The 72,089-nt window shown below is 39.2% G+C and overlaps 3 protein-coding genes across 6 annotated transcripts; 2 read left to right on the forward strand and 1 right to left on the reverse strand.

The window, feature by feature from the left end:
- The first annotated feature begins 20,123 nt into the window (after window positions 1–20,123).
- LOC124864540 (small G protein signaling modulator 3-like) lies at window positions 20,124–33,946 on the forward strand. 3 transcript variants are annotated; one of them, XM_047359354.1, is made up of 21 exons: window positions 20,124–20,261; window positions 24,678–24,756; window positions 24,898–24,983; window positions 25,539–25,602; window positions 25,860–26,071; window positions 26,266–26,373; window positions 26,649–26,792; window positions 26,914–27,106; window positions 27,248–27,393; window positions 27,595–27,828; window positions 27,925–28,107; window positions 28,276–28,431; window positions 28,526–28,580; window positions 28,667–28,716; window positions 28,830–28,982; window positions 29,085–29,155; window positions 29,797–29,845; window positions 30,026–30,111; window positions 30,235–30,357; window positions 31,348–31,408; window positions 32,925–33,946. In XM_047359354.1, the coding sequence occupies exons 2-21, from the start codon at window positions 24,750–24,752 to the stop codon at window positions 33,006–33,008; spliced, it is 2,265 nt and encodes a 754-aa protein (XP_047215310.1). In that variant the 5' UTR covers window positions 20,124–20,261; window positions 24,678–24,749; the 3' UTR covers window positions 33,009–33,946. The 3 variants fall into 3 exon arrangements, with proteins under 3 accessions (XP_047215310.1, XP_047215309.1, XP_047215311.1); XM_047359353.1 differs by having other exon boundaries at window positions 20,155–20,381; XM_047359355.1 differs by lacking the exon at window positions 20,124–20,261 and adding an exon at window positions 20,445–20,477.
- A 450-nt stretch (window positions 33,947–34,396) lies between these two features.
- Window positions 34,397–43,711, reverse strand: LOC124864541 (GTP-binding protein 1-like). 2 transcript variants are annotated; one of them, XM_047359356.1, is made up of 14 exons: window positions 43,261–43,711; window positions 41,862–41,973; window positions 41,583–41,763; window positions 41,283–41,466; window positions 40,084–40,248; window positions 38,141–38,264; window positions 37,907–38,021; window positions 37,675–37,819; window positions 37,370–37,552; window positions 37,086–37,221; window positions 36,062–36,240; window positions 35,813–35,974; window positions 35,503–35,553; window positions 34,397–35,349 (listed from the first exon to the last, which is right to left on the reverse strand). In XM_047359356.1, the coding sequence occupies exons 1-14, from the start codon at window positions 43,453–43,455 to the stop codon at window positions 35,242–35,244; spliced, it is 2,040 nt and encodes a 679-aa protein (XP_047215312.1). In that variant the 5' UTR covers window positions 43,456–43,711; the 3' UTR covers window positions 34,397–35,241. The 2 variants fall into 2 exon arrangements, with proteins under 2 accessions (XP_047215312.1, XP_047215313.1); XM_047359357.1 differs by lacking the exon at window positions 35,503–35,553 and having other exon boundaries at window positions 43,261–43,710.
- Window positions 43,712–48,788: 5,077 nt separating this feature from the next.
- LOC124864620 (beta-galactoside-binding lectin-like) lies at window positions 48,789–55,505 on the forward strand. The gene is made up of 4 exons (XM_047359470.1): window positions 48,789–48,924; window positions 53,353–53,432; window positions 54,675–54,846; window positions 54,920–55,505. Exons 1-4 carry the CDS (start codon window positions 48,916–48,918, stop codon window positions 55,064–55,066), a joined length of 408 nt encoding a protein of 135 aa, XP_047215426.1. The 5' UTR covers window positions 48,789–48,915; the 3' UTR covers window positions 55,067–55,505.
- Window positions 55,506–72,089: the final 16,584 nt, after the last annotated feature.

Here is a 72,089-nt window from a genome sequence, read left to right on the forward strand (position 1 = left end):
GCCCCCTCTAGCCAAGACCTGGGGCGCATGCTGTATATATATATATATATATATATATACAGGGATTGGACAATGAAACTGAAACACTTGTCATTTTAGTGTGGGAGGTTTCATGGCTAAATTGGACCAGCCTGGTAGCCAGTCTTCCTTGATTGCACATTGCACCAGTTAGACCAGAATGTGAAGGTTCAATTAGCAGGGTAAGAGCACAGTTTTGCTCAAAATATTGAAATGCACACAACATCATGGGTGACATACCAGAGTTCAAAAGAAGACAAATTGTTGGTGCACGTCTTGCTGGCGCATCCGTGACCAAGACAGCAAGTCTTTGTGATGTATCAAGAGCCACGGTATCCAGGGTAATGTCAGCATACCACCAAGAAGGACGAACCACATCCAACAGGATTAACTGTGGACGCAAGAGGAAGCTGTCTGAAAGGGATGTTCGGGTGCTAACCTGGATTGTATCCAAAAAACATAAAACCACGGCTGCCGAAATCACGGCAGAATTAAATGTGCACCTCAACTCTCCTGTTTCCACCAGAACTGTCCATCGGGAGCTCCACAGGGTCAATATACACGGCCGGGCTGCTATAGCCAAACCTTTGGTCACTCATGCCAATGCCATACATCGGTTTCAATGGTGCAAGGAGCGCAAATCTTGGGCTGTGGACAATGTGAAACATATATTGTTCTCTGATGAGTCCACCTTTACTGTTTTCCCCACATCCGGGAGAGTTACGGTGTGGAGAAGCCCCAAAGAAGCGTACCACCCAGACTTTTGCATGCCCAGAGTGAAGCATGGGGGATGATCAGTGATGGTTTGGGCTGCCATATCATGGCACTCCCTTGGCCCAATACTTGTGCTAGATGGGTGCGTCACTGCCAAGGACTACCGAAACATTCTTGAGGACCATGTGCATCCAATGGTTCAAACATTGTATCCTGAAGGGGGTGCCGTGTATCAGGATGACAATGCACCAATACACACAGCAAGACTGGTGAAAGATTGGTTTGATGAACATGAAAGTGAAGTTGAACATCTCCCATGGCCTGCACAGTCACCAGATCTAAATATTATTGAGCCACTTTGGGGTGTTTTGGAGGAACGAGTCAGGAAACGTTTTCCTCCACCAGTATCACGTAGTGACCTGGCCACTATCATGCAAGAAGAATGGCTTAAAATCCCTCTGACCACTGTGCAGGACTTGTATATGTCATTCCCAAGACGAATTGACGCTGTATTGGCCGCAAAAGGAGGCCCTATACCATGTTAATAAATTATTGTGGTCTAAAACCAGGTGTTTTCAGTTTCATTGTCCAACCCCTGTATATATATATATATATATATATATATATATAATTTTGAACTGCGGCAGATCAAACCGAGCATCAGAATGGGGAAGAAGGGTAATTTAAGTTACTTTGAACGTGGTATGGTTGTTGGTGCCGGACGGGCTGCTCTGAGTATTTCAGAAACTGCTGATCTACTGGGATTTTCACGCACTACCATCCCTAGGGCTTACAGAGAATGGTCCAGAAAAGAGAAAATATCCAGGGAGCGGCAGTTCTGTGGGCGCAAAGCCTTGTTGGTGCCAGAGGTCAGAGGAGAATGGCCAGACTGATTCGAGGTGATAGATAGGCAACAGTAGCTCAAATACCCACTCATTACAACCAAGGCATGCAGAAGAGCATCTCTGAATGCACAACACGTCGAACCTTGAGGCGGATGGGCTACACCAGCAGAAGACCACACCGGGTGCCACTCCTGTCAGCTAAGAACAGGAAACTGAGGCTACAATTCGCACAGGCTCACCAAAATTGGGCAATAGAAGATTGGAAAAACGTTGCCTGGTCTGATGAGTCTCGATTACTGCTGCGACATTCGGATGGTAGGGTCAGAATTTGGTGTCAACAACATGAAAGCATGGATCCATCTTGCCTTGTATCAATGGTTCAGGCTGGTGTAATGGTGGGGGGGATATTTTCTTGGCACACTTTGGGCCTTTAGTACCAATTGAGCATCGTGTCAACGCCACAGCCTACCTGAGTATTGTTGCTGACCATGTCCATCCCTTTATGACCACAGTGTACCCATCTTCTGATGGTTACTTCCAGCAGGGTAACGCGCCATGTCATAAAGCACAAATCATCTCAGACTGGTTTCTTGAACATGACAATGAGTTCACTGTACTCAAATGGCATCCACAGCCACCAGATCTCAATCCAATGGAGCACCTTTGGGATGTGGTGGAACGGGAGAATCGCATCATGGATGTGCAGCCGACAACTCTGCAGCATCTGTGTGATGCTATCATGTCAATATGGACCAAACTCTTTCCAGTACCTTGTTGAATCTGTGCCATGAAGGATTAAGACAGTTCTGAAGGCAAAAGGGGGTCCAACCCGGAACTAGCAAGGTGTACCTAATAAAGTGGCTGGTGAGTGTATAGTATATCGTTTCTTGATGTGTTTTGTTTTTCCTGCAACCACTGACAACATAGAAACTCTAGCAATAAGCATGGTCACTAAATGGGATAGTAGAAAAATAACATATTAACTATTTACAGTATATATGGTGTGTTAGATGCTTAAAAGTTTGTGTTCCCTCAACCATTCCCAAACCCTTGGGGAAGACTATTCTATGGTCTTCAGAAGTTCTCATTTCAGCTTGTAATTTTGACACAAAAAGAACATGCTGCAGCATCAAAAATGGAAAGTATTGCTTTAAAAATGTGTTTGAATTCATTTAAAAATGCTTTACATTGTCAAATATTTAATATACCACAGACATCTTTGTTGTTGGAACAGATCGCCACTAAAACTGCCAATATTTGCAGGATAAAAGCAAAAAAGAGCATGTACATTTTTGTATATAGCATTGATTTTGAAGACTCTATATGGCTTACAAGTGAGGAGAGTAGAAAAACTGAGAATTTCTCAAAGTAAGCTTGTGTCAGGCCTTAAGTAATTTGCCAACTGGTTTGACTTTCCTTTTGATTGCTATGATTGTTATTATTGCTATTCCCAGTAATCGCCAGAGACTTAAGTTCCACTCAGTGGTTTAATGAACATACATGTGTATTTATTAGTTATTCACACAACATCAATTTTTGCTTACAAACAAGACATATTTCACATACCTGTTAAACTGTGTTTGGCTTTGTAAAACAAGAGTATATCGGTGTTACTGCTGCAGAGACAGTAGGTGCTTTGCAAACAGATGCACCCTTGGCAGGATAGATCTAATAAAGTTTCCTTCTTTGCAATAGGAAGACAAACAATGGAATAAACTTGAGCATTGGCAACACTCTTGCAATTATACTCTAAATGCAACAGCTGAAAAATTTATGTGGCTGTTAAAAACATTGTAGCTGGTACCTGGCTACCCGAGAGCTTTTTATATTGGACATTTGTGCTTTTGGTGTTTTTTGTTGGAGTCCAGTATTAAGTCAGGAACTATAGGGCAACAACAAATAAAAATAGACTTATTTACATATTTTTTATTTGCTTGCTGATACCAAACACCAATCTTAATTATCTTGGATTCGCACAAAGGACTGTGAAAGGCTTAAAAGGACAAATAACATATTTTTGGAGCCTCATTGTACCCTTTACTGAGAACAGTCACTCAGAAAGGATCAATTATATAGCATCCTTGAAACGCTTGGAAATGTTTGTCCCATTTTCTCCACCACATGTGTTTGCAGCCTTGGATCTTAAGTGTATTAATGAAAGTATATATTAGCCTGGCCAAGGTCAATACTGTATGAGGGTATTTCTTTGTTATTTATGTCTAGCAACCTTGTAACTGAAATAAACGTTAATTAGGGCATGCATTTTCAGCCTGTTAGATAATGGTAGTCACACAGGCCTCAAATATTATAGCTTAGGTCACATTCATGCAGATCTACAGGAAGCTTCTTGACATTCAAATACCTGTGTATTTATTGGCAGTGCATGATATCTTGAGACCTATATGACAAAACATTTCCTGATGCAGGAGCGCAGTCACATAGACGTGCATTTAGTAATTTAGCCTACAACAACTTCAGTGACTGATGGTCTTCCTCACAACTCATTTCATTATTCTCATGCTTTTTACCTATTAGGTTTTGGTATGAGGTGCTTTTTACAAATTGATCGAATGGTTATACCAATTACTTTCAATACCGAGGAGTTTGAGCACTAGTTATTTTTATATGTGTGATATAAGTCAGCACATGGATTAAGGACGTAGAGCTCTTTTATCCTCTTAGGATGCAGTAAGTTACTAATAGGAACCTCCCAGACATAAATGTGTAGATATAACTCATGGTCTTTTTCATATTTTTTCCATGACACCCTTGTTGTACCCTCTTTTTTTCATGTACTGAGGATATTGGTACATTTTTTTAAAAATATAAGGACATTGTTGGCATGCAGTTTATGAAATAAACTCTTGGTGAAAATCCTTGTACACATAAACAAACCTTCTGCAGATTAACAAGTCAGTGAGAATTATCCCAAGGTCATGGATTGAACGTTCACAGGATAAGAAGTGAGGAGGATTTGTGTTGCTCCATCATCCTTTGATTTGTGTCTATCACTATGTCAAATTATGGTTGCCCTCCTGACTGCCAGACACCAGAAAAAGGACAGAGTTGAGTCACATAATTGCTTTAGCGCAATAATAAATCACAACAATATGAAACACACAATCATTTATGACATATTTACAGTTCTACTCAGAGGATTACAAACATTTACAACAGGTTTTAATTATTTACAGTTCATTTTCAAAGGAAACAGGGGCAGATTGGGACAGAAAACAGCTCTGCAATTTCTACTGAGTAGACCCACTATGTAGATGCATACCAACAGCCACCAACAGGGTTATCCTGATATCTCCATATTTCACAATATTTATTTTGATGCTCATGAGGAAAAAAGCTTCGGTCCACATCATGTGCATGTTGCTTATTTCATGAATCTCCATGGTTTTAAAGACATCCTTCCAGCCTTTCATTCCAATTACAGAGGGACTTGCTTTATCTGTACAATATAGTCTATTGTTGTCAACTGAGGATGTGAGCCATTGACGCCATCTTAGCATTTACACACTTTTTATAGAGAAAGGATTTTAGGTTGTGGTGTTTAAAATGTTAAAGCTTCATCCTGGGACATTTTTGCCCTCTTCCTGTTTCTTTTATGCTGCATTTACTTTTATCCTGAATAAACAAGTGACTACAATTTAAATTTTAGGGTAGTTTAGTGATCTTTATCCTCAACGTTATATGTAGGTGTTACCTAAAGTAAAATCATTTGTCCAGTTTATTTATTTGATATTTTAATACAATATTACATGTTTGTTAATATTGAATACATGATAATGATGATAATTGAATGATGATAAAATAATTCAATTAATAGTTCGGATGCGGTTTGATTAATTTGTTGTAATTATGAATATGAATATATTATTTAATATTTAATATTAATACTTTAATATTTTATTCAATAATATTTCGGTCTGTTAAGGGTTGTCCTGTGAATACCAGCCCAGTAAGGCGATGGTATTAGGACAAAATAGAAAGGTGTGAGATGAGCTCTGACATTATTGAACAGCAGAACTCTGCACACACATGGAATGAATTCACACAATTTCTTAAAATACAAGAATTTATTAACAAAAATAAGTCAACTCAAAGTCAAACATATTTCAATCAACAAACTCTTTACTATGCTAAAACAATCCAACTAAACTACCAATCAGAATTAAAGAATAGGGAAGACTAATGGGCTATGTACAATATAAACAAGTTCATTAAAGATGATTGAAAACCATGATGTGATGCAACATTACCATGCATGTTTATGTTTGAGAACCAAGGATTATCTTGAAGAATCTGGAAATGAAGTTAAGTTAGCCTTGGAACCAACTTAGGCAATAATCAGCATACCTTTCGACAACCATTCACAATGCAAGATCAGATAAAAAAAATATTATTGTAATAAAATAATGTTTTAAAGAAAGATCTGCTGAATAAAACCAACTTTCTGGATGATTAATTCTCAACGGTTTCTCATTAGCTGCCTTTATTTATTAAAATAATATTTAAAGAAATATTATTAAGAAAATGGTAAAATACTTAAGGAAATATTTTGGAAAAGAGCCAGATCTTTCTGGAGAAATGGGGCTTAATGGTGTTTATTTAGTTATTAAGTTTAGTAAAATAATATTTAGGGAAATATTATTTTACTGGATTGAAAACTAACAACCTTTTTGGGTAAATGATAATTTACCCTTAGTAGGCGAGCACGTGTTCTTAGCTGTTAGCGGTTGGAGCTAACAAAAGAATCTTATTGCTTAGCATCCGAATCAAACACATACATTTAAAATACCGTTAATAAAAGGGTTAAAATGGTGTTTAAAATCACCCTTTAAATAAAGTTTCTCTTAACTTTAAAACAAACACAGAACACAAAACTGAGCACGTGCTGAGCAGATAACCTGCTAGCACTAAGATAGCTGAGTTTCACACAAACAAAACCAAACTTCATAAAACAAAAAAACGTTTAGATTATTTCATCCTACTAAATTACTTCTATCTCTCTCTGCCCAAACCACCTAACCTCTCGCTCTGTCCGCCGACCAAACTGCACAGTTACTGCCATAACCACGGTCATGCGTCCCATTGTCCTTCCTTTGGGAAACTGCTTCACTGGGCTTGCTGGGAACTCTCTGGAAACAGGGTTTGCTTCTGTAGATCTCAGAGAGAAAGTCAAGCAACGCTTGTACCTTAATTACCCCCTTTCATGAATGAATACCGGATACACAAACAGAAATTAATTTGTACTTAACTTAGTGCATATGACCGCGTAATCGTTTGACACTCTTGGATCCAGCTTAAGGAGTTATGTCTGTTTGCCTGCAAAGAGACATTGGCGCGCTGTGCCTCTCCTGTCCCAATCCTCTAGAGACCGGCATGGAAGAGATCGATTCATTGGAAAGGCGGGGTTTATATTCGGACAGTGACATCACGGGAAGTCCGCTGTCTGGCTGGAAGTAGGTTGATGCAATTTATTTTTAAAGTTCCAGAAAAGTTTGTGCCGGACTTTTATGTTGTAACCATGGCTGTGATCCCAACAACTCACTTTTTCGGCTTTTCCATTAGTGACAATTTTGTGGAACTGGTGCTACTTTTAGTACCTGCTTCGGTTGGTTAGGAGTGGGAGTCACTAGTCATAGCATATTTCACTAATATCTTCAACTGTTAAATTGTTTTACTCTGGGCTTATTGTGTGTATGAGCACTATAATAGCAAGCTATGATTAGGTAGTGTAAGATTACCCTCATATGTCCTCTAGTTTGTATCATTCCATTTGATACAGCATGGCTTCCCTCTCTCTTCTGTATTTATCCTTAGTTCTTTATGCCCAGAGCCTTCTCTGGCTCTCCTCGTTCACTATGAGTCTTACAACAGCCATAAAGAGTAGCAGTCTAGGGTGTTGTGTTTTTTGTCTCTAAATCACATCACTTTGGACCATGGGGGCACCTTGCTATTAACAATACCGCCCCCATTGAGATAGGGATCAATTGTAGTGGAAACTGAATCAAACAATGTTAAACTGTGTTGGGACCACAGCCATGGGTGAAAGGCCAGTACGAAAACTGTTGAAAACTCAGCCATCTTAGTGCTAGCAGATTATCTGCTCAGCACATGTGCTCAGTTTGTGTTCTGTGTTTGTGTTTTTTTTAAGTTAAGTCAAACTTTATTTAAAGGGTGACTCAGAAGATCGGCCATAACGCGCCGTCCATACTTATGCATTTTAACCCTTTTATTTATGGCATTTTCAAGGTATGTGTATGATTCTGATGATAAGCTATAAGCTTCTTTTGTTAGCTCCAACCGCTAACAGCTAAGAACACGTGTTTGCCTACTTAAGATCATTTACCCAAAAAGGTTGTTAGTTTTCAATCTAGAAAATAATATTTCCCTAAATATTATTTTACTAAACTTGAAAACGAAGTAAACACCATTAAGCCCCATTTCTCCAGAAAGATTTGGTTCTTATTCAAAATAATATTTCCTTAAATATTATTTTACTATTTCCTAAATAATATTTTTTTAAATATTATTTTCATAAATAAAGGCAGCTAATTAAACACCGTTGAGAATTGGTCATCCAGAAGGTTGGTTTTATTCAGCAAGTCACTCTTTAAAATATTATTTTATTAAAATAATATTTTATCTAATCTTGCATTGTGAATGGTTGTCTAAAGGTATGGCAATTATTGCCTAAGTTAGTTCCAAGACTAACTTAACTTCAATTCCAGATTCTTCAAGATAATCCTTGGTTCTCAAACATAAATAACATTGCATGATAAAGTTCATTCTGTGTGTGTACAGAGTTTTGCTGTTCAATAATGTCAGAGCTTGGCTCATCCCTTCCAATTTTGTCCTAATACCACCACCTTATTGGGCTTGTATTTACAGGACAACCCTTAACAGACCGAAATATTATTGAATAAAATATTAAAGTATTAATATTAAATATTAAATAATATATTCATAATTATATTCATAATCACAACAACTGGAAAAGGGGCAAAAGTCTCCCTACCCTCCTATATTGAGTTCAGTGCAGCTCAGACTCCTCATGCCTTCTCCATGAATTTTGTGAACTGCATCCATCAGGCAAATAGTACCACAATAGATCTTGATGATACCCCATATTCTGTATGGGATTTAGGCAAGTCTTCCATTCATACAGGATCATAGATATGTTGTCATTAAGCAAGGTGTTCATGCTTTCAGTAGAATTGGCAGGTGCCAAATTCTTCTGGAAAAGATATCAGCATCTCCATAAAGCTTGCCAGCTGAGGAAAGCATGTAGTGCTCTAGATTTTGCTGTAGATGGCTGAGCTGACTTTGAACTTGAGAAAACGCAGTAGGTGAACAGATGATATGACTCCACAAATAATCACTGGCTGTGGCAACTTGACACTGGACTTCAAGCAGCTTGGCCTCTCCACTCTCGTCCACTCTCTAGAGGATGAAATTCAAAGTTTACATTCATCTGAAAATAGGACGTTTTGACCCTCAAGCAAAAAGACCAGCCTGTTTTCTCCTTAGCCCTCTTCTGCCATTATCTCTGACTCAAAATTGGCACAACATTGCATGTGTATACAGTACAGACCAAATGTTTGGACACACCTTCTCATTCAAAGAGTGGTCTTTCTTTTCATGACTATGATTATTGTAGCTTCATGCTGAAGGCATCAAAACTATGAATTAACACATGTGGAATTATATACTGAACAAAAAAGTGTGAAACAACTGAAAATATGTTTTATATTCTAGGTTCTTCAAAGTAGCCACCTTTTGCTTTGATTACTGCTCCGCACACTCTTGGCATTCTGTTGATGAGCTTCAAGAGGTAGTCACCTGAAATGGTTTTCACTTCACAGGTGTGCCCTGTCAGGTTTAATAAGTGGGATTTCAAGCCTTATAAATGGGGTTGGGACCATCAGTTGTGTTGTGCAGGAGGTGGATACAGTACACAACTGATAGTCCTACTGAATAGACTGTTAGAATTTGTATAATGGAAAGAAAAAAGGCAGTTGAGTAACAAAAAACGAGTGGCCATCATTACTTTAAGAAATGAAGGTCAGTCAGTCCGAACAATTGGGAAAACTTTGAAAGTGTCCCCAAGTGCAGTCGCAAAAACCATCAAGCGCTACAAAGAAACTGGCTCACATGAGGACCGCCCCAGGAAAGGAAGACCAAGAGTCACCTCTGCTGCGGCCAATAAGGTCATCCGAGTCACCAGCCTCAGAAATCGCAGGTTAACAGCAGCTCAGATTAGAGAACAGGTCAATGCCACACAGAGTTCTAGCAGCAGACACATCTCTAGAACAACTGTTCTAGAGAGGAGACCGTGTGAATCAGGCCTTCATGGTAAAATAGCTGCTAGGAAACCCCTGCTGAGGACAGGCAACAAGCAGAAGAGACTTGTTTGCAATGGACATTAGACCAGTGGAAAGCTGTGCTTTGGTCTGATGAGTCCAAGTTTGAGATCTTTGGTTCCAACCACCGTGTCTTTGTGCGGCACAGAAGAGGTGAACGGATGGACTCTACATGCCTGGTTCCCACCGTGAAGCATGGAGGAGGAGGTGTGATGGTGTGGGGGCGCTTTGCTGGTGACACTGTTGGGAATTTATTCAAAATTGAAGGCATATTGAACCAGCATGGCTACCACAGCATCTTGCAGCGGCATGCTATTCCATCCGGTTTGTGTTTAGTTGGACCATCATTTATTTTTCAACAGGACAATGACCCCAAACACACCTCCAGGCTGTGTAAGGGCTATTTAACCAAGAAAGAGAGTGATGCGGTGCTGCGCCAGATGACCAGGCCTCCACAGTCACCGGACCTGAACCCAATTGAGATGGTTTGGGGTGAGCTGGACCGCAGAGTGAAGGCAAAAGGGCCAACAAGTGCTAAGCATCTCTGGGAAAGACTGTTGGAAAACCATTTCAGGTGACTACCTCTTGAAGCTCAACAGAATGCCAAGAGTGTGCGTAGCAGTAATCAAAGCAAAAGATGGCTACTTTGAAGAACCTAGAATATAAGACATATTTTCAGTTGTTTCACACTTTTTTGTTCAGTATATAATTCCACATGTGTTAATTCATAGTTTTGATGCCTTCATTGTGAAGCTACAATATTCATAGTCATGAAAATAAAGAAAACTCTTTGAATGAGAAGGAGTGACCAAACTTTTGGTCTGTACTTTGGTCTGTGTGGCTCTTATCACTTTTGGTTGTGCATAATTTTCTACCACACTTTTTCTCTCCACTTAACTTTCCATTTATTACGCTTGCATACACCGATTTGTGAAAAACCAGCTCCTTTAATACAGACCTTTTCTGGCTGAAATACAAATTGTATTTTTTAATGTTTAGTTTTCAAATGGTCTAATGTTCTGTGATATTGCATTTTGGGACCAATAATCATCTAAATTAACAAAAATATATTCCTATGTTTGCAATGAAAATATATACTTTGAGTTTCACTTTATTTGTTACTGAAGTATTGAAATAGATTAACTTTAAATTATTTAACTGGATGTAAGTGCTTTATTTGTATGTGTTTTATCTATCTGTTTTTATCTATTTAATAATTTTTTTAATGTAGTGTTATGGATCCTGGATAAAACCATGTCTTGTTTTATGACATGCTATTTTGTTTGCAATAAATAACAATAAATTGAAAAGGAGAGAGTAGTTAAAATGTTTATATTATTGTATATCTTTGTATTTGAGTTTGAAACATGATCTATCTGAAATTCCCCTTGTGTGTAAGCTTCATTTTACAAACATTACGGACTTAAAACTCATAAATACCACTTCCATTTCAGCACCCGAGAGAAATTACGAGATAAATTATTTCCCATTTCAATGTGTAGCCACAGAAGCCCCTTACCCTTTAACTGCAATCTTTCTCGTCCCAAGAAAAACCCCTTGAGACTAGGAGGAAACAGCTGTGTGGGAGACCTCTGATCTAAGCCTTGCTTGGTCCAGTCTGAGATTATTTGCATAGATGAAATAAAACATGTCAAAGGCAAAGGCCACATCATGCAAGTTACATAAACTGCTGCACTGTACTCAGTGGCAGCCCCGAAACTCCGACATGACAGCAGAGATGTGCAGATTAATTCATGTGTTTTCATGGTGTCATGTAAGCTCAAGCTGCAAACTGCAATATGCAAATAAAATATTATAAGTACAGAGATACAACATAGAAAGTGGCAAGCCTGTTGTGATTATTGAATATCTCAGAGAAAATAATAGGAATGTTTATGTAAACATATTCCCTTTTTTTATCTATTCAAATGTGGCTCTTTTTTGACGTCAGTGCTTCTTTGTGCTGTGGTGCAACGCAACACTGCTATCTTCTGTCTTCAAAAGTAACTGCAAGACTGCAGCAAATTGAAGTGATGTGAAGAAGTGATCTTTGATGTCTCTAGTTTCCTCTTTATCTGATGCAACTTGCTGATTCATCTTGTTACAAAAAGATAAATTGTTCTTTGATCCAGAGAATGGGCTGATAATGCATATATTCTTGTATCTCTGCATGCTTCTGTTTTGACTGAAATCCTGACCAAAGGCAGAATTCTTTTTTTTTGGTTTTGGTCTGTGGAAAGTATTCTGAGAAATTTCCTCTTCTTATGCTGTTTTTTTGCCTGTTCCATTTGTATACATCACCTATGTATTTGCATTGCATTTCCTTCTACTGCAGACAATCATTCATAAACTGTAGCAAGAATCTTGATGGTGATGATTTCTGTCTCGTTATTTATTTTTATATTTTCTATCAGCCAACTGTGCCTTTTTTCCTTCTATCCCAAATCTATTATCCCCCGTTATTTTCCCCAGTGTCTGTCAATTTCTACTCCCATGGCATTTCTCTCTCTCCCTCCAGTTTTATCTGGCTCTGTCTGACGTCATGCTAACTGCAGTGCAAGATTCTGGTCTTCCTTGACACCACACATAATTCTAACACAGGTGAGCACCTTAAAAAAGTAGAGCAGGAGGAAAGACATGACAAAAGATGATAGAGCCACACCCAGACTGTTGTGACATTTCAGGTGAATGAACTGCTTGGACCACTGGGCAGCAAACTGCAGGCAAGGTTGATGGCTTCAGCATCTTTAATAATGTGAGTCACTCTGGCATGGTGCGGCAGACAAGCATGCAGGCTGGGCAGGCGGTTTAAAAAGAGAGGACTGCCATACTGATGTGTCAGCACTCAGAAGTAGAAGGCAAAGCAGTTTGAGTAACAGAGAGACTGATGAGACAGTAAAAATGAAATTATTTTTAAGAACCAAGAAGAACCTTTGAATGAGCAGATGTCAGTGGGAAAAAACACAACACAAGAGAAGAGAAAGCAGCAGGAGCTGAGGGGTAACATGTTGTGCAAGTGCCATGACTTGCAACATGTGGTTACATGTACAGAGGTTGGACAATGAAACTGAAACACCTGGTTTTAGACCACAATAATTTATTAGTATGGTGTAGGGCCTCCTTTTGCGGCCAATACAGCGTCAATTCGTCTTGGGAATGACATATACAAGTCCTGCACAGTGGTCAGAGGGATTTTAAGCCATTCTTCTTGCAGGATAGTGGCCAGGTCACTACGTGATACTGGTGGAGGAAAACGTTTCCTGACTCGCTCCTCCAAAACACCCCAAAGTGGCTCAATAATATTTAGATCTGGTGACTGTGCAGGCCATGGGAGATGTTCAACTTCACTTTCATGTTCATCAAACCAATCTTTCACCAGTCTTGCTGTGTGTATTGGTGCATTGTCATCCTGATACACGGCACCGCCTTCAGGATACAATGTTTGAACCATTGGATGCACATGGTCCTCAAGAATGGTTCGGTAGTCCTTGGCAGTGAAGCGCCCATCTAGTACAAGTATTGGGCCGAGGGAATGCCATGATATGGCTGCCAAAACCATCACTGATCCACCCCCATGCTTCACTCTGGGCCTGCAACAGTCTGGGTGGTACGCTTCTTTGGGGCTTCTCCACACCGTAACTCTCCCGGATGTGGGGAAAACAGTAAAGGTGGACTCATGAGAGAACAATACATGTTTCACATTGTCCACAGCCCAAGATTTGCGCTCCTTGCACCATTGAAACCGACGTTTGGCATTGGCATGAGTGACCAAAGGTTTGGCTATAGCAGCCCGGCCGTGTATATTGACCCTGTGGAGCTCCCGACGGACAGTTCTGGTGGAAACAGGAGAGTTGAGGTGCACATTTAATTCTGCCTTGATTTGGGCAGCCGTGATTTTATGTTTTTCGGATACAATCCGGGTTAGCACCCGAACATCCCTTTCAGACAGCTTCCTCTTGCGTCCACAGTTAACCCTGTTGGATGTGGTTCGTCCTTCTTGGTGGTATGCTGACATTACCCTGGATACCGTGGCTCTTGATACATCACAAAGACTTGCTGTCTTGGTCACAGATGCGCCAGCAAGACGTGCACCAACAATTTGTCCTCTTTTGAACTCTGGTATGTCACCCATAATGTTGTGTGCATTTCAATATTTTGAGCAAAACTGTGCTCTTACCCTGCTAATTGAACCTTCAGAATCAGAATCAGAATCAGAATCAGAATCAGAATCAGAATCAGAAAAGCTTTATTGCCAAGTACGTTTTTGGACATACAAGGAATTTGTTTTGGCGTAGTCGGTGCAATACAGTACAAATTAAACAGTATAAACATATCTACAATATAATATAAATATATGTGCACAGTTTTAAGTGAGTGAGAGTAAATATAGAGCAGTATAAGATGCAAGAGCAATACAACAGTGCAGGTGATCATTGTGCAAGTAAAGCAGTGCAAGTAAAGCAGGAGTCCAAGCTGAGCGTTAATGTAACACATAGAGTTACAAGTTACAAGTGTCCTGTCAGCAAAAAAAGGGGGGGTGTGTGGGAAAGGGACAGTGTCAGGGTGGTTTCCGGGCTTTGTTAACCAGGCTGGTGGCAGATGGGAAAAAACTGTTCTTGTGGCGTGAGGTTTTGGTCCGGATGGACCGCAGCCTCCTGCCAGAGGGGAGAGTCTCAAAGAGTCTGTGCCGGGGTGGGAGGGATCAGCCAGAATCTTCCCTGCCCGCTTCAGGGTCCTGGAGGTGTACAGTTCCTGGAGCGACAGTAGACTGCAGCCAATCACCTTCTCAGCAGACCGAATGACACGCTGCAGCCTGCCCTTATCCTTGGCTGTAGCAGCGGCGTACCAGATGGTGATGGAGGAGGTGAGGATGGACTCAATGATGGCTGTGTAGAAGTGCACCATCATAGTCTTTGGCAGGTTGAATTTCTTCAGCTGCCGCAGGAAGAACATCCTCTGCTGGGCTTTCTTGATGAGGGAGCTGATGTTTGGCTCCCACTTGAGATCCTGGGAGATGATGGTTCCCAGGAAGCGGAAAGATTCCACAGTGTCAATTGTGGAGTCACAGAGGGTGATGGGGGCAGGTGGGGCTGGGTTCTGCCTGAAGTTCACAACCATCTCCACTGTCTTTAGAGCGTTGAGCTCAAGGTTGTTCTGGCTGCACCAGTCCAACAGATGGTCCACCTCCCATCTGTACGCAGACTCATCACCATCAGAGATGAGTCCGATCAGGGTGGTGTCGTCCGCAAACTTCAGAAGCTTGACAGACTGATGACTGGAGGTGCAGCTGTTGGTGTACAGGGAGAAGAGCAGAGGAGAGAGAACACAGCCTTGGGGGGAACCGGTGCTGATGGTCAGGGAGTCAGAGACGTGCTTCCCCAGCCTCACGCGCTGCTTCCTGTCAGACAGGAAGTCAGTGATCCACCTGCAGGTGGAGTCGGGCACACTCAGCTGGGAGAGCTTCTCCTGTAGCAGAACTGGGACGATGGTGTTGAAGGCAGAGCTGAAATCCACAAACAGGATCCTGGCGTAGGTTCCTGTGGAGTCCAGGTGCCGGAGGATGAAGTGAAGGGCTAGGTTGACTGCATCATCTACAGACCTGTTGGCTCTGTAGGCAAACTGCAGGGGGTCAAGGAGGGGGTCGGTGATGTCTTTTAGGTGTGAGAGCACAAGGCGCTCAAAGGACTTCATCACCACAGAGGTGAGGGCGACGGGTCTGAAGTCATTATTAAGCCCTGTGGTCCTTGGCTTCTTGGGAACAGGGACGATGGTGGAGGACTTGAAGCAGGCTGGCACATGACATGTCTCCAGTGAGGTGTTAAAAATGTCTGTGAAGACTGGAGACAGCTGATCAGCGCAGTGCTTCAGGCTGGCTGGTGAGACAGAATCTGGACCAGCAGCTTTCCGGGGGTTCTGTCTCCTGAAGAGTTTGTTGACGTCCCTCTCCTGGATGGAAAGAGCCGTCCTCGGCGTGGGTAGGGGGCTGGTGGGGGGGAACTTCAGGGTGGGGGTTGGAGGTGCCAAGGCCCCTCTTGAGGTTGGAGAGATGGGGGTGGTGGATTGTGGCTGCAGCTGTTGGGGGGCGTCGTGGGAGATGGTTGCAGGACTGTCCCTTTGTCTTTCAAAGCGGCAGTAGAACTCGTTCAGGTCGTTGGCGAGGCGTCGGTCGTTGATGGAGTGGGGGGCTTTCGGCTTGTAGTTGGTGATTTGCTTGAGCCCTTTCTAGACAGACGCAGAGTCGTTGGCTGAGAACTGGTTTTGGAGCTTCTCAGAGTACAGTCGTTTGGCCTCTTTCACTGCCTTGCCAAACTTGTACTTTGCCTCTCTGTATATGTCTTTGTCCCCACTCCTGAAGGCCTTTTTCTTATCCAGTCTTAACCTTCTGAGTTTAGCTGTGAACCAGGGTTTGTCGTTGTTGTAACTCACCCTGGTGTATGATGGTACACAGCTGTCCTCACAGAAGCTGATGTAGGAAGTCACAGCCTCTGTGTACTCGTCCAGACTGTTGGTAGTAGTCCTGAACACATCCCAGTCTGTACAGCCTAAACACGCCTGGAGATTCTCCACAGCCTCACTGCTCCACTTCCTTGTCGTCCTCACAACAGGTTTGCAGAGCTTTAGTTTCTGCCTGTATGCAGGAATCAGGTGGACCATGATGTGGTCGGATTGGCCCAGTGCAGCACGTGGGACGGCGTGATAAGCGTCTCTGATGGTGGTGTAACAGTGATCCAGAATGTTGTCCTCTCTGGTCGGACATTTTATAAACTGTCTATATTTGGGGAGTTCGTGGGTCAGATTACCTTTGTTAAAGTCGCCAACGAAGATTACTAAGGAGTCCGGATTGGTCCGCTCCACACTCAGTATCTGGTCGGCGAGCATGCGCTGTGCGACCTGCACGTTAGCAGGTCTTCACACTCTGCTCTTACTGGTGCAATGTACAATCAATGAAGACTGGCTACCAGGCTGGTCCAATTTAGCCATGAAACCTCCCACACTAAAATGACAGGTGTTTCAGTTTCATTGTCCAACCCCTGTACATACAAGCAGTAAGGTATTTAAAATTTTGGTATATTTTTTCACCTTAGAAGGTGGGCACAGGCACCTTAGACTTTTCAATAAAACTGTCACTTGCCACACTGTCTGGTTTTTTACAAGAGTTTTTTTTAAGCAATTTGATTACAAAAAAAAATCTAGATTTGTGCATAAGACAACTGCATGTCAATGGCTGTTTTTGCCAATAATTGTTCCTTTATGATAGTATAATAAAACTAGCAATCCTATGACTCAGCTATCACCATTTGGCCTATGTCAAAGTGATTCATATCACCCAACATATGAAAACTGCCCACATACTGCCAACTGTCCATTTAATAACATAAACTGTGTTTTATATGCCTGCTTTCAGTGGTCAAAATATTATGCTAAGCTGTGTATTTTATACAACATGAATCGAGGTCAAAGACGTTTGTGCTTGTCCTTGTGCAAATTGGCAAATGCTTTATTCAATTTTAACTGAAAAATATTGAAAGAAAAATACCAATCTGAGGGGGTAGTTAGTTTTCTCAAATCATAGATAGCATGATCTGTATTGCAGGGGAGACATACTTAAATTTTCCAAAGATTCACTTTTGTTCACAATAATATTAAACTGTGAATTTTCAATAAATTACAATAGGTAATATTAAAACTTCAGGGAAACTTGAAGTCCTTGGCACAGACTTTATTAACAGACCAACGGGTTTTGGCTTCAGAGGTTTTAAATAAATAAATCACAATTAAAAATGCAATAAAGACAACACAATACCTGTGATGGACTGTCGTGTCGACCTCTCCTCACCCTGTCCAGGCGACCTATCCAGGGTGTAGGCCTCCCGCCCATAGACTGCTGGAGATAGGCACCAGCTTCCCCATGACCCACTATGGAAGAAGCGGTATAGAAAATGACTGACTGACAACACAAATATAGGTAAAACAAGTGGCTCTCTTGCCAAATATATATTTTATTTTATTATTTTAAAAAAAAATTTATCAGGTGTTAGATGCCACTTGATTTGATCATGTTGGGTTTCAAGAACACAATAGCACAATAATTGTGTATTACTGGGCTAAAGAGGCCAAGTGGCACCAAATTGAATTACATCAGTGTAAATCATCAGTGGTTATACTATTAATAATGACCACAGGTCCTTCTCAAAATATTAGCATATTGTGATAAAGTTCATTATTTTCCATAATGTCATGATGAAAATTTAACATTCATATATTTTAGATTCATTGCACACTAACTGAAATATTTCAGGTCTTTTATTGTCTTAATACGGATGATTTTGGCATACAGCTCATGAAAACCCAAAATTCCTATCTCACAAAATTAGCATATCATTAAAAGGGTCTCTAAACGAGCTATGAACCTAATCATCTGAATCAACGAGTTAACTCTAAACACCTGCAAAAGATTCCTGAGGCCTTTAAAACTCCCAGCCTGGTTCATCACTCAAAACCCCAATCATGGGTAAGACTGCCGACCTGACTGCTGTCCAGAAGGCCACTATTGACACCCTCAAGCAAGAGGGTAAGACACAGAAAGACATTTCTGAACGAATAGGCTGTTCCCAGAGTGCTGTATCAAGGCACCTCAGTGGGAAGTCTGTAGGAAGGAAAAAGTGTGGCAGAAAACGCTGCACAACGAGAAGAGGTGACCGGACCTTGAGGAAGATTGTGGAAAAGGGCCCCCAGACCTTGGGGGACCTGCGGAAGCAGTGGACTGAGTCTGGAGTAGAAACATCCAGAGCCACCGTGCACAGGCGTGTGCAGGAAATGGGCTACAGGTGCCGCATTCCCCAGACCTGGGCTACAGAGAAGCAGCACTGGACTGTTGCTCAGTGGTCCAAAGTACTTTTTTCGGATGAAAGCAAATTCTGCATGTCATTCGGAAATCAAGGTGCCAGAGTCTGGAGGAAGACTGGTGAGAAGGAAATGCCAAAATGCCAGAAGTCCAGTGTCAAGTACCCACAGTCAGTGATGGTCTGGGGTGCTGTGTCAGCTGCTGGTGTTGGTCCACTGTGTTTTATCAAGGGCAGGGTCAATGCAGCTAGCTATCAGGAGATTTTGGAGCACTTCATGCTTCCATCTGCTGAAAAGCTTTATGGAGATGAAGATTTCATTTTTCAGCACGACCTGGCACCTGCTCACAGTGCCAAAACCACTGGTAAATGGTTTACTGACCATGGTATCCCTGTGCTCAATTGGCCTGCCAACTCTCCTGACCTGAACCCCATAGAGAATCTGTGGGATATTGTGAAGATAACGTTGAGAGACTCAAGACCCAACACTCTGGATGAGCTAAAGGCCACTATCGAAGCATCCTGGGCCTCCATAAGACCTCAGCAGTGCCACAGGCTGATTGCCTCCATGCCACGCCGCATTGAAGCAGTCATTTCTGCCAAAGGATTCCCGACCAAGTATTGAGTGCATAACTGTACATGATTATTTGAAGGTTGACGTTTTTTGTATTAAAAACACTTTTCTTTTATTGGTCGGATGAAATATGCTAATTTTGTGAGATAGGAATTTTGGGTTTTCATGAGCTATATGCCAAAATCATCCATATTAAGACAATGAAAGACCTGAAATATTTCAGTTAGTGTGCAATGAATCTAAAATATATGAATGTTAAATTTTCATCATTACATTATGGAAAATAATTAACTTTATCACAATATGCTAATTTTTTGAGAAGGACCTGTATAATTAATTAGACAAACGTCACTACTAAATATATAGAGAAAAATATAAATATTTTTTTGTCTTTTTTGGCTATTTAATTCTGCACCTTTAACAAGGTTTTCAGAACAAATGGAGGAAAAATATGAGGATTTTTATTGTTTTTCTCTTTTTACCACCCAACGGGGTGAGACAGAACTAATGCCAGAGTAAACATGTACAGATTTTGTTTTGTCTTGTTTATTTGTGTGAGTGTTTTTCTTTTTAAATAAATCAAGCGGAACTATTTTCATTCTAGAAAAGATTTTTTAAAATTAAACAAAACGCCGCAAAACACCTTCCACGATTTTCAGACTCTCAATGTCTGTCATGTAGTTCTGCTCTAGGTCGTGACTTGCTGCTTTCCGAGCGCAGGCATGAATGAGGGGCGTGTCCATACATAATGAGTGGAACACAGCAGCGCCATCGTCACCCAGTCGTCGTCGCGGAAGGATATTTTGCACTGAAAGATGTAGCTCCGGGATGTAGAACAGGGAAAACCCTCCGGGTGTAGGAACACACAGGAGATACACTTCGCCTTTGGCAGGTGCACAACGCAGATATATCATTAATGAGAAGCGAGTGATATGGTGTTTTCCATATTCGACGTCAGAACGTATTTTAAACTTAACCCGTATCCCTGTCTTTTCACCATGACAATATCACGGTATGTAACGTGAAGCGGCTGTTACTGTTGTGTGCAACTATTAGCTAACGGCTAAATGTAGCATGTATGGTTAGCAGCTGAAGCGTCAGAGAGAAGGTAAGAACGTCATTCTCTGAAATGTTTGGAGTGTTATCGAGGGGAAAGCGCACATTTTTTGTCTTTTTCATCAGTGGACAAATGTCAGCGTGGATTAAATATGTTGCATAGAGCAATGTAGTAGACTTATCGTGACGTCAGTAACTGTAATTTATCCTCTGACGACTACATGAAAACTACAGAATAATGTTATTTTGTATTGTCACTTTTTCATCTGTATGTCGTATGTGGCTTCTCTGTCTATAAGCGCTTTAATTGTAGATGCCCTTTTTGTAAAATTATTTTTGCAGGAATTATTAGTAGCTATACTGAACTTAACCTATAGTGGACTGAAATCGCAGCTTTCTGTAAGTGAGTGACTTCACTATGCGCTTCATTTATCCACGATCTTGAGGAAATGGCACACAGACATGTTTTGTGACACGTCTCTTTATGAGGAAAAATGAGTCACTAGTGTTTGGGTTAGTGTTAGGAACAGCTGAAGGTGGTGCGCGGAAACGTGGTGGTGGTTTGCTGGGCATGGTTTCAGGGCAACACAAACTCTTTGATCAACATGAGCTGACAGTACTGCTGTTAAAAGTTACGGTTCAGTTTTTATCGTGTCTGAAAACCAGGATGTTGGTCATTGCTGTTGGTATTGTTTGACCACTATCTGCAAACATAGGTGAGTATAACCACACCTATACAAACTGGGATGTTTGTTGAGGAACCCTCTGAACTTCCAGTCCAAACCTACCATACAAACATACAAAAGGGAGAATAGAGCTGAAGATCACTGATAAACGTCTCTTTAAAGCTTTCTTGTGGAACCTAATATATACTATAGGTACATCTGCTGAAAATACCAAAGTTTTATGGTAACAGTACTTGAACTAAAATTTAGGGAATAATTGTATCACCTAATTGCTTTTATTTAAAAAACAAGCATATCAGTTATCTCACTGCTATCTCATTAATCCCACTGCTGTTGAAATAGTATTACATGTAGGGCTTTAGACTTTATTATTAAAATGCCATGTTTTGAGCACTGAGTTTTTTTTTTTTTTTTTTACATATTTTGCATTTAAATGTGCCTTAAATGTTTAAGTTCACAACGTTTACTGAGGTATGCTTGTTTAAGAGTATCAGGTAAGATTGATCTAATTAATACAGTAATCAATAGCTGTAGTCCTAATAACATATTTCAGTTATCTATACCATTTAGTTATTGTTTATTTGGTTTTGGTACAAAGAATAACTAGACACCTAAATGGAGTGGTTATTACATGATCATTTTGGAAAATTGTGTTCGTTTTTGCCATTCTGCTCTTCAAAGAGTGACATTGGGAGTATGTCTACTGCATCTATTAGCCGGCAGCAGTTAGTAGGTGAGGTTATCTGCTCAGCTAGCCAGCCTGCAGTTCATGTCTTAACATGCCACCTGTAGCAAGGGATAGGTAGGAGATTTCCTTCAGCTAGCTGACCAGCACCGTGCAGAAGCAGGTGGGGGAGTGGCAGCACTAGGTTATTCTGCTCCATGTAGCAGGATAAAACTCTGGACATTCCAGCACTTTCATGCCTAGTACCGGCTGTCATTGTCAATAGCTGATGATTATTTATTTGGAATGCAATCTTTTATTTTGGCAACATATTCCGAACGTTTCTCAAATGTTTTACTTTTTTGTCCTAACGTTTATATACTCTAAAGCTGTGTTAAACCTGCATTGTTTCTGCTGCTGCTCTCTAAACCCAGGCATGTTATTTGTGATTAGTTGAAATAAGCTGTGTGTGCATGGCTGTATGGGGACGTAGCCACTGACGGCAGAATTAAAATCACTGGGTTGTTGGTTCGGACAGTTTAAACTCTTATCAGGTGCTCTTTGCATCTACATACATGTCCCTAGTTAAGACTGTGCAATATATTGAAATATATCGTCATTGCAATATCAGTGTGTGGAAAATTCATGTAGCATAGGGGTGTTAGGAGTGCAGTAATTGTTGACTAATATATTCTAAGTGTTACGAACTTGCATTCTGCATACTAATGTAATATATAGCTAGACAGACAGAGTTTCAGGGCACCAGATGCTCACAGAAGACATAAAGGTAAGGGGGTATAAGAAGAGACGGCCATATTTTGCAACAAATGTCATCGTATCGCTATCACAAGATTTTCAATTCAGTTTTATTTATATAGCACCAATTCACAACACATGTCGTCTCAAGGTACTTCACAAAGGGTTTGGAATGGTATAGGGTTGTTGGGGAGGTTAGATTAAACTACTGAGTGTTAGAGTTTGGACATTTTAGAATGGGCTATGTGTAGGGGTACTAAGTAAAATAATAAACTGATAAAGTTTTTCCTTCTAGAACCCACTGGTGGCCATTGTTATACTAAAAACCACAAGGATTGGGGGTGTCTCTCTGTCAGACGGATTATAATCATTGGAAAAGAGAAGGGGTCATACAGGTAGCAGAAATGGAGGATGTGTTTGCACCTCAACCATAACCATAACCCTTACTCCGTCCAACAGGGAGGGAGGAAGGCAGAGGTACAAATAATTGGGGAGTGTTGTTTCCTGTTGCATTGTGTTAAAGGTTTAAAATTGGGTAAGTCAATTCGGTCGAATCATATAGATTTCAAGTCAGGTACATACATTCCAATTAATCCTAACTATCGAACAGTGCAGTCAGATTCAGTTATTTATTCAAATTGGATACAAAGTTTTTCTATCTAAGGAAACCCAGCAGATTGCATCCAGTCAGTGACTTGCAGCATTCCCTCCTCCCGGATGAGCATGAAGAGACAGTAGAGAGGAAAAACTCCCTTTTAACAGGAAGAAACCTCCAGCAGAACCAGGCTCAGTGTGAGCGGCCATCTGCCACGACCGACTGGGGGTTTGAGAGAACAGAGCAGAGACACAAAGGGAACAAAAAAGCACTGATCCAGGAGTACTTTCTATGGGAAGGAAAAGTAAATGTTAGTGGATGTAGCTCCTTTAGTCGTTTCATCTAGGAAGAAAAAACAAACTCTGAGCCAGTTTTCAAGTTTAGAGTATGAGAGAGAGCACATACAGTTAGTTACAGTAAAATCTCAGTCAGTAGCTATGTCTAGGAGAAAAATAGGGTTAAACACTAAAAGACAGGGCTAGAAGGTGAGCATTAAGTTGTTGCCAGCAGAAGCTTGGACGATGCCCCTCTCCAGGAAAGTGTCACAGGTAGACACAGTCAGGCCAGGTGTAGCTTCTAGGAAGAGAAAAGAGAGAACAAAGTTAAAAGCTGAAATAACAGCAAATAATGCAAAATTAGAGAGCAGAATAAGAATGTAGCAGAGAGAATATTTTTTGTCATGCAGCCCTAGCCTGGTACTAGCTAGATGTCAGCCAGATTGTACATTCATTTAGACTTGTAAATACCAAAAGGGCAATAAAAATCCCTTAATATATTTCTATATAATAGCTTTTCTTAGATTTATCTTTCCATAATATTAAAATGCTTGTGTTGGATGGACAGGACTAAGGATGAGGTTTGTTGTTGTCAACCACCCATCAGTGGTAACTCTTGGTAGAGAAAGCTTTATTATTTATTACACTGTATTTACTGTGTGCATTTTCTTTCTCTAGACTTTTCTTTAGTTTTACATCCTTTGGTTCTGGTGTTACTAAGTTTCCGACATATTTACTAGTACTTACCATCGTGATGAGTCAAGTAGTGAAAATATATAAATAATGATGCATACTGGACAAAAATTTGCATTTTTGAAGACAATTCAGGTTCTTACAAAAATCATTTTAATAGCATCAGAGGTAATAAGCCTTGAGTAAGTGCAGCATTTAATTGGTAACAGAAAAAAGCAGTGATATCTTTTTCTTTTTTTTTTTGTTCTATTTTTTTCACCTTCTTTCATTTGTTGTAATGCAGACTTTCTTAAATTTGTAAGATTTGTACATTTGTAATTGTATGGGAGTATGGGAGGGAATGTTGGAGCAGATATCAGCAGATTTGAGGCTGCGCATGACCTGCATTTAGGGGTTTGTCAAAACTGAAATGACGTCAACCATATTTTAATAGCTTTTTTTTTTTTTTTTTCAGATTTTCTCTTGATTTTTGGCAACATGCTTTGTCTTATGTATAATTATGGTGCAGTTTTTTTGGACAACTTTTCTTTTTGCATTTAAAAAGAAATTAATTTGCATTATGTTTGCTTCCCCTGTTCTACAGACTGACCATCACCTGATGCGCCTTCATTGTATGATCCTTTGTCTCTCTTGGTGACCCCAGCTAAGCAACAAAATGTCTGGTAATTATTTCCTGAATTTAGTTTAAAAATAAGAAATTTATAGTATACATTGGTCTATAATAGTCTTTTGTTCTTCATTATGTTGATCAATGTTTCTGGTATTGACATACATTTAAAATTTTTTTCTTCGCACTATGTTAGGTACTTACACCCCGGCTCCTGGCGGATCATTTTCTGCTCTCACCCCAACCATGTGGCCACAAGACATTTTGGCCAAATATCATCAAGTGAGAATCTGACTTTAATGTTGTTTAAAAAAAATAAATACATTCTCAATTAACAAAATGGCCTTACAAGATAAGACATCCGCAAAATACATTGTATTTATGTTTGGACAACATAAAAAGCTATACACTGCCTCATGTTAGTAGATGAAGTCAATATAAAAGTCTAGTATAAACAGTTTAATTTTGTTAGCTAAGAGATGGTGGCTGTTTGGGTGGGAAAAAAAAGATGAACAAATATGTTTGTAGGCTCTGTGTAAGTTCTGTTGAGATCAGCACATCACTACCATATGAATCAGCTCTGGTTGAACAGGTCTCAGTCAGATTCAGGGTTTTCTTTATAAAGAAACCAAGGAATTAACTACCGAAAATGCAAGCAGTAATCCAAACTGTTACTTCATGGCAAATATGTTTTTTTATAAATAGTATATGGTAACAATTTACAATGCAAAAGTAGTTTATTCGTTGCAGAATGTAATTTTCTGTTATATATCATGTCTTATGTTAGCAATATGAAATATGCTCTAATAAGAAATTGTCACTGTTTTGTCTCTACAGAAAGATCCTGCAGAACAACCGGAACAACAGTATGATGAGTTTGGCTTCAGAATAGATATTGAGGGTATTATATTCACACATAAAACACACAAACATTTGTCCTTTTTATGTTCTTTTTAAACAGCACTGGTAAAATGATCCAATTATGAGTCAAGAAGAATGAAATCTTTGTACCCAGCTAAAAAGTGTTACATTATGTCCACAAACTGAATTCATGTGATCTCAGAGTTGCTTTTTTACAGTTTTTTTTTTCATCCTAATGGATGAAAACATGTTTTGTTCTGCATCTAGCAATGTGGACATTGTTTTCTCTCCTTTCAGAGGATGGGGAACCAAAGATAAGGTTGGGCACCGAGGGCTCACCCCAGCGTGAAGATCCTCAGCAGCGGCTTCGCTGGCAAGCCCACTTGGAGTTCACCCATAACCACACAGTGGGGGACCTAACCTGGGATCTCATTGAAGCTGTCCTTCCACGGTCAGAGCGACTGCGTTCCTTGGTCCTTGGTGGTATACCTCACAGTATGCGGCCACAGGTAAACATTCCCACTAGAGAACATTTGTTTGTTGATTAAGCTAAACTTAGAACACAGTGGTAAAGACCAACCTAAGGTAGAGATACAAAACCATTTTTAGCTATGAACTGCTTCTCCTTTATTTATAATGTCAGTTTTAACGCCAATAAATGCTAATAAATAACCCTTAACTTTATTTTTCTTCAATTATTAAGTTATGGACGCGTCTGTCTGGAGCACTGCAAAAGAAGAGGACCTCAGAGATTTCCTACAAAGAAATTGTGAAGAACAGCTCTAATGATGACACCAGCTCAGCTAAACAGGTCAAATCTCCTATACTGGATAGGTTTATTTATTTTAAATGAGAATCCCCCTAAATTATAAACTGCTATTTATCTTAAAATATTTATTGATGACTTTTATTTAGTATTGAGTACTGTTCTGTTACTGTTTATGTTTCCTTTTTGGTTTATCTGTTGATTTAAAAAAAAAAAAAGCTTTGGGAAGTTAATTGCAGATAACATTAATGGTAATATAAATAGGGTATTTTCTAAACTGTAAAATGGTAATATGGTGGTTTTTAAACTTTGCCTCACAGATAGAAAAGGACCTGTTACGGACAATGCCAACCAATGCCTGTTTCAGTACTCTAAACAGTGTTGGAGTCCCAAGACTGAGACGGGTACTGAGAGGGCTGGCATGGCTCTATCCAGATATTGGGTACTGTCAGGGCACTGGCATGGTGAGAACACCCTTACTGTGTTTCTCTAACTGTACATTTTGACTGTGTATTTGCACTATCACATCTAACGTTTCCATCTATTCTTTGCTTCTTCCTGACATGAACGTCTCTGTTTATGTAGGTTATTTCCTGCCTGCTGCTCTTTCTGGAGGAGGAAGATGCACTGTGGATGATGTGTGCTTTGATTGAGGACCTCCTTCCTCCATCCTACTTCTCCACACTGCTGGGTGTCCAAACAGATCAGAGGGTTCTCCGGCAGCTCATCGTTCAGTACCTGCCTGCTCTGGACCACCTCCTTCAAGAGCATGACATAGGTAAATATTGGCATAGTCAAAGTTAGAAAAAGTAAGTGTAGCAAAATGTAACACATTTATCATATCTTTTGTATTAAATGTTGTATTTAATGACTGTATGATGCATATGGTGTACATTGCAACATCTTCCTTCTTGCACAGAGTTGTCACTAATCACGTTGCACTGGTTCCTGACCTCATTTGCCAGTGTGGTGGACATCCGTCTGCTCCTAAGGATCTGGGATCTGCTCTTTTACCAGGGCTCAATAGTGCTCTTCCAGGTCACACTGGGTATGCTCAAAATTAAGGTAGGGGCACTATATCTACAACCTCGATTCTCAACAGTCTGATTACCACCACACATCCTTTTTTCTTTGGTTAGAATGTACGGATCCACCCCCACAGCTAGTTCCTCTTTGCAGTTTAATTATTCTTACCAATGTTTCAAATTAATGACAACCTTTTAGTTTTGGGTATCATTCTTACTAAAATTTACTTCATGACTTTAGGAGGAGGAGCTTGTATCATCAGAGAACTCAGCATCCATTTTTAACACTCTGTCAGACCTGCCAAGTCAATTAAAAGATGGGCCTGCAGTTCTCGGAGAGGCTATGAGGATAGCAGGGACGCTGTCCCAGGAAGCTTTGGAGGCTCATCGTCACAAGCACCTTGCCTATATTCTTAATGAACAGGCGCAGCTCAACAATGGAAGCAATTCAACACTCAATATTAATCTCAAAAAGGTTTGTTTTATGTTGTTGGAAACCCTGACATGCTGGAGTATCAGTGGTGTTAATCAGGCTTTTCTGAGAGGTCATCCTGTTTTTGTAAATCTTTAGGTGGTGAGGAGACAGTCCCTGCGCAGGAAATCCACTCTGACCTCTCTGCTGTTTGGGGAAGATGAGGCTGAAGCCCTAAAATCCAAAAACATTAAGCAGACTGAGCTGGTGGCTGCTCTAAGGGAGGCTATAGCTCGTGCTGCAGAACACTTCCACTGTTTAGACCCACGGCACTCCAGCACTGTAGGTCCAAGAATTGCACCACACAGCCAGTCTGTTTCACTATTGGATATTTAGGGAAAATGTGCATTTTCTGACAATTTAAGCTGTTTTGTTGGTCCTGAATGTATAGTAATACCTGCCGTTAAGGCCCCCCTATCACTTTTGATTCCCCTCTTCTTTCCTCTCTAGGACCTGACCCCAGATTACTCCATGGAGAGCCACCAGCGAGATCATGAAAACTTTCTTGTGGTGTCTCGTAACAGACGGAAACGGGCAAAGGCTTTGTTGGACTTCGAACGTCATGATGATGATGAATTGGGCTTCAGGAAGAACGACATAATAACTGTGAGTTAACACTAAGCAAAATGCAGTTTTCTGTGCATAAAAACATGTCCCCTTCTGTTACTTATTCTTACTTCACCTCATCTTTCTGTGTTAGATCATCTCACAAAAAGATGAGCACTGTTGGGTTGGTGAGCTCAATGGCCTTAGAGGTGTGTACTTTTATTCTTTCCTCTTTAAATATTGCATTGTTTATGAATTTGTTTTTACATACATGATTTGCTCCCTTTTGCAATAGGATGGTTTCCAGCCAAGTTTGTGGAGATTCTGGATGAAAGAAGCAAGGAGGTAAGTTGTCAGATGTGGAAGTCCATGCACAATATCTACACAGCTTTGGACATCTGTTAATCTGACTGTTATAGCAGATATTGGCATTGACCGGTGAACCTGCCTGTGTCCAGTACTCATTAGCAGGTGATGACTCGGTGACGGAGGCAGTGACTGACTTGGTCAGAGGAACTCTATGTCCCGCTCTGAAGGCCATCTTTCAGCACGGACTAAAAAAACCCTCTATACTTGGAGGGCCCTGTCATCCGTGGTTATTCATAGAGGAGGTAGATTTTGTTTTATTTTCTTATTATGGCCTCATAAATGAAACGGCTTTTGTCAGGTTCAAAATAGAAATGCATTTTTCTACCTTTTGTGCTTTTCCTCAGGCAGCTAGTAGGGAGGTGGAGAAAGACTTCAATTCTGTCTACTCTAGACTGGTGCTTTGTAAAACATACAGGTAAATTGAATGTGCAATAATTTTTTAAAATTAAAAATAGGGGGACCGCAATTTCTTTTTTTTTGTCAACTTTTTTTTTTTATCGATTTATACTAAAATTACTTGTACTACCTAGTATGCCACATTTTTGTTTACTAATAGAAAGTAAATCTATGTACACCAATAAAATATTGTAAAAACAACGTTTTGCACTTTAAGAGTGACTTATATGTATAAAGTGCCACCGTGGGCTTCAAAAAAAAAAAAAAAGGATTTGTTTTCATTAACATTTTATTCATTTAAATATTCACATTATCAGCATGATTAAATCTGATTAAAATGAGATCACTGCGGTCGAGTATAGTTTGCACAGACACACTGCACACACATCACTTTAGCTTTTAAGAAACTTTAATAGGATGAAATCTTAAACATGTTGACTAAGTATGTCGACATTGATGGTTTTTTAAAGTCAACTAAGTACTGTAGCCCTAAAAACCATGTTCCTTATGGGTATTTCTTAATTAACAGTTGCAACATAGTTTAGGGAGCTGCCCTGTTTTGGATGCTTAGTGTAATATGTTACAGAAGTGTGTGAAAAGTTTAGTTTGTCATCACTCTGGTTATGGAAGTAACCAGTCACTGTCTCTGTTATTTACCAGGTTAGATGAAGATGGAAAAGTCCTAACACCAGAGGAGTTGCTGTACAGAGTGAGTGTAGACCTGACCGAAGAGGTCCTCAGACTGATCAGATGATTTATTTAAGTTTAACATATGAGAGCTTTTTTTTTTTTTTCAGTTTTTCACTTAACTGAAGTTTGCGTTGTAAAATTCAGCCTGTAGCAACATGTTTTAAAGGAGAAGTGAGTACCGTTTGTCTGCTTTTCCCAGGCAGTGCAGTCCATAAACATGGGCCATGACTCTGTACATGCTCAGATGGATGTCAAATTCAGGTCCCTTGTTTGTGTTGGCCTAAAGTGAGTTTTCTCTCACACACACACACACAGTTGCAAAAGTCTTCACAATTTAGTTTAATGAAACTTAGATAATTTAATGATTATGTATAAATATTTGGTGCTTAACGTTGCATGTGTCTCCAGTGAGCAGGTGCTTCATCTGTGGTTGGAGGTGTTATGCTCCAGCATGGCTGCTGTAGAAAAATGGTATCATCCATGGTCATTCCTTCGCAGTCCTGGTTGGGTGCAGATCAAGTGTGAGCTCAGGTATTAAAGACAAGTTACAACAAATCAATAATGTTCATAGTGTCCCAGGTTTGTTCTTCATTTTAGAGATATCCACCGGCTAACATTTAATGCTCATGGATTTAAACCATTGGATACCGATTCGTTTGTCTTTATAATAGCATTTTACATAAATAATGGAGATAAATAGTCACAATGCCACATTTGATTTAATTTTATCTTATTTTATAAAGACATTGAGTTGTAAGCATTCCATACTACCTTCAATTGTAAGCATTTAATACTGAATCCAGGCAGAGCATGAACTGGGAGTTAAAATGTCGGTTTAAAGCTGTCAGGGTCAAAACAAATATTTATAAAGGCACCTGTGGTGGCCTAAAGATTGGGAATAACTATGAGGAATTAGGAAAAATTGGTTCACGGTCCAAATTTTTAAATGGACAAGAAATCCCATGGTTAATGAATAAATGCAAGTTTGATTAATATCTATAGACGTGTGTCCCAGTTTAATGTATATTATTTTCCTGTCTCTTTTCCTGTTTTTATTACAACAATTAATAAATAAAAGCTACAATTAATGTTAGTGACTGTAGGTGTAATTAGTTAATGCTTCTGCCTTCACTTTTCAGTCTGCAACTTTTATATTTGCTAAGGAATATAAGCTTGAATATGCTTGTTGACATTTGTTATGCCAGTGGTAATACTGGCCAAAATAAATATCGTATGAAGTATTACCCCTATTTCTATTTATTTTAGCTTCTGTTTCCATTTGGGCCAGGTTAAACCCCCTTGGCAGGCAGCGTAGTGCATTGTAGCCGAATGCACCCATCTGTAGGAGGCTGTTTTTATACCATTTTAAATACTGTTTAGGGAATGCGGACTATGGAATAAATCTTTCAAAGGGAAATGTATTGAGGACTCGGTTCAGTTTGATTTTATAAGCCCATCGAATAAAAAAATATGTGATCTCTCTAATAAAACATCTGGCCACATGTGTTTTTGTGTCTTCAGGGTCCTGTCAAAATTTGCCTTCAGTCTCTCTCAAGACAGTGAGCTGCCTGACAAGAAAGTGGTGCGTAAAAGAAATGGTCATAATACAATACAGCAGCAAAATCATTGTTTTTATGAAAACAGCCTGTTGCATTCAGGAGAGACAACCTTGATGATGTCCTGCTATTTCAGAAATCTGCTATTTTGAAAGCAGACATTATGGATGAGCTGGTTCAGCATCACCTCTTTAGTTGGGATCTCTAGGTAACCGGTATAAGACTGTGGTGACTGTAGGATAGTTATTAGTTGAAGCCAATTCACGGTTTCTGCTCCAGACACAAAACCTCCACAGGTTTCCCTTAATTTTACTTAGAATTTTGTACCAAACCACACATGCCACTAAAGCTTTCTCCTTACCAGCGTAATCTGCCAGACGAAACACGACTATCAGAGAAGCCTGATATGTTTTGAAGAAAGACGTCAATTTCTACAGATGTTCATAACCATGCAAAGTCTACCCCAAAATGTTGTATAAAGTGCACTCTATGATTATTGTTGTCACCAATCATCAACAACACTTATTTTCCTCCAGTTCATCCTCAGAGATGCAGATACCATGAATTGGCATTAATACAGCTTTCCCTAATTTATCATGGTAAAATATTTCTAATGCTCTACTTTTTTCCTTCTTATATTTTGCAGTTTATCTCTCTCCCTCCCCTTTTAACGACCAAATAAAATTAGAAGTTGCTAATGAAACTAAATTCATTATTTTAAACACTACAATAGGAAATAACCAAATACTGATATTCCTAGCAGCACCAAAAGTATTGCTACCCTTTCAGTTCACATTTTCTTTCTTTACCGCCACAAACTTTAAACTAATTTGCTGGAGACACTGCTAACGTGTGGAAGCCATTTTTCAGAATGCCAGATATGGCGGAAAAGTGACTCTGTACATCACCCAAACAGGTTGGTCGCACCATCCTGCTGCGGGGAACATTGAATCTGATAAGAATGGAGAGGAAGATGGATGGAACAAATACGTTCCAGGAAGAAAACATGTTTTGGAAGGTGTAAAAAAGTTGAGACTGGGGTGGATGTCCACCTTGCAGCCAGTCAGCTGTAGACTTGAAAGAAAAAGCTGCAACTTGCTTAAAGTCAAATCATTCATGCGTTGGATGGCCGAGTTATAGTTCAAACACAATTGAGAATCTCTAGCTATGCAAATCTGGTAGAAACATGACCAAGACATGTAGCTTTAATTGCAGCAAAAGGCACTCCGACTGTTGATTCAAGGGGTTGTCTCAAAACAAATGCACACCATATACTTTTTAGATTTTTATCTGTAAAAACTCTGAAAACCATATAGTTTTTCTTTCACTTCAATTATATGCACTGCTTTATGTTGGTCTATTACAAACACTTTGATTGAAGTTTGTGGTTATATAACATGAAGGTCAAACTGAGCCACAGTAAGACTTAGCCTTTAAATCATGTAACGCCTGTTAATAATGCAGAATATGTTCTTGTAACTTGTCAGACTGTTTTGCTTTTTCGGTTTTTAATTGTTTTGTTTTTGAATGTTTTTCTTTTAGGAGAATAACCAGAAACCACTGAAGGAAGGCGTGCAGGATATGCTGGTGAAACATCACCTCTTTAGCTGGGACATCGATGGCTGAACACACAACAAAAACATCTGATTTAACCTGTGTGCTGCAGTTTGGCATTACGCTGGTGTAGATTCTCAGTTATCCAGTACATTAGCCTAGGTGCTTCAGTAGAGCAGATGGACTTCTCTTGTTTCTTCCTTTTACATCTCACCCAAAAGGCTTTTTCAGTTCTGAACATGCTTGGAAGTAACAGGCTTTTAATTTGAGTCAGAACAACTGCCTGTTGTTTCCAACCATGTTCAGATTTCTTTAAAGAAACTAAAGGAGGTATCCAGTTGCTTTCTACTTGAGCACTAAGGATTGCAACTTGATGTATCTCATGTCTTTTCAGCTGCTGATTACAGCTACCCTGGTCACTTTGTTAAAGCGGCATAGCTACCTTAACATATTCCCCCCCCCCCACCAGTCATAAAGACTAAAAGCACCAAAGTAATCCCAGTAATCTGCTGTGGACAGACTACGGTCTGCGACATACTTTATTTTTTATTTGTATCCAGCATTCAAGCTTTGGCCACTAGGTCACAAAATATTTGCAAGACAAACATTCCTGCTGTACAGAATAATCTGTACGAGTAGGCCCTAATATTTCATTAACACTACTTTGTGCACGAATTGAATACTGATCACCTTAACAAGATGTTTTAACATCTTCCTCAGTTCTTTGTCCTGCGGTAAACTCCTCCATCTTTAGGACCAAAAAGGAACATTCCTAATCATGAGTTTGTAAAGATATAAGCTATTTTTGCGAAGAATGTTACTTTCCTCAGTACTCTGAAATTCATTAAATATGTCATTCTGCCCGTGCCAAGTAAAGCCTTTCAGATGATCATGACCTGTCTACTACCTTAATGAGGGTAATAAAAATGCACTTGTATCATTTAATATATACAAAGTACCGACTTTTGGTGTTGTGTCAATACAGGTTACATTAAAATATATATATGTGATGAATTCTCTGGTGATTTTTATTTAAGCTTCACAAGATGTGCCAGATTTTAACCACTTTATCGTACTAAAGGGACAGAAATTGAGAACTTTGTTTCTAACTACATATATAAGCAATTGTCAACTTGATTTGTTTTTTTTTTTAAGTTTATTGCACCTTTAAAACCTTTGTGACATGATTGTTGCCATAGAACAGTATATAACATTAGTCTAACATTAGAAACCCAAGTTCTACCGAGATAGTTTCCATTTCTAAACACACAGTAGAACATTAGAACTTGAGGTGAAAACTAAAAGTCTCTGGTTTAATTAATGATGTTTTAAAGATAAAAAAAAAAACGTATGAAGTACTCAAGAAATTATGTTGTCAAGTTGCCGTAATTCAAGCGGAAAGTTTGACCAATTTTAGAACATTTTGAGTTAATGAAAAATAATGAATTAGAAACCCGCACTGCTGAAAGGTTTTTCTTTTTATTTATTTATGGGTCTTTTTTGCAGAAAAATGTCTGAAATCATCACAAACAGCAACAGGCCATAACACAGAGTACTAGATTTACAGGTAAAGCATTGTAATCATTAGCAACTGCCTAACTGACAAATGTGCTGTTTTTGTACTAATGCCATTGATATAAAGTTACCACCATTTAAATGCATGACAGATACTACAGAATCTACAGAGTGCAAGTGAGATTAAATATAGTCCAACCATCTAAGAGTAAACCTTCAGCTTGAGTGCCAAATAAATAACTGGGTTAAAATAATGCCACATCTTATTTCTTATAACTTAAGTTTTGGATTATTTTCCCTCTGCTACATTCATTTGTGATTCAAATTCAATTTGTACAAACTCAAATTTCCAAATTTGTTTTTTTACAACTAATTTACATTTTCAGTATAAAGAGTACAACTTATGCTGTTGTAGATACACAGGGAATGCAGGAGGGAGTTTAAATTATAGCTGCACTTACTGGAACTGTCTGCAGCCAACGGGCTGGTTCCAACAACTTGTAAAAACCTAAATACCACCTCCTCCTCCTGAGGAAAGCTAACCTCTAACACCTCACTGCTTTCTAAATGCAAACTTTTCCAACCGGTAAAGGCAGCTAACATAAACATGAATAACTGATGCTGTATAATTGATGCAATCACTTTTCAGGACAAAAACAAGGATATGAACTGGTGTAAAGAGGCAAGGTTTAACACTATCTTGCTCCAAACATGTATATCGTGGTTTGTGGAATGACGCTTGGTAAAATTAAAGAGGGATGTTTCGACAAAAGAAAAAGAGGATGCAAATTCAGCTGTTTGCTGTTGCGGAAGGTGCTGCCATTGAGTTGGTGCAGTTTTGGCCTTTTCCTTTGTGTCTCTGGCCACCTCTTCTCCTTCCACCTCCTCCAGACTTTGGCTGCAAAGGACAGACGGTGAAAACACAGGGTTAGGTAGTCCCAGCTGTATACTTTAAATAGCAACACAAGCCTGTGCATGGATCACATTACTGGGCTTCTAATTCAGCCGTCTGCTTTGGCCTCCACTGTTGTCTTGTTCATACACATTTTACCTTGTTCTCTTTGTTGACCCCTTTTATTTGAGGGTCATCATCTCCCTCCCCCTTTGGATTCAGCCACGCAAGCAAAGGAGAGTCAGAGTATAAAGGAGTTATGTAAGGTGGCAAAATTTGAGTTTGGAATGAAACGAAATAAAAATTTGTCATTGATTAAATGAATAAGAAGATGAATTGGGGACAAAAAGGAGGACAAGGATGTTAGGGAGTTAGAATTGATCACTTATGTCCAGGAAGGTGAAAAAATCAGCATAATGTGTGCAAGATCTAAACCATTGGGAGTGTCTATAGGTCTTTGTTGACTCACCAGCTGTAATGTGCTTGAACCACCCGGCTGTGCTATTGTTGCTGCATCATCAGCGGTTGACATGGTGCCATACTCTTTTCTCAGAGGCACCTTTTTTGTCGACTGCATTTTGATTTGTGGAGGTTTGGAGTTTGATGGCATATTATTAGTGGAGTGCAGCAGCTGTAAAGATTATAGAGAAAAAATTGATTTTCAGTCTCTACACAAAACCTAAACCAACACTTTGCAGTGTCCATGCAGCTTTTCTACCTTCGTGATGGTTCCCACAGCCTTGGTGCGGCCCTCTCTGAACACCAGCCTCTGGTCGCAGTGAAGGTACTCGGGGGTTTTGATGAAGCGGAAGTGGACTGAAGCCTTGTCCCCTGTCCTCAGGCAGTCTCTATTCATGGACAAGATGGTGGCTGTCTGTCGTATGCTCCCACAATGGACTGATTGTTGCATGAGGGACCAAACAGGCAACAGTTAGCTGGATCAATCCATGTTTTGTTTTAACACTAAATGAACCCTACTGCCCTGCAACATCCTAAAACTTTAATATCTTTTCCTGGGATTTTTATATGGACAGACACAAAGTAGTGCATTAATGTGAAGTACAACATAAATGATACATTTTTTTTTTTTTCCACAAATAATAACATGTAGTTTTCATGTTCATCAACATATTTAATTTTGGTTTTATATGATCAAAGTTGCTTCTTTCACATATTTGCTGTGTTGGCTTTAAACTTTAAACAGTGTTATGATTTGAGGGTGTTCGACTTTGGGTTTTTTCTCTGATTCTGATTATGTTCTCCAAGTTGTGTTATGGATTTCACTTCTGATCATTGTTTTCCAGGTGGTGCTTTACTTCTTCTCTTAGGCTTAGTTTCTTATGATTCTTGTTTTTTGTTCATAGTGCATTTTGGTTGATGTTCTGTTCTATCTTAGGTTTGATTGTGTCCTTGTTTAATTCCTGCCATGTTTTGTGTTCACTCCTGCCACAGCCTGTAATCAGCGTCATTCAGTCTCCCTGCTTCTCCTTTCCCATGCCCAAATATACACAGCTATTCCGTTCATTCTCAGAGGAAACATCCACTGTTCACTCTGCTAGGTTCTTGCTAAGGCTGTTCATGCCTGTCTATCAAGCCAAGCCTGTTCCAAGTTCATGCCTGCATCTGCTACTTCCAGGCTACTGTGAGTTTTCTCACCACCTGCCTGTCGGCATTCTGGGGCCCACTCCTCCAACAGGTGACTAAAATCTGTACAAATACCTCTCCGTGCTACTGTTACCCACCCATCGCCTGGTATCTGGGGGATATTGTAGTAGGATGATGGAGAACCAGAATTTCAGCCTCAAACTCCCAAGTTGCCTGAGGGTTTAACTTTGGCGACACCATTACCATGCCTTTTCTTATAGATGAACGCTTGATCTTTAGAGAAAAGTGATGGAAGAAGAGAAAACATTTTTTTTAACAGTATTTAATCATTAAGACACATTTAAGGCATTGCAGAACCATACTCAAAGCACCAACTACTCCTTCCTGTAGATGATAACCTGGTGCCGTTTTTCTTCCCTACCTTTTTTAAAGCAAACGAGGCAGTCTGGCCACCTCTAACCTCCTTTACTGGCATTCGTTTGCGGTGGATTGATTTAACAGCAATGGCGATGAAGCTTCCAAGGGGATCTGGACCCAGTAGCATGGTATCATTCAGACGTATGAGACCACGCAAGGTGGTTCCTGATACTACAGTTCCCACTCCCTGGAAAGAAACCAGAACAACAGCAAGAGTTTAGTAAGGACTCAAACTAAACTAGGTAAAATTTGTTTAATTTAAAGAGAAAACTACATGCAGCAGTTGAATTTTGTCAGTGTTTAGGGTACCGGTACAGAATAGGTATCATCTATCTGAAACTCAGCCGGCTGATCGTCTCTGTACGACGTTCTAGAGGAGAGCAGGTTGAGAAACATCTTTAGCAGGTCCATGTTCTCCCCGGTCACATTAGAAATCTGAAAGATGGGGCACATCCTGGCCAAAAAACAAGGCAGGCAGACAGTTTACAAACAAGCAGCTTAATTCTAACTCTATATTTTGTGTTGCGTAGAGACTCGGTACCTCTCTGAGCTGAAGTTTGAGGCCGCGACTATCACATCATCTTTGTTTTGTACCAGGACAGGAATCTTCCTGCAGCCAGGAGACTTCAGTAACCGTTGGAGTAACTTCAAGGTCTCTGTTCGATGGGAACACTTCTAACATTTATGTTTGTTCATGACAAGCAAATAGAATTAAGCTATGAATAAAATCATATCTTTGCATACTTGGAAAAAAAACTGTTAGCTAAAAACTAACCTTGTAAGATGTTGGCTGGACACATGTCTATTTTGGTTACCACTACAAAGACGGGAACATTCAGAGCTAAAGCCAGGCCAAGGTGTTCTTTGGTCATCCCTACAATTCCAGCATTACTGCCAACCTGGTGAAACAGTCAGAAAACTTGAGGTTTTTCTTTATTCTGTATAAATATTTCTTGTGTACAGGTCCTTCTCAAAATATTAGCATATTGTGATAAAGTTCATTATTTTCCATAATGTCATGATGAAAATTTAACATTCATATATTTTAGATTCATTGCACACTAACTGAAATATTTCAGGTCTTTTATTGTCTTAATACGGATGATTTTGGCATACAGCTCATGAAAACCCAAAATTCCTATCTCACAAAATTAGCATATCATTAAAAGGGTCTCTAAACGAGCTATGAACCTAATCATCTGAATCAACGAGTTAACTCTAAACACCTGCAAAAGATTCCTGAGGCCTTTAAAACTCCCAGCCTGGTTCATCACTCAAAACCCCAATCATGGGTAAGACTGCCGACCTGACTGCTGTCCAGAAGGCCACTATTGACACCCTCAAGCAAGAGGGTAAGACACAGAAAGACATTTCTGAACAAATAGGCTGTTCCCAGAGTGCTGTATCAAGGCACCTCAGTGGGAAGTCTGTGGGAAGGAAAAAGTGTGGCAGAAAACGCTGCACAACGAGAAGAGATGACCGGACCCTGAGGAAGATTGTGGAGAAGGGCCGATTCCAGACCTTGGGGGACCTGCGGAAGCAGTGGACTGAGTCTGGAGTAGAAACATCCAGAGCCACCGTGCACAGGCGTGTGCAGGAAATGGGCTACAGGTGCCGCATTCCCCAGGTCAAGCCACTTTTGAACCAGAAACAGCGGCAGAAGCGCCTGACCTGGGCTACAGAGAAGCAGCACTGGACTGTTGCTCAGTGGTCCAAAGTACTTTTTTCGGATGAAAGCAAATTCTGCATGTCATTCGGAAATCAAGGTGCCAGAGTCTGGAGGAAGACTGGGGAGAAGGAAATGCCAAAATGCCAGAAGTCCAGTGTCAAGTACCCACAGTCAGTGATGGTCTGGGGTGCCGTGTCAGCTGCTGGTGTTGGTCCACTGTGTTTTATCAAGGGCAGGGTCAATGCAGCTAGCTATCAGGAGATTTTGGAGCACTTCATGCTTCCATCTGCTGAAAAGCTTTATGGAGATGAAGATTTCATTTTTCAGCACGACCTGGCACCTGCTCACAGTGCCAAAACCACTGGTAAATGGTTTACTGACCATGGTATCACTGTGCTCAATTGGCCTGCCAACTCTCCTGACCTGAACCCCATAGAGAATCTGTGGGATATTGTGAAGAGAACGTTGAGAGACTCAAGACCCAACACTCTGGATGAGCTAAAGGCCGCTATCGAAGCATCCTGGGCCTCCATAACACCTCAGCAGTGCCACAGGCTGATTGCCTCCATGCCACGCCGCATTGAAGCAGTCATTTCTGCAAAAGGATTCCCGACCAAGTATTGAGTGCATAACTGTACATGATTATTTGAAGGTTGACGTTTTTTGTATTAAAAACACTTTTCTTTTATTGGTCGGATGAAATATACTAATTTTGTGAGATAGGAATTTTGGGTTTTCATGAGCTGTATGCCAAAATCATCCGTATTAAGACAATAAAAGACCTGAAATATTTCAGTTAGTGTGCAATGAATCTAAAATATATGAATGTTCAATTTTCATCATGACATTATGGAAAATAATGAACTTTATCACAATATGCTAATATTTTGAGAAGGACCTGTAATAAAACATCCACATGGAAAATCTAAAGCCTTAAATCGTTATAACAGAACTGCTTTAATAATATGGGGAAAAGCAAAAAATGTTTAGGGGGGAAGGTACTTCACCCACACAAACGGACAAACACTAACACCCCCCAACTTTCTGACCATAAGCATGCAGAAGTCTGGAAGATGTCCAGTCATCCCAAACACAGTGGTCTTCAGGTATTTCTCGTGGCCGGCCAAGTCTATGAAGGTAATGACTTTGGAGGACTTCTCGCAGATTTTGGTCCAGTCCAGGCTCCCTCCATGGCTGTCTGGCTTGTTTACGACCTGGGCACGGGATAACAGTAAGTAAGTAATACAGATGTAACAGTACACAAAAATCATAGTTCAGTATGTATCTCGGTTGCTTGTTACATTTTTGATTTGTTTTAGTCAGGAAAAACATTTTTTTCACTTAATTTGGCAGTGAACAAGTACAATTATACGTTTTTGAAGATAATTAGATTATGTTCTAAAACATCAGAATAAGCCAGTATAGAACCGACTGAAGATTTGCTTTTATACTTTTGTTTTTCACTAAGGATAAGCAGGTACAATTAATGGATTAAAGTCTGGATTAAAATGCAACAATATTGGAATTTTTTAATAGGACTGTGCCGACATTTGAAAATAAAAAAAAATATTATCACTTTGGAGATGTTTTGATACAAAAACAACCCAGTATACAAGTTTCAATTTCAGAGGGAACTTCTGCGACTGGCATGCCATATGCTCTGTGGCATTTGGGACTGCTTGACTGCTACAAGTAGCTGATTTGGACTTTAGGCGATTTTTCTTAAGTACGAGTGATGTTTACATTCAAGCATGAAATTGTATCAAGTGAGTAATTAAGTCCAGTGCGGATTTAGCTAGGTATTGTTGTTGAAAAAGGCTGACATATGGAGCTCTGGTTTGTTCCACCTTTCTTAGTCCATTGTCTCTGTAGCTGAAGGAAAGACCCCAATGCTCCCAAATAGCAGACGTTAGAGGTAGCTGTGAGTCATGTCTGTTTTGTTTTGGTGACACTGTTTAAAGCTGCTTGACGGACAATAGTAGTATGCGCTTGGTTTTGCATATAAACATTCTGCACGTGTTCACGTTTAAAAACACTCTATTTGTTCGGTACACGCTGTTCCGAAGGTTTTCAGTACGTTATCATTGCTCCCGTTGTAGGTAATTATTTCTATTAAAGAACAGTTCACAAAGCACTGGACAACAAACATGGAACCGCTTTGACATTTCCACATGCGCAGGTTTTTACTGAAACTGTTTTTCTAAGAGTGGATCTTACAGCTAACTGACTTCTCCTATCAAGCCCTCACCTGACCCTCCTGGTCAAACCCCAGGATGTCATTGCCCACACTGCTGGTCCTGCCGCTCTCCATCTCATGTTTGTGTCTGAAAAGTTTCTGCCGGGCAAAACCCCTGCCGTTGTCCAGCTCGCCATGTGTCAACACTCCCAAAAGAGTGCTCTTACCGGCATCCACGTTCCCCACCACTGCGACTCTGAATGGACACAAAAGCACTAACAATCGCCTGACAAACGAACACTGATTAACCCTGGTAACCTAGGGACAAAGCTTCTAAATTCTGGCTTTCATCGTGACATATCAACTACTGACCTGACCTCCAGAAAATCCAGCTCACCCACACGCCTCCGAATCAGATAGTCACGTACCATCCCGGCTGCCTCAGCGCGCTCTCTAAGAGGGATAAAGTCAGAATCCAGCTGCTCACACATAGAGCGTACTGTGGCAACCGAGGCTTCCATATCTGTCTCATCCAGACCCCAGTCACTACCATCTATGCAAGAGGACATAAATCAGCTGTTTATAACCTGCAAGACGTGAATGAAGAGATAAGGGAAAGTGTAATGGACAGAGTAGCAGTGTGATTCTCACCAGAGCCCATTCCAACCACATAGATCGTTTCCCCGCAGCCCTCCTCCATTCTGTCCCGAAGCTGTCGGAGTAACGAGTCATACTGCTCCCCGTTTGGGCTTACAAGTGCGAGCTGTTGAGGTTCAAGAAAGGAGAACAAACAAAGAGAAAATACATATTGTTAATAAGTGCAGAAGGGATTTATTCAGGTGTGATGTTTTTAAGAGTGAACGGCTCATTTTTCACATACAGGATTTCAGCTGTCGCTTTTCCCATGAAATGCTTCAGAGTTACACATTTACACAGTATAGCTGGTACCGACACAAAGTCCTCCATTCTGCCAAGCTGCACTAGAGTCAACGCTGATTTAGACTGATAACAGAAGTTAATAATATGCTATTTGTTACAAAGATATTAACATCTCTAGGGCTTTCAGGATTCAAGAAAGTTTCATTGTCACTGTGATATAAACAAAAACATTCAGTTTGGTAGCTCAAAAGTAAAGCAGCAGCACAAAATAAGAAAAATCATAAAACACAGAAAAACCGAATAAAAACATAGTTAAAATACATAGACTATAAATGCTTTGTTGTTCAAGATAAACTAACTAAATATGGTGTTGTTACTATAGCCGCAATTATACAACTTGCCAAAGACAAAGATATTATAAAATGCCCTATATTATAGATGCAAAACAACATTGCATTTCAATAAATGGCACACTAATATATTTGCCAGGAGTAAAAAGTCAGCAGAATACTGGGTCTGTGATGCAACACTGTGCAACCTTTACAATATGACGTTACACCTTTGTAATGTGTAACCTGATGCTTTCGGAAAAGACATTGATTGCTTTCTCTCTTACAGTCAAACAATCAGAATTACATCATGTCAAACATTCTGTCCATTTCAAGAGCCTGGTACCAAATAGGGGTTTCATATTGACCAGAACAGCTCGATGAATGCTGCTGATACACATCTTCAGGACCATGCTGTTTTGTTTTACATTCAGGCGTTGCGGCTTAAAATTATCCTGGACATTAATTTGGGATAATGAACACGCAATTTATTCCTAGTATCATCTCTAGGACCCAGTTTGTGTAACGTGTGCTTTGAAGAGCTACTAACGCCGTCCTCTGTTGGCTTACGCGATCACGCAATCAGCTGGAGCTAATGCTAGCCACTGGGCTAACTATTTCAATAAACGTCAGCAAAAAAAAAAAAAAAAAAAAAACTGCACCAAACCCCACATATTCCCACACAAGCTTTAAACCTAAACTTCCAAATCGTATAGCTAAGCTACGTGTCGCCACGCAATACATGGTAGTAACAATGTAATATGCACAAGTAGCATTCATATTTTCCATTCATTCATTCAAGCGTATTAGCTTAGCAGTACTACATCCAGGCCTAGCGTTACCTTGCTGCTGCAATCAATCCTTCGGTCCTCGGGCTTGCCATTGGTCATGTCCCCGTCCTCGAGGCACACGTCGTCGTCCTCTTCCCCACATGCTCCCCGGTCTGGAGCAAATATACTCGCGGGAACTAAAGCGTCAGCCAGAGCTCCGGTGCCCGCTGTTATGCCTGGCTCATGCCCTGCTGCTAATGATGACATTTCGACGCCAACTTTGTAATATTAAATTCCACACTGTGCAAACTGTTGTGGACGACAACTGGCTATCAAGCACACTGGCTGCAGGCTCCAACACACAACGGATTTTTAAAGCTCGTACTCGCTACACCGCGGATATTCAAGCTAAAATCCACTAAAGCTCATTTTAATAAAGATAATAACATTCCGAGTAAAATGTCAACGTTTTATACTCCAATGTTTTCTAAATAACAGAAATAGCCACCATCTCATTAATACCAACAAAGAAGGCGTGAGTGGGCGAGTATTTTTAACTCTGCGTTAGCAAATAGCATAATTTTACTCTGAATGTAGTAGCAGCGGACCAATAGAAATAAGGGGGATTGTTTATATTATTACAGGTAGAGCCAGCCTCTTAAGGAGGTGGCAATGCTACTGGTAATGTAAAAACCCTGTAACACCTCTTGACAACTGCTGAGAAATAGTAACATAAAGAAATGTAATTAACGCTATAAAATCTTAAAACGTGTTCAGATACCTGTTTTATTTTTAACATACATATAAAAATTAGTCGGTGGATCTCAAAACATTTAACACCAAGTACCATGTGGATATGAAGTTGGTCCAAATAGTTTTGATGACTGGGTGTTTTATCAAACCAATGATTGAAAACAAACAAACAAACAAACAAACAAATAAAAAGGTCATTGTTGTCTCACTTTGAAATACAAAATGATCATTTCAAATACAAACTATTAATCTTTTTTGGGGTCAAAAAATAAATCAGTAGAACTATGATATTGGTTTATCACAGACAAATACCTGAGAGTAGTTCTAAAGGACTTGTAAGGTTAAAGGAAATCAAACAAATAGGTTGGACTTAAACTATTAACATCAGTCATAGCACCTAAATATAATTTTTAATGTAAAAAAAAAAGTAATAATAATCTTCACCCATTATATTTCTTAGATGAAGAGTTTACTTCCAGTGTTTGAAGTAGTGCTGATTTTTTATATCTAAAGGTTTGTCCCAGTTTCTGTAACAATTTGCTATGCTGTTGAATAAATAAACTACAGCAGTACAACTGAAATAGGTAATTCAAATCTACTAGTGTCTACAATGAATGCACGGCAGCACAACTTTTAGCATTGTCGCCTTGCAGCAAACAGTTCCTGTGTTAGAATACCAGCTTGGGGTCTATCTGCATGTAGCTTTCCTGTTCTCTATAGGTACTTCCTCCCACAGCCTAAAAATAAGAATGTTAGGTTCATTGCTTACCCTAAACTTCCCTTAGGTGTACATGTGTGGGCATAATTGTATTTCCTGTGGTGGACTGGTTGCCTCTTTAGTTTATACCCCGCCCCTCACACAAGGACTGCTGGAGATAGGCACCAGTCCCTACACAGCCCCGCAAAGATAAGCAGGAATAGACAACGCTTGGTTGGACAGTCTACAACTACTCTATTTAATTGGTATTGCATTTGTTTCCAAGCTGAAAAATAAAGAAACCAACATTTCTTCAAAGTTAACATCAATTCGCCTCACAGATGTAACAGAGAAAACAGTAACATTAATGTATAGTGTTTTGAATTAGCAATGCAAACAGAAAAAAACAGAATCAAATCATAGAACAGCCAACTTTGCACTGAAAAAAAACAAAAAATAAACAAATGAGGGAATACATTCTTGGCCACACACCATCTCATGGAAGAAGGACCCTCTTTTAAAAGGAAATTTAAACACGTATATATTTATATCACATCATGGCTGTTCATATGTTCCCACCATATGACAAACTGCAAATTAGACATTTGCTGTTTTGTTTTGTCCGTTTATGTTAAATTTACCCAAATTTGCAGTAACCCCTGTTGGACACTGGAGAGTATGGAAGCATATCGTTACCATATTTCAAATGAAAAAGCATTTTCAGAAATGCTTTTTCATTTTAAGAATGTGGCTGCATTGTTTGACTCATAAATGAAATTAGTTATCAATAATCCTATTTGCATTTTAATTTTCTTCTTCAAGACTGCCAGTTCTGCCTGCCACTGCCACAAATTGAGCTCGGCCCTGCTGCAATTCAATCAATTTCTCAGCACGTTTGCAATGTAATGCAATGCAGACGTGCACAGCGCCCCCTACCGAACAAGATGGGTAGCTCGGTCATCAGGGAGCTGAGGAAGAGCGGCTGCTGACGTCACTCTGCTGCGCCCGTCGCTCGGAATGCTTTTTCGTTTTCGAGTTCTGGTCAGTACTTTGCGGGCAGACCACGAAAACAAAAAAGCAATGTCTGCTTTGTTTTCTTTTTGATTATGGCATAAAATGTTCAGTCGTGAAGAAGAAAATGCAAATGCAAATAGGATGATTAATTACTAATTTTATTTATGGGTCAAATAATGCAGCCACATTCTTAAAATGAAAAAGCATTTCTGGAAATGCATTTTCATTTTCAAATTTTACATTTCAAATTGAATTTTGGTATCTATTTGCTGGGGTACATTTTGAAAAATAAATCTCAAATGTCTTTTTCTTTTTCATTTTAATTAAGTGAAGGAATGAGCAGTCTTGAAGAAGAAAATTAAAATGCAAATAGGATTATTGATTACTAATTTCATTTATGAGTCAAACAATGCAGCCACATTCTTAAAATGAAAAAGCATTTCTGAACATGCTTTTTCATTTGAAATATGGTAACAATATGCTTCCATACATCCATAGGAGAGCAGTGTACACTTAAAATTACTACAATAAGGCAAGAGATACCATTACATACATTTGTTATCTCTTCACAGCAAAGTTTGCTTCAAGTTTTAGCCATAGAGAAGGCAGTGCTTGTACTTTTATTTAAATGTCAGTGTATAGCATTGCTTCTCTGAAACACCCTGTAGAAAAGTCAGCTTTTAAGTGAAGTAATTTTCCCAGAGTGCCTGGGATGTGAAAGGTGTTGTTTAGAGGAGGATAAGCTGTGGTTGGGTAACTAATAGTTCATTTGGGTTCCTGTTAGCACTTGTTACACAACACAAGAACAATTCTCAAATTGTCAATATTAAAGAACACAGTATTCTTACAAGTTGCTGTGTAAATGTGGGTTTTAAATAAATATTAGATTACGCATTAATGCCATCTTTAGAATAATTTGGATTATACAGCTTCAATAATGTCTAAAACCAAGAATTGGGTGCAAAAGGTTTAATTTAACCAATTATTAGATTAAGGCAGCAATTTTTTTCACATAAGTGCAAGGTGATGTGGACTGAGCATCATAAAAATGGTACAAAGAATAATTTAATGCATTTAATTATAAACAAATTTGTGAGGTGTTTATAATTCTGACTTCAACGCCCACTGGGGAAAACGACAGCGACACATGGAGGGGTGTTATTGGGAGGAATTGCTTCCCCGATCTGAACCCAAGTGCCGTTTCATTAATGGACTTCTGTGCCAGTCACACATTGTCCATTATGAAAGACTATGTTCAAGCAGAAGGGTGTTTTTCAGTGCAATGGGCACCAGGACACCCTAGGCTGGAGGTTGATGATTGACTTTGTAGTCATGTTTTCGGACCTTCAGCCGCATGTCTTGGACACTTGGACACTTCTTGGGTGAAGAGAGGGGCCAAGCTGTCCACCGATCACCACCTGGCGGTAAGTTGGATCCGCTGGAAGAGGAGGAAGCCGATAGACTTGGCCGGCCCAAGCATGTAGTAAGGGTCTGTTGCTAACGTCTGGCGGAACCCTTGGCCAAGGACGTATTCAACTCCCAACTGCAGGAGAGCTTTACTCTGATCATCGGGGGAGGCTGAGGATATAGAGTCCACCTGTAGCCTTGGTCAATCCCTGTGGAAATCCCAGAATCCAGTGGTGAACACTGACAGTAAGGGCCTGGCTGGCTTGTGGGACTCCTGAGGTCAGGCGGTATTAGAGGCAAAAACTTGAACCTGTGAGAAGTTTGGTGAGGCCACGGAGAAGGGCTATTAGTCAGCCTCACAGTGATTCTGGCAAACTGTCCAGCACCTCTGGAGAAGTAAGCAGTGCTTCACCAACACCTCGACGGTGGACGTTATTGGGAGGTGAAAGGAGTCCTTCATGGATCTTCTCAATCCTGCCACCACGCCTTCCCTGGTGGAAGCAGACTGTGGACTCGAAGTTGGATTGTTCATCACCCAGGCTGAAGTCACCAGAGTGGTCAAAAAGCTCCACAGTGGCAAGGCTTCGGGGATGGATGAGATTCGCCCTGAGTACCTCATGTATCTGGATGTTGTGGGGCTGTCCTGACTAACATGCCTCTGGGCTGGCAGACCAGAGGACTAGAGGGTGTGTTCCAACTACAGGGGGATCACACTCTTCAGCATACCCATTATCTTGTGTTGATGAAGATTTCGGTGCCTTGGATAAGAGCCCTCATCATAACATGATACTCTGCATGACCTAAAATAGTATTCACCCCTCTCCCTGTCACTTAATCTATGGCCTAATTGACAGTCAGAGAATTGTAGCAACTCTTGTGACTCTGTTACATTTTTTTCCAACTATACACCGAGCTGCTGCCTTAAAAGAAAAAAAAAGAAACAATATTTTGACAAACATTTTGTGGTCTGTGGGGTTTGCAAAATTTAATTCTAAAAATCTCAATAACAAAATACAAACATTTAATGAGATACAAAATGTTCTTTTTTAAAATATTCTTTTGCCTTATTTTTGTACTCAAAACTTGTGATCAAACCTTTTGTTTACATATACTGTACATTAATTAATAGAAAAACAATAAAGCATACCTCCAGTATGTTCCCTTGTAAAGTTTGTAAATAATTTGTTACTTTTCTTTACATCATCTGTAAACTTCTGTTTCTGCTTCCCATTAGAGCTGTAAAATTCTGTAATCCATGCGTGTATCTTTTGCCCTCTTTTGAGTTAGTTTCAGTCATGTGTTAAGAGCTGAAATTGCATGGCATGTAACTGCTTGTGACTCACACATGCAAACCCTCACTCTGGAAAAAAAAACATTACTTTTTTGGACATCCTGCTTGCCAATCGATCATACTTTAAATTAGAAACTATATACAATAAGTGGACATTAAGGCATCTGGCTGCACTAAATATTTAGCTGTCACCCTGGTGACAAATAGATTTCTATTTCCATCCATGACGTCCAAGGTTGTGTTCCCTTTTTTTACAAACAGACTTAAGTCTACCACTTTTAAACTACTAACCTAAAATCAGCAGCTTCTCTATCAGTTAATTCAACTTCACTGAGTTCTGCAGTAATCTTTAAACCAACATTTTCATGGTCTGAAACTTCACTTTAAGTAGGCAGGCTGGTGACCAGGGACAGCACCGTATTTGCTGTGCAGATTGTCACTCACTGTAAAGGAACCGCCCACTCTGCATTTGGTATAGTCATCAGTTTGGGTGTAGACACTGAGGCTTGGTTCTGCAGCACTTTCCCTTTTTCTCAGCTCCAGTTGACTGTCCTTATCTGCAAAGATGATGAAAGTAAGTATATTTTTTACCAACATTTGTGTACTTCTGCTGCTGTTATCCATGTATGCTCCATTAACTGCATGAGTTGCAGTCTTAGGTCATGTTTATGTGAAAATGGCAGCTGTTGTTGCCTTCTTTTGTCACCTAATGTAACTGAACCTTGCAGATCTATGCTTTAACTACAGAGCCTTGCGTTGAACCTTCAGCTGGATACACTTTTTGACAGATCCGCCTTCTCTTTTAGTGCCTTTTATGGGCAAAGTATTAACAGCAGATCATGCAAGGAAATACTGGACACTGGATGTGAACTACAGTATCTTAACTATAAGAAAAAAAAGTCCAATATTGATGTTCTCACACTATTTCTGTAACAGTAAAGAATAACAGCACAACATATAGTGTCATGACCAACTCACCATTTGAAAATAGTCTGAATAGCATACTAACCTCCTCATAAACTCAGGGGTCATAAACTGAGCAGATAACAATAAAGACCTCTGTGTTAGTGAATATTTGTTTGCCACAGGGGTAAACATATTTAAAAACAATTAATTAGGTTGAAATAACATCAAAGAAACATTATTCAACAGCGCTGCAATTTTGATATGTATTCTTGCAAACTTGAGCTTGTCCATATTCTGTCAAATAATGCAGAATTCAATGTTCAATGTTTCATCATGATTTTATATGACAGATAAACAACCAAAGATGTGCATAATTGTGACGTGGAAGTGAAAGGAGACATGGTGTTCATATTTTAAATATAAATCTAAAAAGTGTGGCATGCATTTGTATTCACACCTGTTTACTACAATTGAATCGCCAACCATTTTGGGACAGGTTTGGAAATCTAAAGATTGAAGGTTCTATCAATTCTTCTTTGCAAAATAGCTCAAGATCCTTTGGATTTTGTTAGAGAGCATATGTGAATGTTCATTTTAAAATCTTCACACATATTCTTAACTGAATTTAGGTCTAGACTGTGACAACGTTATTCTGACATTTTAATATGCCTTGAGCCACACAGTTACGTTGATCCGGAATGTGTTTTTCTTACAGGAAAATAAACCTCTGTTACAGTCTGTAGTCTTTTGCAGACTCTCTCAGGTTTTCTTCCAGGATTGCCCTATATTTTTGCACCATCCATCTTCCTATCAATTCTGATCAGCATCCCTGTCCCTGCTGTTTTGTTTCTGCAGTGTTTTGTCAGTTGTCTCTTCTCCATGAAGGCTAGATTTGTAGAGTGTGGCTAAATGTTGTCCTTTTGACAGATTCTCCCACATGACCTAAGGATCTCTGCAGCTCCTCCAGAGTCACCAAAGGCATCTTAGATGCTTCTTTGGTTAATGTTCTTCCTGTCTGGTCTCTCAAGTCAGATGAATGGCCATGTCTTGTTGGGTTTGCAGTTGTGAGATATTTCTTCTGCATTCCAATGATAGATTGAACAGTTCTACATGAGATGTAATATTGTTCATAACCTAGCTCTGCTTTAAAATTCTCCATACCCATATATCTGACCTGTCTGCTGTGTTCATTGGTCTTCATTATATTGTTTCTTCATGCGCTCTCACAGACTTTCACAGAACAACTATATTTATACTGGAATTTAATTGAAAACTGGCTGATTCTATGTACTGATTAGGTGATTTCTAAAATTGCCCCAGATTTTATCTAGTGGTAGGTCAAAGGCAGAGTACACTTTTCAGATTTTTATAAAAAAATGGAAAACATTTATTATTTTCCTACCAATATTTTGGTCCATCACATTAAAGTTTGTGATTGTGACATGACAAAATGTAAAAAGTTCATGCGGTATTAACATTTTTGCAAAGCACTGTACATCTTGGACAGAACAAGTCAAAATTGGTTCTCAAATTGAATGACTGACCTTTTAGAGTAAAATACTTTTTTACGCTGTCACCCTAAATACATTACAAAAATTAAGTTAGTTTGCAATGAAGCACTAAGCACCAACTAGATGCAAATTACAGAAGGTTGAGGTCAGCTTGCCACCTCTGACCCAAGACAAATCTCACAATTCAAAACTCAGTGATAATTGTCACACATGCCCAACAGATGACCTCTAATGTTGAAAGAATGTCTGGCCTCCTGCCAAGTCAGTTGGCTGAGAAATCAGATTTTGTATTTAAGATCAGATTTATCTTCTTAGATTCAACATAAGCATAGTTTAACTCTGGATTTAGGATGGGTAACTCAAGGGAGCAATATTACTATAAGTTAAAGACAATCACAACATTTCTCTCCGGATTGACTATAAACTTTAATATTTTGCAAGTTATTTTTAGATGGCTGTTTGGGATCTTGTTGACTGTAACACTGGAACAATTTGAAGATTTCTTTTCTTGTTTCCACACCTGAAGCTTCTGAAATTCACCAAAAAGATAGTGTTTTTATCTTTAATTTAATAAGTTAATCATTGTTCTGTTTTTAGAAGGATATGAACAAAAATTATAAAAACCATATATTGTTCTTCAAATGTACAGGGGTTGGACAATGAAACTGAAACACCTGTCATTTTAGTGTGGGAGGTTTCATGACTAAATTGGACCAGCCTGGTAGCCAGTCTTCATTGATTGCACATTGCACCAGTAAGAGCAGAGTGTGAAGGTTCAATTAGCAGGGTAAGAGCACAGTTTCGCTCAAAATATTGAAATGCACACAACATTATGGGTGACATACCAGAGTTCAAAAGAGGACAAATTGTTGGTGCACGTCTTGCTGGCGCATCTGTGACCAAGACAGCAAGTCTTTGTGATGTATCAAGAGCCACGGTATCCAGGGTAATGTCAGCATACCACCAAGAAGGACGAACCACATCCAACAGGATTAACTGTGGACACAAGAGGAAGCTGTCTGAAAGGGATGTTCGGGTGCTAACCCAGATTGTATCCAAAAAACATAAAACCACAGCTGCCGAAATCACGGCAGAATTAAATGTGCACCTCAACTCTCCTGTTTCCACCAGAACTGTCCATCAGGAGCTCCACAGGGTCAATATACACGGCCGGGCTGCTATAGCCAAACCTTTGGTCACTCATGCCAATGCCAAACGTCGGTTTCAATGGTGCAAGGAGCGCAAATCTTGGGCTGTGGACAATGTGAAACATGTATTGTTCTCTCATGAGTCCACCTTTACTGTTTTCCCCACATCCGGGAGAGTTACGGTGTGGAGAAGCCCCAAAGAAGCGTACCACCCAGACTGTTGCATGCCCAGAGTGAAGCGTGGGGGTGGATCAGTGATGGTTTGGGCTGCCATATCATGGCATTCCCTTGGCCCAATACTTGTGCTAGATGGGCGCGTCACTGCCAAGGACTACCGAACCATTCTTGAGGATCATGTGCATCCAATGGTTCAAACATTGTATCCTGAAGGCGGTGCCGTGTATCAGGATGACAATGCACCAATACACACAGCAAGACTGGTGAAAGATTGGTTTGAGGAACATGAAAGTGAAGTTGAACATCTACCATGGCCTGCACAGTCACCAGATCTAAATATTATTGAGCCACTTTGGGGTGTTTTGGAGGAGCGAGTCAGGAAACGTTTTCCTCCACCAGGATCACGTAGTGACCTGGCCACTATCCTGCAAGAAGAATGGCTTAAAATCCCTCTGACCACTGTGCAGGACTTGTATATGTGATTCCCAAGACGAATTGATGCTGTATTGGCCACAAAAGGAAGCCCTACCCCATGCTAATAAATTATTGTGGTGTAAAACCAGGTGTTTCAGTTTCATTGTCCAACCCCTGTATGTACCAATGACTAAAGTTAAGAAAATGATCATTCTGAATGAAATATCCCCTCTTTCTAAACAGAAACAGAAGTAAAACAGCAAAAACTTCTGTTTCTGTTGTTTACCACTACTGTCAAAGCTATGTATAGATGTACAATGGCATCCTTTACTATTCACTACTCTTAAAAATGTATTTTTCATGTATGCCACTGTAAATTTTCTTGGTGTAAGTACACTTTAAGGCAGTTTCACAAAGCAGAATCTTAAGAGGTTCAGAGTATAGGTTCCTCAATGCGGCTTAGTTGAGTTTTACCCTCGACATTGTTTATTCGTTTTTTCCACTGTGCAGTTACCATTCTGTACTGCAAGAAGGAAAGTATTACAGAAAAGAACAGCAGTCAGCCCTCATCACTTTTCAACATTTTCAACCTCTGGCCAACTTGGCTGTTTTCTCCAAATATTTTCTTGGCAACTGCGAGACAAGAGTGTTGGAATCCTTGCCCAGTTGGTTGACGAGAGTGTATTTGGAAACACATGGTGCTGCTGTTTAAACAGATGACTCGCTTATGGTGGATTGGCTTTGGGCAACGTTAGGACTATGTTTCTGCCTCAGGCATGCATACTGTGCAGTTTTACTTAGGAGTAAGATGATTTATCACTACCTTGCTCTTCCAATTGTGCACAGGGTATGATCATCAAGAACATGTCCTTCAAGGTTGGACAAACCATGATAATTTGTGGAGTAGCTAAACCTGATGCTACAAAGTGAGTATTAAAAACACATACAATTGTTTTGGATTCTGTATCTGGTTTTCACTGCAGCCACATTTGGTTTTCAGATCAAACTGACGATACTTTACATTAGATTTGTACAAATATTCTTAGCACGGGATATGAAAAGGTTGCAGTGACGTGATTATTCAGGCTGAACTGAAGTCAAAAGACTCATAAGATTTCCTTCTTCAAACTGAATGAATTACTGTTTGTCTTGTTTTAGATACATCGGGAAAAACTCACATAGACATTATTACTGCTTTCTGACAGTACCAAACATAAAAGATAAATAACTCGCTAAAAAAACTGTAGTATTTTGCATTGCAAAAAACTGAACTGAATTCAGTTTATTTACATAACACTTTACAGAACAAACTGTAAATCATGTCCAGTTATATACAATCTAACATTGAAATCAATAATGTTCATTTTAATACAATTTAATAAAAAAGATAGATTGATATCTAATCACATGCAGTTGAACAAAGAAGTAGTAGTTTATTTTAAAATAAAAACAGTTCAGAATATAAAAGTTAATTGGAGCAATAGTGCTGTCAGTGACTCCACCCAGGAAAGAGACACAGTTAAACACAAAGGGCTGAACCAGGAGTACTCTCTATTGAATACACAGAAAGTTTACAAAGAATAGTGCTGTCAGTGGCTCTGTTGAGGAAGGAGACAGCTAAACAACAGAAGCACTACTCTCTCAGTTGTTTCTATCGAAAGAAGAAAACAAAAAGTGCACACACTTATTAGCAGGAATAATCTTTGTCAACGAATGTCCAGGACAGAAACACAGCTAAACAGAATCTTCCATGGGAAGAACAAACAGAGAGAGATTACAAGGTTTATGGCAGAATGATTTGTTAACAGCTTCATCAGGAAAGTATCACAGTTTAACACTAATATGAATACCCTACATGGAAAGAAAAAAACAAAAAGAGAACTCAGAGTTAATGGCAGCAGTGATTGCAAAGCATGCTTAAATGGAAAGTAGCAGGATGAAAATAGCAAAGTGCAAAGGTGGTTGATACAGTGCATCCTTCAGCATTCTAGACTAGTGTATAGGAGTATAACTACAGAGGTGACTCGGAAAAGAATGAAGTCACTTTAACTACAAGCTTTTAAAAAATTACAACTTAGTCTCAAAGGAGACAAGGTGTCTGACTCATGTATAAAACCTATAATTATGATAGAATATCATTATTGCGCTTTGTTTTTCTTACTCTGTAGTTTTGCTGTGAATATTGGCCCTGATGAGCAGGACATCACTCTGCATATTAACGTTCGTTTTGATGCCCACGGAGATGAGAACACAGTTGTATGCAACTCTTATGAAGGGGGTAACTGGTGTGGGGAGGTCCGTGAGGGAGGCTTTCCTTTCCAGCAAGGAGAGAGCTTCAAGGTGTGCATTGGGTCTGTTAATAAACTCTGTTAATCATATTTTGATGTTAACTTTCACTTCTTCTTTCACTTAGATTACCATCAAATTCACCCCAGCTGAGTTTGTTGTGACCTTATCAGATGGCTCTACAATCCACTTTGCCAACCGCATGGGTGCAGAGAAGTACTCAGTCACCAGCTTTGATGGAGAGGCTCGCATCCAGAGCATTGAGATCAAATAAACTTCCATCTTGTGAAGAAAACTGACAGTCAGATCACACATGGGCCACTTGTTTCCAAATATCTCAAATGATTTGCCTCCACATTTAGCATTTAGCGAATTTATAATCAAGTTAATGCTTGTTGAGACCAGATGCAAACACACGTAAAAATGACGGTAGATATATAGCACAGTAAAAGATTTTAGAGAGAGAAATCCTGTGTGTATACAGTGAGTTTTGCAACTGGAAGACTTTTTGCTTTTGTAAATGTAGCATCTGACCAAAGAACTAAAAACATGAATTTTAATTTTAGTCAGATTTAGTCAGCATAACTACACATACTTACAAGCTCATTGTTTTGTTCCTAGTTTATGGATCTATTTTTCTTTGACATTCCACTTGTTTTGGAATATTACCTGTAACAACATCAATAAAAGCCACATAAAGCCATATAAACAGACATTTGAAACATGTCAAAAGTTTTTTCCTTGCTCAATAAAATCTCACTATTGGTGAAACCCAATCTCTTGCTGCTTTTTAATATATCTTGTATGAAAATTTATTTTGTCTAATTTGACTTTCCATTGATCAAACCTTTGAACAAGCAGCTTTTGAACTTTGACAGCCATGAAGAATGTATATACATTTTTGATTATCGCATTAGAGCCTGTCACTATTATTGCAGCAAATTTAAGTACAAAAACATAGAGATTTCATTAAATGTGTGGAGCTTCAGCAGCAAGACATTAAGGTAAAATATTCAAGAACTAAGCTACTATTTTTGCACAGCATAAGCCTTTTAAAGCAGGATATTATAAATTAGGATTCTACTTCACATGCAATGTGCAATCTTTAGATTTAAGAAGGCTAAAGTTATATTTTGAGCTCAAAGTCCAACTAGAGGCTTAATGCTAGTAATATGAATGTATTTTACTCAGACACCGATCAAATGGAATAAACTTAAAAATCCAGCCTGGAAAATATAAAACTTTAGCATGTACAATGCCATTAAAAAATATTTACCCCTACTTCCGGGTATGTCGGCGCAACAGGTGGCAGCATAGTTGTGAGTTCCCAGCAAAGGTCTGTCGCTTCAACATTTTCCTGTGTAGAAGATAAGTGTATTTTAAGATTTATGGGGAAATGGCAACTAAAGAAAACAAAGTCCACAGAAAAGCAAAACAACACAGAAAGTAAAGAAATGGCGACCAGTGAAGGGAGTAAAGATAAAGTACATGCCATGATTACCACTAAGTATTCACAGAATTACAGGCACACAGACTGGAAAATAGGTGTTACACCCAAATGCAAATTTACTTAAGAATTTGAATATATATTCACAGCCACAAAGTACTGAATTATTAAGAATTCAAAATGGGATGGTACAAAACAGGATAATTATGCAAGAGATAACTAAACAGAAATTGGACATTGCCGAACAAAAACAAATAAGATGTCAGGCATGGATGGATTCCCAGCTGAATAAATCAGTTACGGACATGACCTCTACTATGAAAATGTTTTAACTTTGTTCTTAAAGGCAGAGTGATGTGTTGCAGACATACCATAACCTCAGTAATTCTAAAGACAGATAATGAAAAAACAGAATGTGGTTCATATGAACATTAAACTCATATTAATATTAAACCTGGACCATAGACTCTTTGCATCAATAATCAGGAAAAGTCTTTAAAATATATTTCCCAATATTATAGATGATGATCAGATGGGATTCCTCAAAAAGAGACAAATTCAAGAGAATGTAAGGCAAACCGTACACCTGATTGATAGTATGAGCAAAAATCAAAACAAGTAAATTTTTTTAAACCTAGATTCAGAAAAGGCCTTCAACTCGGATTGATGGGAATATGTTTTTCTGACATTAAGACAATTTGGTTATAACAATACAGTCATGTTATCAAATTTACCCACTATGCAGATGAAAAACCTCTGCATATCTATTGGAATATTAAAACTATCTTTTTCTGTTGTTATTTTACTAACATTTTTCCATCTCTTTTGGTCAGATTTTGCTTTACATTTTGCTACAATTGTTCTTTGTGCCACACTTTATACACTTTTTTCCAAATGCCAGACATGTCTCCTTCCTTCTTTCCTTCCATTTCTCATGTGTTTATACTGTACTGTATTGTTGCCTGTGAACTGGCTCTGTGCTCCTTGAACAGTGCGCACGTCGCCCACCATAGATCCGGTGATGTTTTTCATTTTCTCCTTAGAAGGTTCAGCGGCTCTGAATAAATGCAAACATGTGTTGCTGCTGTGCTGGGCTGGGCTCGGCTCAGTGCTGGTCTGCAGCAAAGACATTTTTATGAAATAATGCTGCACTTTATTCTCTAAACCAATATGTATAACCCAGGCTGACCAACAAACTCTTGATGGTGAAAGAGCAATTATGTGCTTTTATGTTTCACAGAAGAGCACATTGAATATGTTGAAGAGGTCATTTACAGTCTCTCTAACTCAGTAATGCAAGATTCACAGGAGCGAATGTGTTCTGTAATCAAGGTCAAAGGGAATGAAACAAACTTCAGTTGCAGTGTTTTCTTTAACTATGCAGTATTTGTATGTGCCAACCATTAGAAAAAATATTAATTTATATGAGGAATGAATAATGTTTATAATAATATTTTTGGTTGTTTAGTTTCCAAAAACATGATGCAGTATTTAGCCATCTTATCCAGTAGATGTCAGCATTGCGTTATTTTAAAATGAGACTCTCTGTAGCTGGATCTCAACTTGTGCAGATCCCCTCGGTTCTGAGAAGAAATCTGTAGCATGCTTCAGTCCAGCTGCAACAGAATTAAAGTACCAAAGCACTCCTATTTAGCATGCTTTCAGAGCTACTTTAAATGCAGCCGATTTTTGTGGAAAAGTAAGATGCTGAAAACCATCCCTCTTTGGACAAACTGCCCAGAAACACAATTTTACTGTGAACCTCTTCACATTTGTCTCAGTTGAAGTTCACTCAGGGATTATTGGATCCATCTTTAATGTACAGTTCCATTTCAGATCGTGGTTTGACATAGCAACAGCTGCTAAAACACAACAACACAAATTCAATAACTGAGTAATTTAATGGTAATTGGTGAGTTAGTACACTGGCCGCAATAATTATTTCTCCCATTTCCTCATAATTTCTTGCAGGACATTATTAGCTAACTCCTTTCCTAATGTTAGGCATAATGTATCATTGGTGATGATGATTTATTACTATCTTCTTTGCTTACTATATTTTTACTTTTACATTTATTTACTTCTCATTTTAGTGGCACAATGAATTTATGAAAATATATAATTTCAGTTTCCAGCTGAAAAACACTGAGAGCACATTTCTTTTATTGTAAACTGGATGTGCAGGTGTGATGTATTTATAAAGCTTGGGTGCCCAAGACAAAGTGAAAGATTTTAGTTTTTTTTTTTTAGCTGGTTGTGAGTTTAACGCGTCAAATAAGTGTAAAGATAGCTTAACATTTGCTGCACATAGATATGGTACTCTGTTAATGAGCTGTTTAGTGACATTATCTGTCTATTGTCTGGCTACATCTATTCCATTTTTACCAGCATTTGTTTATTTATTTAATTTTAATAAAAACAAAATTATCCTGGATCTTACCTAAAGTAAACCCCTTTACTCTGATACTCATGAATAAAATCCACCTGCCTTTAGAAATTATTAAATTTTAATATTAGTATAAATACAAATGCTGAATGAGTACTGTAAAGGCCTCATGGGTTAGTTAGGACATAGTAAGAAAAAAGCAGCATCCTAAAGACCAAGGATCACTGAAGAGAGGTCAGGGAAAGTTTCAGAGACGTTTAAAGCAGGATTAGGTTATTAAACAATATACTTTAAACATCTCAACGAGCACTGTTCAGTCAGTGCATCCAAAACTGCAAAGAGCAACTGCAAACCTTCAAAGACATGGCCATCCAATTAGACTGACCGGGGTGGGGGATTCATGCAGGGAGAACATTAATCAGAAAAGCAGCCAAGAGGCAGCTCATGTGGGAGAATCTTGAAAGGGCAACTTTTGGTATTCCAAACCAAAAATCTGGTCTTTATGGAAGAGGTGCAAGAAGACAGTCATTAGAAGTCCCATTTAAAGATTGCCACAAACCAAGTAGGGGACATGGAAACATGTAGAAGGTCAGATGGGACCTCAACTGAACTTTCTGTGTGTGGGAGAAAATGTTACCTGTGCATCACTGTCAACATGCCAACATCATGCTGTGGGGATGCTTTTCTGTAGCTCACATAAGAATGCTTCTGACTTGGGGCATGGAGCTAAAAACAAAGCAATCATGGGCAGCCAAAATCTCTAGATTTGCAAAGCTGGTATGAACACACCCTGAAAGATGTGCTGCTATAATTGCAGTAAACAATAGTTCTAAAAGGTGACCCAGGGGGCCTGAATATATCACACCACACTTTTCAGATTTTTGTGTTAAAAAAACATTTTGAAAGTTTTTTCTTCCACTTCATAATTATTTGCTTCTTTGTATCAATCTAGTATATATATAACCTGTATCTGTGACCTGACAAAATACAGTGGGGAAAATAAATACTTGATACAATGCTGATTTTACAAACGTTCCCACTTACAAAGAATGGTAAGGTCTATATTTTCATTGTAGGTACACTTCAACTGTGAGAGACAGAATGTAAAAAGAAAACACTCACATTGTATATTTAAATAATGTATTTACATTTTATTGTATGAATTAAAGTATTTGATCACCTATCAACTAGCAAGAATTGTTGCTCTGACAGACCTTTTAGTTTGTCTTTAAGAAGTCCACCTGTCCTCCACTCATTACCTGAATTAATTGCACCTGTTTGAACAAACACACCGATCCACACACTCAATCAATCAGACTCCAACCCCTCCACCATGGGCAAGACCAAAAAGCTGTCCAAGGACTCCAGTAACTAAACTGTAGACCTGCACAAGGCTGGGATGGGCTACAAGACAATAGGCAATCAGTTTGGCGAGAAATTTTGTCACAATTATTAGAATAAGGAAGAAAGTCAAGATGATCGTGTATCTCCCTCAGACTGGGGCTCCATGAAAGTTCTGAACTTTTATACTATCAATGATCATGAGAAAAGTGAGGGATCAGCCTAGAAATTCATGGGAGGACCTGGTCACTTACCTGAAGAAAGCTAGCACCACATTCTCATGGGTTAAAATTCTACAGCAAGTGCAAAGTCCCGCTCCTAAAGCCAGCTCAAGCCAGCACATGTCCAGTCTCAGGTTTGCTTATGACCATCTGGATGATCTAGGGCAGACATGAGAGATGAGACCAAAATAGAACTTTTTTATGGGGTAAGAACGCTGTCAAAAACAATGTGTATGTAAAGACGGAAATGTGTGCATATTAGTCAATAGTTGTGCATAAGTAAAATCCAAAAGAGGTATTGTATATTTTCTCTGTAAGAATACAAAATAAAATGTTACAGCTTCAAGAAATTACAAACATAAAGTTCAAGTTTACAGTTGTGTTTTATTCTTTATGAATACAATATGCTATAACAGTTTGTGAATGCGATTTCTTTTCTTTGAGAATACGAATTTACATCAGCGACTTGGCGTCACGTGATCTCAGGCTGGTTAGTGGAGCACAGAGTTAGTCGATTCGCGTTGCGCATGCGCTGTCACACTCCTCACCGCCAGTAAACATAGTGCCAGAATGGGAGATAATTCAGTCTAAAAGGAATATTAGGAACAGAGGGGAGATGGGGGGGAGAATCAAGAGTATTATAAATAAAGCATTGTTCTTATTTTTATGAAATACAAAACTAAAACATAGAATATAGTGGGTGGAGTTATACAATGATGTACAGTAGGTGGCGGTATGCACTTCTGAATTTGTTGCGAACCGCCAGCAGAAGAAGAGAAGAAGAAGCAGCACTAGCGCCAAAAGAACGGACCAAGAAACTACGGTACAAAGCTAGGTAATGTTAAAAAGTTTATATATGTCTTAATGTCGTTAATATATGCTCTTGGTCCTTATTTACTGGCGGTGAGGAGTGTGACAGCGCATGCGCAATGTGAATCGACTAACTCTGTGCTCCACTAACCAGCCTGAGATCACGTGACACCAAGTCGCTGATGTAAATTCGTATTCTCATAGAAAAGAAATCGCATTCACAAACTGTTATAGCATATTGTATTCATAAAGAATAAACCACAAGTGTAAACTTGAACTTTGGGTTTGTAATTTCTTGAAGCTGTAACATTTTATTTTGTATTCTTATAGAGAAAATATACAATACCTCTTTTGGATTTTACTTATGCACAACTATTGACTAATATGCACACATTTCCGTCTTTACATACACATTGTTTTTGACAGCATTCTTACCCCATACTTTTTGGTCTAAACTCCACTCGCCGTGTTTGGAGGAAGAAGAATGATGAGTGCAATCCCAAGAACAACATACATGAAACACAGTGGTGGAAACATCTTTCTTTGAGGATGCTTTCCTTCAAAGTGGACAGGACGACTGCACCGTATTGAGGAGAGGATGGATGGGGCCATGTATCAAGAAAGTTTGAGTAACAACCTCCTTCCCTCAGGAAGAGCATTAAAGATGGGTCATGGCTGGGTCTTCCAGCATGACAATGACCCAAAACACACAGCAGGGCAACTAAGGAGTGGCTCCGTAAGAAGAATTACAATTATTCAAATATCATACAATGTGATTTTCAAAAGGAGGCCCTACACCATACTAATAAATTATTGTGGTCTAAAACCAGGTGTTTCAGTTTCATTGTCCAACGCCTGTATTTCCCGCACTGAACAGAAAAGATATGAATACCTTTGCCAGACATTGTATGTCTACAGTCAGGGCAATGATGCATTAAAGTTTACATCATACAGCCTATTAGATGACTATCATGTGCCCAACTGCAAGTGACACAGAGATGAAAAAAATACACAGCAAAAGTAATAATCAAACCAGACACCATTGTTATGCATGTACATGTGTATCTGACTCTTGGGGGGGACTTAATGTGATGTAACAGGAGGAAATGTGCCGAAATGTGTGTAGAGTTGAATTTAACAGACAGCAGCAGACAATGGGAGATAAAGAAAAAATTTTACATATCAGAAGAGATTCTTATTCTGTGATCCATTAAAGGCTGGTGGGATCAAATCTGATGCTCACAGCATTCTTTTTGTTTAGGTTGTGAGAAGTGCCTGAAACAAAATCTGTTGAAAAGGTGATCTACGTGGGGGAAGAAATGTGGTAGGCATTATGGCAACTAATTAGCAGTTTCGTACAACATTTAAAACCCTGATTAAGACCTCCCATATTTACTCTTGTCTTTCCTTGACAAACAGTTTCTGCTCATGTCAGTGATTTCTTGGCTCCATGTCATCCCACATTCCTAATTGGAAGTAACGTCTTATAGCTTTATCATTTTGTGTCAGAAAATATCAACAAGCAGTCTTGTGTTTTCTCAGATTATTTTAGCTTGGCTTGAAGCTTATGTCAAAGAGAAGCATGCTTCATCAGAGGTTCACATTGCTAATCTGTGCATTTCATTTTCTTACAAATGTTAAAGGTGATGTTTGAGAGGAAGGTAACAATTCTCATTGACCCACATGAAGTCGTTTGTTTCTCACCTCTTACTAGCACTTTAGAAGCTCTTTGCTCATTGTAAGCCTTGCAGGAACACACAAATACACAAACCTATGCAGAAACAGATTTAAATGTAACTGTTATCACTCAGCATATGCTTAACAGTCAGCTGTCCAGCTCCTTTAAATATGCTGAAGATCTTTTAACACATTATTTCCTTTACCTGTATGGTGTCACTAATTCGGTGTGTGTGAGTAAATGTGTCGAAACGTGTGGAACAGAATGATTCACCTCAGCTTACATAAAACCTCTGTCTATATTTAGCACCAGCATGACTCCAGATTTCTGCACCAAAGCTATCAGCCACACACTAAGATGTGCGTGGGCCCGCCATGAGCTGACTGCAGTGCTGGATTCACGCTCTGCAAAAATAACAAATAAATGATGCATGATTGTACACAGTTTGTTCTATGCACAGTGGCCGGGGAATATTGGGAGCAGCTCTGGGTGGAAGTCTACATGGACATAAATGTTAAGGAGTTATTGAGGTTTAAATTAGCTCTTGGATTTTTTTTCCACCTCCCTCTGGGGTTGAGGGACTTCATTTCCTATATCTCTAATGAAAACAAATCTGTTGCTGAGTATTAGTTCGCTGTTTGTGTTGCGATATGACAAGGCTGAAAGCTTTACCGCAACATGTTTGCGGTGTTTCCAATAAAATGCTTTGGTAATGAAGCAGATAGTTTTGGCAGCTATCATCACACTTAATGGTTGGATGTTTGAATTCTTCAAATTACAGTGTTTTTATTGAGTTCAGTTAAATGTGTTGGTATTCGGTTATAGATCATAATACAGACTATTGTGTATATCTGATCAACATCAGTAAGATCTGTATTTGGGAAGGATCATTATTTATGTGAAACACCAAACTCTGTCCAAGTTTCAGCTTTATAGCTTATCCAAGTTCATGCAGAAGAATGTTGAGGTCTTCCTTTGACATTTTCCATTTTCTCTATGCAGTCCATCTCTTTCTGTGTCTGTAAGTTAGTGGAAAGAGTAGATTTACTCCAGCTCCACATCTGCATGTTAGTGTGTCCTTGGGCAAAATGCCAAACTCCAAGTGGCCTACCAGACTGCAAACGAGGGTATACATGTGTGCCAAGAGAGGTCAAGGGGACTTGTGTAAAAGGACTTTATGTGGTCAGTAAGCAGCATGTAAGGTTTATCTGTTTACCATTTTCTTTTGTATCTTTACCTCATGATGCTATCACCACCATGTTTATTAGTTGATACATTATTGATCTATAGATGCATTCTATGTATTGTTAAGGCTCAATTTTTCAGCTTTCTCTTCACCAAACATACGTCTGGGCACTGTTGACAACAATTTGTGGTCATTCTGTTTTTACAGTCCAAGTCTTCTTTGTGGAACAGTATGTTTTATTTTTTTTAGTTCCGCATATAACAAACACTTGTCTGCAGATATTCACCTTATCATCCTGCGTTCCTCTTCTCAATCACTTGCTTTTTCTGCTGCACTGAAAAAAGCTATTGCATTTGGAATGGTGGTTGCCAGAAGACTTATTCTGAAAGAGAGGAAATCAGTTTCTGATGCTTTTTTTAAGATTTAATTTTTTTGCAGCACTAGAGGCCTTCACTTTTTGTTATTTTCTGAAAGTAAGCATTTAGGAAGCAGGGTGGAGAGAAAGGGAAGACATGTGGCACAGGTCACCCAGGCCGTGACTTAATCCCTGAACAGCTGCGTCCAGGACTGAAGTCTCCGTATATGGGTAGCGTCCTCTACAGCTACGCCACATGCTGTGCTCCACTCTATCTATCTACAGGGGTTGGACAATGAAACCGAAACACCTGGTTTTAGACCACAATAATTTATTAGTATGGTGTAGGGCCTCCTTTTGCGGCAAATACAGCTTCAATTCGTCTTGGGAATGACATATACAAGTCCTGCACAGTGGTCAGAGGGATTTTAAGCCATTCTTCTTGCGGATAGTGGCCAGGTCACTACGTGATACTGGTGGAGGAAAACGTTTCCTGACTCGCTCCTCCAAAACACCCCAAAGTGGCTCAAACATATTTAGATCTGGTGACTGTGCAGGCCATGGGAGATGTTCAACTTCACTTTCAAGTTCATCAAACCAATCTTTCACCAGTCTTGCTGTGTGTATTGGTGCATTGTCATCCTGATACACGGCACCGCCTTCAGGATACAATGTTTGAACCATTGGATGCACATGGTCCTCAAGAATGGTTCGGTAGTCCTTAGCAGTGAAGCGCCCATCTAGAACAAGTATTGGGCGAGGGAATGCCATGATATGGCAGCCAAAACCATCACTGATCCACTCCCATGCTTCACTCTGGGCATGCAACAGTCTGGGTGGTACGCTTCTTTGGGACTTCTCCACACCGTAACTCTCCTGGATGTGGGGAAAACAGTAAAGGTGGACTCATCAGAGAACAATACATGTTTCACATTGTCCACAGCCCAAGATTTGCGCTCCTTGCACCATTGAAACCGACGTTTGGCATTGGCATGAGTGACCAAAGGTTTGGCTGTAGCAGCCCGGCCGTGTATATTGACCCTGTGGAGCTCCCGACGGACAGTTCTGGTGGAAACAGGAGAGTTGAGGTGCACATTTAATTCTGCCGTGATTTGGGCAGCCGTGGTTTTATGTTTCTTGGATACAATCCGGGTTAGCACCCGAACATCCCTTTCAGACAGCTTCCTCTTGCGTCCACAGTTAATCCTGTTGGATGTGGTTCGTCCTTCTTGGTGGTATGCTGACATTACCCTGGATACCGTAGCTCTTGATACATCACAAAGACTTGCTGTCTTGGTCACAGATGCGCCAGCAAGACGTGCACCAACAATTTGTCGTCTTTTGAACTCTGGTATGTCACCCATAATGTTGTGTGCATTTCAATATTTTGAGCAAAACTGTGCTCTTACCCTGCTAATTGAACCTTCACACTCTGCTCTTACTGGTGCAATGTGCAATCAATGAAGACTGGCTACCAGGCTGGTCCAATTTAGCCATGAAACCTCCCACACTAAAATGACAGGTGTTTCAGTTTCATTGTCCAACGCCTGTATCTATCTATCTATCTATCTATCTATCTATCTATCTATCTATCTATCTATCTATCTATCTATCTATCTATCTATCTATCTATCTATCTATCTATCTATCTATCTATCTATCTATCTATCTATCTATCTATCTATCTATCTATCTATCTATCTATCTATCTATCTATCTATCTATCTATCTATCTATCTATCTATCTATCTATCTATCTATCTATCTATCTATCTATCTATCTATCTATCTATCTATCTATCTATCTATCTATCTATCTATCTATCTATCTATCTATCTTTTAGATAGTTGTCTCCGCTCTGATTTTTAGGTTGGTAAAGCTCTAGCTTTGTAACACACTTCTTCCCAAGCTCCTCACCTTGAAACTTCATCAAACTTGCCTACCATTATGTCTGTCATGACTGTTCTATTTAGTGCTCTCTCAGTCTTTGCTTCTGCTCTCCATGTCTTGCAGCTACATACCAGCATCAAACCAGATCCTCATTCCATTCTGATAACAAGCTAATATTTTTGCATATAACCAAAATGTTTTGCGCTACTGCAGACATACAAAACAATTGTCTACATGAATTTTCCATTTTGATCTAGCCATGTGTGTTTTTTTTTTCATTGTCATGTCAGTGCACTGCTCCACATTAAAGCTAAGCTGCAAAACGTGGAAACCCAGGGGAATTTGGCTGTTTTGTCCCAGCCAAGCTGAAGAATAACTGTGACAGCTTGGAGAGTACACTGTCATTGACTTGCCCTCTAGTGATAATGTTTGTGTGCTTGTGTAAAGTGTAGACATGTGAATGCATGCATGACAGCACAGGTGGCCTTTTTGTAACTTTCAGACAGTTTTTAACTTGGCACTTCACATGTTCTGTGCCAACCTCACATTTATTATTTGCTTATTTAGCATCATGTTTGAAATTACATTGATGGTCACTTTATTCCAAAAATCTGAGGACTAGGAGAATTTGTTTATTAAGATGTTATTTTATACCAAGCATAAAAATGTCAAAAGTCCTGTTTTGATAGGAGCAATAAGTATTTTAAGTTGTAGACTAAATGCAAATGTTTGCTTTTGCCATAATGTGGTATGCAGAGGGTTATCCTCCCAATCTGCTGTCATCCTGCAGGAAGCAGACCTTCAGGCTGTGTGCTCTCTGCTCAGCCAAATCACTGCAGGCTCATCCTGTAAACACAGTTTAAGTCTTTCAAGCTCTGCTGAATGCTCCCCATTTGTTCTTTAACCTCTGATGATTTCTCTTCAGTTATTGCACTTCCAAGCACTTAGAATCATCTGGCTTCATCTCCTGTTTATGCCTCAGAAATATTCACTTATTTTACCCTTCATGTCACTTTGGAGAGATTCAGTTTCTAAAAGGCTGAATTTAAATTCTCTCGTGATTCAATGACTAAAGCAAGGACTGATTTTATAAATGCAGCCTGCTCTACAATAAACAGATTTAAATTTGTGCACATTTACAATAAAGGGGACATGTCATGCAAAATCTCTCCAGGTGCTGTGTAGATATCTTTATATTCTGTTTGGGTCATATTTTTCATCATTTATTATGTTTTTTGAACTGTTACGTCACAGTATTTGCTGCGGAACAGCTAAACAAGGTCATGAACTTCCGGCTGATCAATTTCGCCATATTTATTTATCACTACGATTTTGTTGTCCAATCTCAAGTATGCCTAAGCTGAAAGAGGATAGGTTTGGTTCGGTTGTTTGGTGTATCAACCCATACATTTCATTACACCTTTCCCCAGCGTCTGAACCTTTTCGAAATGCCTGGTAAAATGTTTTTTTTTCACGGAAATCTATCCACATCATTGGGGAAATTCCTATTTCCCCCACTTCAAGAATGAATGCCTTCAGCAACCTTTGCCAGTATCAAGGATTTGCTGAAAGACTTCATCGGTTTAAGGGGTCAGTTCAATCTGTTTATGGAAATGATGGACACAGTAAAGGGGTAAGCTGCAAATAACACTAAAAGGACAACAAACTTTATTTCAGACATGAATTCATAGCGTGTTGATATGATGCCCTGGCCATTGTTTAGATAGCAGTAGCTTGTGCCTTGTGCCTATGTTAGTGCTGTGTGCTGCTTTTAGATCCTTGAAGACAGAACCATGCTTTGTGTTTTGAATATTATTATTACATTAACAGTTTTGCATTGTTTTTGCCATTTTGGTCTTGTTTCTGCGCTGCTAGACAATTGTTATCAAACTACAACAAGGGCCAAACCGGTCAAAATGGAACGTTCTTTGAGCTGGAGGGGGGCAGGGTGTGAAGTGCTTCAATAGCATTTAAAGAGACAGCACCACAACGAGTTGCTTTCAGATGCACCTCAGAACAGGTGTTGAAGGGGGGCCTGTGGGGCTACAATAACAAGGAATTCAGACCAAAGCATTGCAGTTTCACTTTATAGAGACTATAACTGAATGATTTAAGTGTGAAAAGGAAGAATTTAAATACATGATAAGTCCCCTTTAAAGAAAAGATACATGGTACCTTGGAAAGGATTGTATTGAAATTTTGCAAAATTTGTCACGTTACAAACAAAAACTTTTGTTTTTTTCATTTGAATTTTATGTAATAGACCAACAAAAGTATTAAATCAGTGTTAAGTAAATGGAAATTGATTCTCTTGTTACTTTTTTTATAAAGAAAAATGCATCTAGAGACTAAAATTCTGTGCATACTCACTCAGATTGGTTGGTAAGTGTTTGTGAGCAACAATTTACAAATGGATTTAGATCTGAAATGACTAGGCCATTCTCACACATGAAACACATGAAAATGTTTTTATTTTATTTGCTTTTACCATTTAATTTTTTCTATGGCTGCATGATTAGAGATGTTGTCCAGCTGGAATGTAGATCCCTGCCCCAGACTCAAGTCTAGCAGGTTTTCTTCCAGGACTTCCATGTATTCAGCTTCATACATCTTCCATCAACTCTGATTAGGTTCCCTAATCCATTCTGAAGAAAATTATCCCAACAGCATAATGCTGTATGGCTGTATGTATTTGTAAAGAAAACATGTTGTAGCATTTTTCCTTGAATTCCCAACTATCGGCTACTTTGTGTTGGTCTACACCTAAGATTCAAACCAACTATATTGAAGTTATAATGGGACAATATTAGAAAAAAGTTTCAAGGGTAATAAATACATGTGAAAGACACTGTATTTCAGGCAAGCATATAATCTGTGCTGTTATGGTAAAGCTGTGCTTATATAACTTCAGTTTAAACTAGACTTACCTCTTGTTACTCCCACAAGTTTGTACAGCAGTGTCCAACCCCCAATTACACAACTGTTTAATAAACCAACAGGCAACTAAAGGCTTTATACAGAGAATTAAATATAGCCTTTATTTCAAGCTGTCAAAAACAAGCACAAATGTTGATGTCCTGTTAAAAAACAAATAAGGAGGGGACCAACCTGTGGGAGATGATGATTCATGCCTTATGTTTGTCTATATAAGAACAATGTGTTCATGGAAGAAAACAGACATGTTCTTCCTATTCTAATAATCACAAAATAATGTGCTTCATGAGCTGTTTTCCTTCTTTTTTCAAATACAAAGCTGTCAAATGAAACATTGTTCCAAATGTCAAAACTACTCTGAAGGAGACGATGACAAGCACAGTGCGATTGTGGGTGTGCGTTGCTGATAGAATCAGCAGATGAAGCCATTAGATTTAATCCACACAGCACTTGTAAACACAAGGAAAGGATTTCAGTATAAATGTTACATTGCTGGCTTATTTTGTCTAGCAGCTTATATATATTATAATTTGGGTATTGTTCTATTTAATATTAGAAACAACATTTCAGGCAGCAGTTTGGTAGACATTGTAATTTCTGAAGTGGTTCTGACCAGTATTATTATTATTATTTGTGCACACATAAACTGTGTCATCACAATACTTTATTTTAGTGAGCCCTGCAGTGTACTTTTGAGCAGCAGTGAATGGAAGCAGCTGAAATTCTAACTTTTCCATACATAATTCATTTGTGCTTTACTTGTCAAAGTTTAACTATGCTATAGCAATGTAGGTATTATAATGTTTTTCTGAGGACTATGCCACTCAAACTAAAAGTCGTCATCGATAGTTTCCCACAAAGCATATCATCTAGCCCTAAAACGTCACCTCGAGCTAATGATAGGCATGTAATGATAGGGTCACACTACTAGTCTGTAATCGGTCATTCATGTGGCTCAGACACTCGGAAAAAAAATGTTGCTGCTACAGCTAATTATCATTAGCTAACATGTCAGAATTAATGTTTTAAAATGACTTCTCTGCTTTGAGAAACAATGAAAATTCTAATTGTGATTTATTTTTGTTTTATGCTTTGATATTTACATTAACCTGTAACTTGGATCTTTTTCAAAATGGATATTTTCGGCATGGTTTGCACTCTTAAAGTTTTGTTTAAATGTTTTCTGAGGTGATGTTCTGTGTGTAAGTGTGGACTGGATATAACAATGACATAGAGGCTCACGTTGCACAATAGCAAACCTTTTTAAAAGGCATCAATGTGTATTTAGCTTTGTCCTGACACTGTTTTTATTAAACTCATAAATGTAAGCTGAAGAAGTTAATGAATAACAAAAGTAAATCGTGTAAAAACAAACAAAAAAAAGGGGCTAAGATTGTTTTGGATTTTATAGCCATGTACTGCCCAGCTCCAGATATTCTTCTTTTAAAATTTGGTGTACTTAATATTAATATCAATGCCACCTGTTATCCATTTATGTTACTTTTTTATTTATTTTATTTTATCTTGCTCTCGTTCGCTGCCATTTTTTAGCCTCTGCCCACCTATTCCCTTTAAGGCCTCGTAATAAAACCTGCCTTTATATTTATTTAACCAGCTGTGTCCTGAGTTTCAGTCTACTTGTCACTTTGCAGAGTGTAATTATCTACCTGTTTCTTTCCTTTAAGCAAATAATAGAGCCCCGCTGTCTTGTAAGTATGACCACAGTCTTTCACTGTTTTAGTAAATAGTGACTCTTACTTTTCATACCTAGATCACATTTCATTCATTTCTTAGAAACTTTGTGTTATATTATTGATGTTATTATTATTGTAATATCCTGTTACTGTTAGCCTTTTTGCGGCTGGGTCTATATTTGGGCAATACAAATCTCTAAGTTTTACTTCTGACAGACTGGACATACACAGTTCAAGGAAAATCTATCCTTTCTTCTCTTCTCTTAGGTTCAGAATGTAATGACGTCTGCATTTTGTATCTTTCCCATAAAATCTTTTGGCTTTATCTGTCTTTGTTTCTTTCCTTCTACCCCTAATTTTCCCCCACCATCCTGTTTCCACCCCTGTCCCTCTTGCCCTCAACTTTTTCTGACATCCTCCATTTTCTTGTGTCTCTGGAGATGTGCTTCATAATCTCTGTCTTACTTTTTAGGTTTGCTTACATTTGGCCCCTCAGGTAGGATGAGTCAGGTGTGACCAACTCTCTGGCTGCTCAGAACTGCAGTATCACACATTCTTTTTTCATGTTCAAAATTGGCTTTTTGTATTTCTGTGGAGCAGACAGGCTTTGCACACCGTTCTTTCACAGTTCTAGGGTTGCACTCATACAAAAGAAGGGGTTTACTGAGTCTTATCTGTGTACGTCCGTTAGATTTTCAGTGTGCAACACATTCAAACGACATGCATGCTGTCAGTTTAAATCAGTGTTTGTGTCTAAGGCACCGTGCAACCTCACAGTGAGCGTCTGTCCACCATGACAAAGCTTGAAAGATCCATGCTGGAGCATTGTGGTTATGCTGCGTGTAATTTTGTGTTAAAAAATGGTACATAAATGAAAGAAAATCCATCTGTAAGCTGTTTCTTTCACTGAAGTTATACACTTCAACTATGTAGAGTTATACGGATGCCACCATATTTGTTTCTTTGCTCATTTAGTTTTACCTTTTTCTTATTTTGTGGAATAAATGCAACTTCTCACATCTCCACCTTTCCTTGACCTCATCTTCAAACCACAGCAGCCTCCTTTGGGCTCCACTTTACTACTTTTCTTGCATGTCGTCGTGAGTGTTTGGATCAATAAGAGGCAACTGTGTAATAGAATTAGGCTCTAATGGAAAGTACAAACTAGCTTTCTATTTACTCAATCCCTTCAGGGAGATTCAGGATAGGTAAAGAGCAGATTGCAAAATGAGCTGGCGGTTGAAGAAGTGTGTGTATGATTTTTATGCTGAATTGTCACAGTGGTGCAATAGGGTAAGCTGTGTTTTAATAACAGGTCAATGGAATTTTTAGAGATAATGAATATAAAAGGGAA

This window comes from Girardinichthys multiradiatus, chromosome Y, assembly GCF_021462225.1.
Source record: "Girardinichthys multiradiatus isolate DD_20200921_A chromosome Y, DD_fGirMul_XY1, whole genome shotgun sequence".
Classification (NCBI taxonomy): domain Eukaryota; kingdom Metazoa; phylum Chordata; class Actinopteri; order Cyprinodontiformes; family Goodeidae; genus Girardinichthys; species Girardinichthys multiradiatus.

What these genes read in the sequence shown, in the direction of transcription:
- LOC124864540 (XM_047359354.1), top strand. An exon ending in ACTGTCAGGGCACTGGCATG is followed by an intron (nt 26,793 to 26,913) that starts GTGAGAACACCC and finishes CTGTTTATGTAG; the next exon opens with GTTATTTCCTGCCTGCTGCT. An exon ending in CAGAGGAGTTGCTGTACAGA is followed by an intron (nt 29,846 to 30,025) that starts GTGAGTGTAGAC and finishes TGCTTTTCCCAG; the next exon opens with GCAGTGCAGTCCATAAACAT.
- LOC124864541 (XM_047359356.1), bottom strand. Translation starts at nt 43,455, where the DNA reads ATGTCATCATTAGCAGCAGGGCATGAGCCAGGCATAACAGCGGGCACC. An exon ending in TCCAGCCAACATCTTACAAG is followed by an intron (nt 38,022 to 38,140) that starts GTTAGTTTTTAG and finishes CCCATCGAACAG; the next exon opens with AGACCTTGAAGTTACTCCAA. An exon ending in GTTCAAGCACATTACAGCTG is followed by an intron (nt 35,554 to 35,812) that starts GTGAGTCAACAA and finishes CTGAATCCAAAG; the next exon opens with GGGGAGGGAGATGATGACCC.
- LOC124864620 (XM_047359470.1), top strand. An exon ending in GCTAAACCTGATGCTACAAA is followed by an intron (nt 53,433 to 54,674) that starts GTGAGTATTAAA and finishes CTTACTCTGTAG; the next exon opens with TTTTGCTGTGAATATTGGCC. An exon ending in AGCAAGGAGAGAGCTTCAAG is followed by an intron (nt 54,847 to 54,919) that starts GTGTGCATTGGG and finishes TCTTTCACTTAG; the next exon opens with ATTACCATCAAATTCACCCC.